Source organism: Oenanthe melanoleuca, chromosome Z (genome assembly GCF_029582105.1).
Source record: "Oenanthe melanoleuca isolate GR-GAL-2019-014 chromosome Z, OMel1.0, whole genome shotgun sequence".
Classification (NCBI taxonomy): domain Eukaryota; kingdom Metazoa; phylum Chordata; class Aves; order Passeriformes; family Muscicapidae; genus Oenanthe; species Oenanthe melanoleuca.
Genome location: NC_079362.1, coordinates 52411284 through 52472231, shown reverse-complemented (window position 1 = coordinate 52472231; position 60948 = coordinate 52411284). Strand labels below are relative to the sequence as shown.

The window sequence follows — 60948 nt, the reverse complement described above, 5'->3', positions numbered from 1 at the left end:
AACTGCAGCCTCCCAGGTCTTCTGCTTTTCCAGAAGTTGAATACAAATTAGCATGCTGTTCTGTACCTTTAGTTATTACAGCAGGACATGGAGACAGTGCCTATATTTCCATACGGGAAATTTCCCCTATGGGAATGTGACCTGAATTAGGTACAACATACCTAAGCAAGGAAACAGCTACTGTAAAACCAACAAGGTATAGGTCAAATCCATACCACATAAGCAAAGCATAAAAATTAAATCTCTTTATTTGGACAATGTTCAGCTGAGAAAACATAAATATAAAAATGTGAGCAGTTGTTTCTGGCTGAAGTTCCTCATTGGCTTGTGGAGCCACCGCTGTGGAATGGCTGAAGGTTTCACAGATTCTGTAAATTTGGGTAAAGTCCACTTGTTTTGTAGGTGCCTATATCCAATGCTTGGTATCCAATTTAAACAAGTAGAATTGCATTAATACAGCCATCATTTTCTGGATTGTTAGTTACTTGGGCGTATTTCCCTAGAGAAAAAAGAGAATTACATGTGTATAAAACATGGAAGTAATTAATATGGATTAGATGTTTCTATGTTTGCAAATTCAATCAAGTCTCTGAAGTGTAGGAAATCAAATGCATTCTGAAATCTGAATCTACCTTCTACTGAGGTGTAAACTTATGTTTTCAAAACATTATATTCAAGCTCTTTTTTATAAATAGATAATTTAGAGTTCTGAGAGGATTAAAAAAAAATAATCTCAGGTTTCCTACTGTCCAAGTGAACTCCTCTGTTAAATGAAGTCCATCTGATCCTATGAAGATCACAGAATCACAGAATATGCTGAGTTGGAAGTTCAGGATCATTGAATCCAACTCTTAGCCCTGCACAGGACACCCCCAAGAGTCACACCAAATGCCTGAAAGCATTGCTCAAATGCCTCTTGAACTCTGCCAGGCTGGTGCTGTGACCACTTCCCTGGGGACCCTGTTCCAGTGTCCAACCACAGCCTAGGTGAAGAACCTTTTTCCTGATATTCAGACTAAACCTTCCCTGACTCAGCTTCCTCCTGTTACCTCTAGTCCTGTCACAGGTCATGAGAGTGAGGAGATCAAGACCTGCCCCTCTGAGGAAGCTGCAGACTGCAACGAGGTCTCCCCTCAGTATCCTATGCTCCAGGCTGAACAAACCAAGTGACCTCAGCTGCTCCTCATACAGCTTCCCCTCCACCCCAGCACTGGAGGTGAGGCTGCCCCAGTGCAGAGCAGAGCGGGACAATCCCCTCCCTTGCCTGGCTGGTGATGCTGTTCCTGATGCCCCCCAGGACACTCCCGGCTGCCAGGGCACTGCTGAGTCATGTGCCCCCAAGGGCCCCCAAGTTCCTTTCTATGGCACTGCTTTCCAGCCTATTTCCACTCCACCCAGTCCATACACACAACCATGGCTGTGCCACCCCAAGTGCAGAATCCCTTGATGAGGTTCCTACATAGAACTTCCACTGCTAATGTAATTCAATTGTTCATGATTCCCATGGTTACAGACTTATGGCATTGCTCAATATGATACACAGACAAGCAAGCTCAGTCCTTGTTCTGAACTTCATCTAATTTGATTTCGGAAGTGTGAATGGAAAGCTATTCTTAGAGTTGCTATTAGTTGCTTCTGCTACAACCCAAACCTAAATTTTAACAATGGATCAATTATGACTAGAGGATGAGATCTTAAAAATACATGATGCAATGAAACACTAAAAACTTTAAAAAGTAGTTCTGCAGTATAACTAGTTAAACTTACTTACCCCAGATAACTTTGCCCCCTTGTGTCACAAGGCCAAGCTCACTCACGTTCACCTCAATGACGGTCCCCTTAGTAATTACTCCCAGTTGTGTATACAAAGGAGATGATGGATTCTTTTTCACACCAAGGATAGGTAGGCAAAAAGTAGCTTTAAGTTCAGGGTGTGTCACATGTGCCTTCTTGAAACGTAAGCCCTGTTGCATAAAGTGTTAAAATGAGTTAATATTTGCTTTAAGCTCTCACAACTGATCTAGTTAAACACTTCAATAATTATGTCCCCATCTTTATGTTTAGAGAGACTGGGAAGAATGAATCAACTTTGAATACAGAATGCCATCTGCCTATTGTAGATTACCAGACTTATTTTAAACCTGATTAATAACAAGATAAAGCTTTCCATGTATGCTTTCAGAATGGCAATTTTTACTAGTAGCCCAACAATTACACTTGTTATCTCAGACAATTTCTGATCCATGAAGAAAGTATGGCAAAATATGAAATACCCATTTCCTATATCACTTTTTATCTAGTGACTTGCACTTCATAGAGGGTACTTTACCATCATGTACCATGAATTTTTCTGTGTAAAAAAAATCTTTCCTAGGCTGCTGTGTAAGACCATCAAACTAGTAGCGAGGCACAATTCAACAGGCAGCCTGCACAGTGATTGTTAATTCCTTTACGGGAACAGGGGAATCCCTTTAAGGGAATGAGTATTTACATAAAAACAACAATATCTCACTGAATCCAGCTTTTCTGCCTGTGGGCTGCCAGAGCCCAAGTACTGCTCCTGCAGCTGTGTAATTAAAGGTCAAGCTGGAGGCACAGCTTTTCCCTTGCATACAGTCACAACTATGCTTCAAGCTTACTTAAGCCAAAAGGATGGAATTCTGAAGTCCAGAGTGGGCTTGTGCAGTTCAGAGAATCACAGCACCTTGAAAAAGACACCTCCATTCTTAAAAGCTATGCAAAGTACCTCTGATAAAGATTTCCCCATTTGTAGCTTTAACTTACTGGCATCATCTGAGTTACAGGAGTAAAAGCAGCTATTTCACATAGACTGGGACTGCAGAGGCATCTCCCCACACCCCTGCTATTAGAGATTTATATTTTTGCAAGGAAACTAACAAGAATATTCCACATGAGTAACAATCAAATGCATTATCATACAAGAAAGCTCCTTCACCACCAAAAATCAAAGCAGTAAGTCAAAAGAATTATTACTTAAATGTTCTTTAAGGCACTAAAACATTACCATTGGTCGAATGAATCGCTCGTACTTAGGAGGCTTCCTAGTAAAGCCATCTCCAACAAAACAAACTTTTGTAACCATCCTCTTCCATGCCTTCTTCTTTCTCTTTCCTGTACGAATCACCTTTAAAACTTCTGTTTCTCCTTGTGCACGAACCTTTGGCACAGGAACCTCCCACTTCCCCTAGGAGTAAAGAAGGGACAAAAAACAATCATTATTCTTACATGTCACATAGTTAAATGAAAGGGGGAAAATTAAAGCATAAAATCAAATTTCTGTAAAGCACAGGGGTAGACCATAGTTGTTATAGAAGTCATAGCCCACTTATTTTAATTACTACTTAAAAGTTCCAAAAATCAAGATACTGCATATGCTCACATTGTCCTAAACTATTCAGTTACTCAAGGTTTCATGTTTTAATTAGTCTTTGCTTGAAGGCTATTAAGTAACCTTTGCATAAGCAATACAAAGTGGTCGTTGTAACACATAATTTTAGATATTTGATACATTTACTTGCACTTTACATTTGGTACATGTACTTACAGCTTTTTCTTTTCTTTTTTGTTTGATCATGTTAGAGAGGACCTTGGCCCGGGACTGGCCCTCTCTGTCCAGCAGGTATGCTGGTACAGCTCCTTTGGGTGTTTTTTCATCACTCTTCTGCTTTGTATTTCTCTTCTCATGCATTTTAATGCTGCAAAAAGAGAAAACCAATATTAACAGCACAAGAAAAAAGACTTATTTTTAGACGCACCATTTCAACTTAGCCTATGCTTGCTCAAATTTTTCTTTAAGAGATACTTGTGAAGTATTATTTATTTATATTTAAGGAATACTACTAAATCATTTTCAAGTTAGTAAACTACTAGCTTCACTTAATCTTGTCACTTCCTACCAGGACAGGAATATAAGCAAGACATGCACCTCTTTAAGGAATTTCTGAGTGACCTAAACAAACTGCCAAGCACTTTATGAGACAGCAGCCTTCCTCTCTGCTGACAAAAAAACCATTCTATCCCTGAGATTTGATGGCAATGCTGACATATGTGAGGAATGTATGTTTGTAAAAGGAGCTAAGTTAATTTTGAGGTCATTTACTGGGGGGAAGAAAAGACCCACAAACTAATAATGGGTTAATAAACCCATCATCTTTAAAAGTAGTAGAGGAAAACAGCTATCTGCACTTTGAAACCAGCAAAAACAACACAGGGGACAGGTATGAAGTGCATTGCAATTGATGAAACTGTTAATGATGCCTAGGCAACACATGCTTGAGGTATGCAAAAAGCTGGAGCTATACAGAAAAGAGTAGTTACTTTGTAACAGGGTATGTGAATGAAGCACATTTTAGAAATCTGCTAATTTAGCAGAACAGCTAACTGCAGAAAGCTAACCACTGGCTATCTGAGCAGACAATCCTATAGAGCATGTGCAGGGATGAAAAGTTCAAGCCCGAGGAAGACTTGTGAGCCTTCATTAAAAACAACCATCAGGATAGAGGTGCAGGACCACCTGGTGCAGAAACCATGCATGTGTTGCAGGGGCTTACATAATAATGTAATTAGAAAATACGCTGCAATTTGAAGGTTAAGAAAGTATAATGTGCACATTAAGTTAGAAAAGTACAAACGCTAGCACTGTGCAAAGAATGAACAAGTGAGTTTGTGGTGGAGCTATTCCCCTCACTCCCAGCATTGAATAAACACATACCTGCTCTATAGGCCTAATACTATGGAATACTGTTTTCTTGCTTAGTTTTCAGGCACCATTGATTTCAAGTTCTGGATAACAGACAAAATTTACAGAAAAATGCTTTATTTGGTCTATGATTGACCCTGCTGTTTACCCTTGAAGACAGGCCTTCTGTTTAAATACTGCTTATGTTACTGTAAATTTTCTATTAACTATTAAAAAATGCGTGTTGCCTCTGGCTACACTAACACAGCAGCTGATATAAAAGCTCCAAGAAAATGCGTTCCCTTTTTTTGTCATGGTTACTGATCATCAACACTTCTCTCAGGAGGTACTTCTATCAGTGGAATTGTTGATATTCATTTAAAAGAGAGGGACTCTGAAATGCATTTGCTGCGGCAAAGCCCCCTTTTCCAGCCTGATGGCTATTTAAGACCATAACATGGAACCCAAGCTCTTTGTAACAATATCAACGTCTCGTCTCATCCTTCAAGAGTCAGGACGACGGGACGGCATCAGAGAGGAGGCGGACACTCACGTCTTTTTCATCTGTATCTTCTCGGCATGCCGCTGTTTATGGTACAGCTTCGCCTTCAGCCCGATCATCTTCTTGGCCTTGCGGGACCGCTCGTGCGCCTCTCGGCCCTCCTTCTTCCTCCGCTTCTCGTGGTAGTCCAGCCGGTAGCCATAGCGCTTGCGGTGGAGCTCGATGTGCTCGTTCTGCGGCTGTGGGCACAAAGGCAGCACGGTCAGCGGGCACGGGGCCTCGCGGGGCAGGGACGGCGCCTCCGCCACACGCGGGGAGGCGGCGGCCGGACGGCAGCATCCTCACTGCGGGGCCCACTCGGCCTCCCGCAGCCTTTCCGCCCCTCCCCTGCACTGCCGTTTGCGTCCCGCCGCCCCGGCCCCGCGTCCCGCCGCCCCGGCTCCCACCATGTCGGCAGCCCCGCGGCCTCCTCCGCGGCGGAAAGGGCGGGCCTCCTGGAAAACGGCCCCGGCTGGAAACGCTCCCCCGTGTCGCTTTGGTTCCTCCCGGCGGAGAGGCAGCGGTCCGCATCCCCCTACGGCTTTGAGCCGGGCTTGACGAGGAGAGAGAGAGGGCCAAAAACGGAAAGAGAGAGGCCGAGGAGGCGCTTTTTGCTGTCTGGTCTGTCAGGTCGTGGCGGGAGAGCGGAACGCGGGAGGGAGGTGAGGTAGCGGGGGAAGGGAGAAGCAGGTTGCCTTCCGGCGGCAGTGCTGACAGGGGCAGGCCGCGCGGTCCCGGGCTGGGCCGTGTGGGAGGTCCGGGGGGCAGAAGCTGACCCGGGGCCGGCGCCGAAACGCCCCAGGGTTCGTAACGCGGCGAAGAAGGAAGCGTCGCTTTGCAGAGACCTACTGGCGGTCGGCCCGGGACTCGGCTGGGCTCGGCTTGGGGCGCCCGTCCCGCTGCCCCGGTCAGCGAAGCGCGCCGGCTCCATCGGGAGGCGTGCGGCCACAAGATGAGGGAGTGGAGGTGAGCGTGTGCGCTGAGCCGCTTACTTTTCACTGTAAAGCTACTACGAAGAATAATGGTATGGGAGCTGAACAGTGGTATCTCCTCAAATAACGAGCAGTCATCTAGGAATGCTTTTGACGCTGCTGTACTTGGGCTTTTAGTTGCAGTGGTTTTTGGCTGTGCTTATAAGGTCTGCTTAATATTTTCTGTTGTTTCTGATCTAAATAGGTACTTCGCCCTGCAATCCTTTCTTCTTCAAGACTAGAAAAGCTATTTGCACTTTGCTCTGGAGCTTATCTGAAAGTGAGTTTAAACTCTGATTTTCATTATTCTGCTTTAATGTTTCCTGGAGAAATATATTATTTCCGTGAGAAATATATTTAGTGTTTGTGGGCATGCATTTATACTGCAATACTAAGGCTTGATAACGTTATTGTTACAGATCTGACACTGATTTAACTTGCAGAGTTAAACTTAACTTGCAGAGTTAACTTGCAGAGAGCCTGAAAAATATTAACCTGACTTCCCATCAAAAAGAATGAAGTTTTGTGATTAAGTTATGTCAAAGGAACATAGTTAGGCTGTTTCCTGTCATAAACATTTTGTATAATGTTTATTTATCTTGCCAGGGAACAGTTTTAGAGACGGAAGCCAGAATGTTGAGAATTATGGGGAAATTTTCAGTGACTGCATTGAAGTCATCAAGTTTGTGCAATAAGGTAAGCTTTCCCCCAGTTTTGACACTTCCTCTGTGAGCAAGGGAAACACTTGGGTTATTCCGAGTAAACTTTTTTAATTGGGGTGTTGGGTTTTTTTTGGTTTTTTTTCTCTTTAACAGTTAGCCTCTGGACAATGCATACTTTCATGTTGGAATGGGACTTCAGAATTGGAAATTGAATTTGTGAATTTTTGACTGCTTAACTCCTGTCATTGTTAAATCGCTTACACAAATAATTAAATTTTTAAAAAAATTTTTGCTATTGAAAAATATTTTGATGCTGCCACAAATTTTTACAGAATATCCCAAATATTATTGGGATCAAATTTGGTTCAAACCTCAATGTGGGCATCATCTTCAAGCCTCTGCTTTTAAATAGATGGTGTTTTGACCTCATATAAATAACTGGCAACCTGGCCACAATATCTGTTCCTGTAGATTTGTTTTTACAGTGATAAAATACTTTGGTTTACCACTAAATCTATGACTGGAAGATTACCAATTCAGTTATATACAGCAGTGCTGAAAGCTTCCAGCTTATAAGAAGTCTTTGATTCTTTTATTTCAAGAATGCAAACTAAATATACATTGATCAACTGAGGCTTGTGACCTTTAGTTTCTCTTCAGTATTTCTTAAAGCCAAAATAGCTTTAGTTAGTTGTAGTATCAGGACTGTCAGGCCATTTTCAAAGTTCTTATCTTTAAGCCCTTTTAAATCCGTACATTTAAACTTCTGAAACTGTTCTCTTGCTTAAAACTACAGTACTATACTCTTCTATATTTTGATGCTGCCACAGATTTTTACAGAATATCCCAAATATTATTGGGATCAAATTTGGTTCAAACCTCAATGTGGGCATCATCTTCAAGCCTCTGCTTTTAAATAGATGGTGTTTTGACCTCATATAAATAACTGGCAACCTGGCCACAATATCTGTTTCTGTAGATTTGTTTTTAGTTTATTTTTCTACAACTGCCAAAATGTAGCTACAAAGCAGCTAGTTGTAACAATAAACATTCTATGTTATTCTTTTTTCTTTAAAGTACATGTATTTCAGAAATGCAAAAATGAGAGTTGTTACAGTGCCACAGCAAAACTGCAGTCTGAGAAACTACAGTTCTCCACCAGGTATAAGTTTATGTTGTTTTCTTTATTATAAGTATTAATTTAAAACTGAGTAACAATAAAAATTACTTTCTGTATACTTCATGTTTTATTGTATTCTTTTGGTCATTCTTTATAGAATTTAGTGCACGAAACATAAATAGAACTTAAGTGGTTCAAGGACTGAGTAGTTTTGTGTTGCTGCTGTTCTCGGTCGATTCACAGTATAAAGCCTTTAGAAAACAATAAAAAGCAAAGGTACATGTTACAAGAAGTCAGGTCAGTTGTGAAGTGTGCTGGACCCCCTCACTAAGGGCTCCTGTAAGATGCTACTTTAATGTGTCTCTGATCAGACAGATGATCTGTAGGTGGTGAATGAATGTTAGCTTAAATATTGTTGAATTTTGTGTGGCCTATCAAAGATGAACTGAAGTACAATGAATGTTCCTGAAGCAAAACTTCAAAAGCTTGAATAACTGAATTTAGGTTAGTTTCATAAAAAAAATTACCTTGACACCTTATTTTCCAGCTGAACTGTGTGAGAAAGAATATATCTTGCAAGAAAGTAGCATTTAAGACTTCCCACTCCCATATTTTCTCAACATGGGTCAGCTTGCTTTTTATCGCTGAGAATTGTGCTGTATAGCTTTAAGGCTTAAAGGAGAAATACCTTTTCAGATTTATTATCTAATTGCCAGTTCACATGAATGTCAGCATTACAGTTGTCTTGAACTGAGGTATGCTTCTGCAGAGTAAGATGATACTTTCCTGTGTTGGCTTTTTCCTATTGTTTCTAAATTACAGCTGCTTTTTCAAGCATTTCTCTTTTTTGAGGTGGGGAGAGGTTTATTTAAAATTAAGTACATGTCTTTAAAAATTTGAGGTAGTAGAGATTACAGATTGTCATGACTTGTAGCTCTGATTCTTTTTTATTAAATAAGATTTTTAGAAGTTTTCTTAAATATATATTTCTACATTGGGTTCTGTCTGAAAAATTGTTTCATTTTGTTTGCTTCCAGGAGATGTTAAGTCTCTGCATTCTGTCATTAATCCTCATATATCCAGGTACATTAAGCTTGTTTGTTGTTGGGATGTCACTTCAATCAGAGCAGTTGATGTGATAAAGAATTGTAGGTTGTTGCCATGCCTGTCTCATTGCATGTTTAATATAAAGCTAGTACTTGCTTACCTTTACCCTTTCAATACAGAGTGCTTGCTGGTGGCACAGTGGTCCTGTGTTGTCTCTTGCTTGCACCATCATAACCAAAAGCAGGCTGTTATGGAAGCTCCAAATCTGTGGTGTTGCTGGGAGCTGAAGAAGGGGGAAGGATGTCTTGGCAGCTAAAGTGTTGCAGTGGGCAGGGCTGTGTGCTTTGTGTTTGTGGGAGCACTTTGCCAGGTTAGATGAGGTCAAGGCAGTTAGGGCCAAGTTGCCAAAGAAGTGCCTTAGGCTGATGTTCCCTTGGGAGGCTGCTGAGGGTAGGGTGTCCCTGAGGGTGAGGTCAGGCCAGCATTGCTGGTGAACATGGGGGCTGATGGCAAGCCTGTGCTGATAGAGCAAGTGAACCAGTTCTGGAAGCTGCTGGTGGGGTACTTTGGGAAGGAAGAGTCGGCTGAACCAGATCAAGGAGAGCTTCATTGGTGTTTTGTATTTGGGGCCTAAAGAGTATATATGCAGTAGGTTGTTTTAGGGCACCAGTGTCAGGGATTGGGATGGCTGAGAGAGAGGAGAGGCTTCTTCTGTTTGTTGGGAGGGCAGACGGGTGAGCATGACCCCAAGAAGGAGCTTGGAAACCTGTTGCAGTGCTGTTCAGTACTACTGATTTGAAGAAAATCCATCATATCAATACTGATATTCTTCAGTGTTAGAACGTACACCATATCAGATATGCAGCAGAGGAACAATGCTGTTAATCCACTGTGCTATTCTCAGGGAATATTAACTATTTATACAAATAAGAATTATCACAGGATTAAAAATTTACTGCACTAACCACAATGTTTTTACTTTATGCAGAATCCGAAACATTGGCATTATGGCTCACATTGATGCTGGCAAAACTACGACAACAGAGAGAATGCTGTATTATTCTGGATATATAAGAACGCTTGGAGGTTAGAAATACTTTTTGTATTTCAGTAGATTTAAGAAATTTAATAGTGTACAATTACATGCAGTACAGTTGCTGGTGGAATACCTCAGGTAGGAGGCAGTTGTTCCAAAGTTGTGCTGCAGTTTAATTGAATTTTAATGCTTGTTCCTATGTGTACTAAGGCAGTTTTGCTTTCAGATATCATAGGTTGATATTTTTCTTTTATTTTCAGCATATTATGTTTTGTTTAACATTTAATTAGAGAATCTCCTTATTTTACTGGTTGCTTATTGGCCATTCTGGTAGAAGAGTTTGTTGAGTTCTCTTTTGTCCTGTGAAGAAACCAGAGTAACAAAAAGTATCCATTACTTTCAAAAGACATGGCAAGTTTAATAGAATTCTTCAAGATTGAAATGGTCACAGCAGCCTCTGTTTGTATTTCTTTATTACTTTTTAAGCTTTTATGCCATTCTTTGATAGAACTTGTTAGGATTGTGAAGCAGTTGAACTTGGGTTTCTGCTAATTTAAAAATGTGAACTGCTTCTCTTGTTATTAAGAAGTAAGCAAAACACAGCCTCTTACTTCTTGGTTTGTTTATACTTTACTTTTGATTTAATTACCTTTTGATTACCAAATTTCAATATATCAGTCACATTCCGCACAGTGAGCGCAACCAGGTTTTTTAAAGCTGATTTTGGACTTTGTTTAGTTTTTAAGATTCTTCTGGTGCTACTAGGATTAAGAACAACAAAAAGGTTGTTGGAATTGCTTGTCTTTGACTTGCAGGGCATTTATGCCTAGGAAAGGGAGCCTGGGTAAATTACCGGCATTATAATGTTTTTAAAAAGGCCAATTTTCATAGCTTATGCATACATACATGTAAAAGGGACTATTTCCAACTCTTTCTTGGCATCTGTGTTCAAAGACAGTTTCAGATTTTGAATTGATTGCCTACCCAATCCTGCTTCCTGTTTGCAGATGTTGATGATGGAGACACGGTGACAGATTTTATGGCTCAAGAGCGAGAACGTGGTATTACTATTCAGTCTGCTGCTGTTACTTTTGACTGGAAGGACTACAGAATCAATCTGATTGACACCCCAGGTACTGCTCTTTAGTTGTACTCATAGTATTAAGGGAGAGAGGGTGTGGTGGACTGTCACAGAGTGTCTTTGTCTTAGATATGGTGCAAAATTTAATTGGTTTAATTGCCTCAGTAAAAATACGAAGTAGTAAGCTCTGTTCAGCTTTGGATAATTATTGTTAGCTGATTCCAGATATAGCTTATTCAGTGAGCTCAGATGTTTCCACATTAAATTGTTGTCAGTTCTAGGATTGCATTGTAATAATCTTGTTTATTTCATAGGTGTATTTCCCTGCAAGTAAAGAAAAAAGTTGTTTTGATGTTGTTTGGAAGAAAAAAAAAATTGTTTAAATGTATAATTTAATCTGTTGATGTTGGCTATTTGAATTATGATGGTATAAAAGGAAGGTTGTTTTTTAGGCCATGTGGACTTTACAGTGGAAGTTGAGCGTTGTTTGCGAGTCCTGGATGGAGCAGTAGCAGTATTTGATGCTTCAGCTGGTGTCGAGGTAAAATCAATTGTTAGATTTTTTTGTGTCTATGTGCAGTCTGTCATGGGAAAGGGGAGAGATATTCTCAACTTTGTGCTTGATTAATCTGTCAGTTCCCCAGGAAAGATGAGACTCTTGTGCCCACTTCAGTCTGTCAGTGTCCCATTATGGGGACCTGGGGACCCTTCACTGAACAGTCCACTGGATCAGAGTGTGGTTCAACTACCTTGTTCAGGGTCATATGCAAACAGAAAGACACCCTTCTGAGGGGTCCTTAATTGGTCTGTTGGTGCCTCAGGGACACATGCTTACAGCATAAGAGAGAACCTGGGCCTCCACAGCACAGTATGTTACTTGTTCCAGCAACTGTTAGCACCCTTAAAAGACATTTAACAGCTTATGGAATAACACTCCTCATTAATGTAATTGAAAACTGTGACAGGTTAGGGTTTGAAGACTTCTGGTAATAGGATCTGGCTGCAAAAATGTTTTCAAAGCACTATGCTAACCATCTCTAATCCTTAACCAAAGCTAGCTTGATGTAGTCATTCAGCATGGATAGAGTACAGTTCTACCCAATAGATGTCGCTGTGGGAATGAAGACAAATTCAGCCTGCTGACTGATCCCAGAAGCTCTCAGAAATCTCTAACTTCTCCCCATTTTAAATTTACTTTTATGCTATTTTTGTATTTAGGTGGAGCTTGAGTGACTGTAGTCATTCATCATGCTCAGTGGTTGTAGGTGGGTAATAATAGGAGTCTTATATCTGAGGTCACCTTTAAGATGGGGGTATATATCTGTGATCTTGCCATGGTTCCTGGTTCAACAGCAAGAAATCTTATTTCTTCTCCCTTGGTTGACAGCTGCAGTGTGACTTGTCAGCTACAAGGTACCACTGAGCTCCCTTTCTTGCAAAGCTTTCAACAGAGCCTGGACACAGTGTCTCCACTCTGCTCCAGCCTCCATTTTGTCCCCCTCAGCATGTATTGTGTGTGGGAAGTCAGGCATGCTGACCACATCTTACCTGGGGAGTAGCAACTGCTTTTCAGCCTGTAATTTCCACAGTTACAAATTCCATTAGAGGGTGAATGTACCTTTCCAGTTTTCTCTGATTTTACCTCTAGTCACTCTCAGTTATTTTCCCACAGCATTTAATGACTTAATAAATCAGGCTGAAATAATATACAGAGATTTCTCTCCGTATTATCTCTCTCAATGCTTTTATCAAAACTCACCTTCAGGAAGCTGACCATTTTATTTTAAATCCTGTAGTGCACATGAATTTCCATGGTAATAAGGAGCAAATAAGTGTGATTACCATTATAAGTTTGGGATGTTTATGTTGTTTTGTTGCTGTCTTTTACAAATTTTGATTGAGATGAATGCTTATGTCTAGCTTCACAAATGGAATGAAATAAATATATGTCAATTTCTCATTTTAGGTTTCATGTAGAAAATAGGTAATTTTCAGGCAGGTTTTCTCCCTGCCCAGTGGCCTTTTTAACAAAGTGCAGAAAAGATGGAGGCAAGTTAGAACTTGACATTTATAGCATGTGATGTTTCAGTAGTTCAATTCTGGATAAAAGTTACATGTGGAATCCCTCTTGCAAGGGATATACCTTTTTCCTGGATGAGGGATGAGAGAGCTCTTAATCACTGTAAGCACATATTTGCTGCTGGAAAACATTTAGGTGCCATTAAATATGAACCTGAACTGAGTAATAGCCTCTACCCTCAACAACAAAACAATTAAATCTGCTTGTTTTTTTCTAAAACTCTGTAGCAAATTATTGCATTATTCCATGTAGTGGTAGGAGGCTATTACTGAATCTGAACTGTTTTTTCTATATATCTGATTTAATTTTCAAATAAAAATATATATGATAAATGGCTGAGCAGTACACAAATTACTATGATTCTGTGATTCAAATTACTATGAGAACTACAGTAGTTTTTAGTGTTGTATGTGTAGCCACAGAAATGCTTGCCTGTTAGGCAATAAATCATAAAGTCACTACATTACGGAATTTTCCCCACATATGCCCCCTGTAATGCTTAGTTTCTCTTCACATTCCCTTGCCACTATGCCTGCATGCTCTTAAAGGAGGACAGGGAATAATGACAACAGCTGAGAGACAAGATAAGACAAAACTGCTTGTGGAGTTCATCTGTGATGCTACATACAGAATTGTCACAATACACAACACAGTTCCCCTCTCTACTCGGAGCTCACCTTCAGTGACCTTAAGTTGGGGAGCACATTGTTCAGCTGTTGACACTAATGTTTCTCTTTTGTCTTTTGCTTTAGGCACAGACTCTGACAGTCTGGAGACAAGCAGACAAGCACCAGATACCACGAATTTGCTTTTTAAACAAGATGGACAAAAACAGGGCAAGGTATTTAGGCAGTTATTTTAATCATTGCTGAAAAGCTTGTAAAAGAATGTCTAGCGTTTTCCTGTTAAGCATAGAACAACCCAGTTATCTTAATCCTAGATACTTTTTTGGTTATGCAAATGCATATTTTTTGTAATTCTAGGAGTAATTTTTGCAGTAAATAGCGAATGGTGAGTCTGTGTTACCAATATACATAATATCAAGTTTATTTAACTTAGTATATGTTCTTTTTCTGTAGTTTTACATATGCTGTTGAAAGCATCAAACAAAAGTTGAAGACAAAACCTTTACTATTACAGGTAAGCTTAGAAATTAAATGCTTGTTTCTTTTCTTTTGAATGGAACTCCTTTCCTAATTTTTGTGCAGCTGTCTGAAGTCTCTGTTCTATTTGCAGTTGCCTATTGGGGAAGCCAAGACCTTCAGAGGACTGGTTGATGTTGTAACTAAGGAGCAAATAATTTGGAAACCTACTTCTGATTTGGATGATGGCAAAAATTTTGAGCGAAAGCTGCTGCTGGAGACTGATGATCCAAACCTATTCCAAGAAGTCCAGGACGCAAGAAATACCTTAATAGAACAAGTAAAGTTCTAAAGTAAAGACATAATATATTTAAAACCATTACATAGAACAGTAGATAAAATAGGCTGAAAGGGAATTCTGGAGGTGTCTGGTTAAGTGACCTGCTTAAAGTAGGGTGACTTGAGCATTAGGTCTATTTGTTCAGGCTTGTTGAGTTTTCAAGTCAAAGGACAATGATTCTCTGTAGGCAGACTGTCCCAGTGCTTGATCATAATTTCTTTATGTGCAGTAGGAATTTACTATGTTGCAGGCTGAAACAACCATGCTGGTGCTTTCCTTGTTTACCTCTGAGGAGAATCTTGTTCTGTTTCAAATAGTAAGAGACAGTATTTGTATCCTGCTTTAGCCTCTCCAAGCCAGAAAAAATTACCTCTCTAGGCCTCCAGCTGCTCTCCAGCCCCATTGGTGGTTTTCCAATGGAGTTCCCACAATTTTTCAGTGTCTTTTGTGCTGGGGAAGCTAAAGGCAGACAGTGTCTACTGTCTTAGATGCCAAAATATATTTGGTACATTCACGTGAAACCTGACAGATGTGACTTGAAACCTGCAGGATATCCATGCTCTTCTGAAGTGGCAGCTAGAAGGTGAATGGGATGTTGCAGGCTGGTCGAAATGGCACTAAAAGATGTGTTAGAAACAGCTTAATCTGACCATAAATCGATCCTTTTTGTTGGAAGGGCTGCCTTCCACACAAGTTTGAATAACCTGCAAGTTCATAAACGGATGATGCTAGCTTTCCTTTGAAATTTGAGAGATCTGTTTTATATTGCTCTGAGTTCAGTAGAACACATGCACAATCTGGTTTTCAAATGTAGTAGGTTTTAAATGGCAGCATTAATACGCAGCCTTTTATCTTTAGAAATATATTGTCAGATAGAAAGGTTTGTAAGAACAGTGTTGGTTTTTTTCCCCCTTTGTTTTCTGGTCCCTTCCTGAAAGAGGAAGGGGTGGACCAGTAGCGTGATAATTGAGATAACCTTGTTTTTGTAAAATATTTTTTTAAATGCTTCCTATGCAGTTAATATTGCTTATCAGAAACACTGTAAAATGTAGCATGTGGAATACTGGCCCTTTTTCACACTTTACTTTCACTTAATTAAATGATCTATTTCCTTCATCTCTCACGTTTTAACTATTAACTTGATAAGATTTCTAATTGCTTATCAAGGCTTTATTTCAGAATTTGGCCAGTTGATATTGTAGCCAGTAGGAGAGGGCAAAGTGCTTTCCTGTGCTTGGATGTCCTGAGTCTGTGGCAGTGCAGGGAGGTAGGCGATAGATGTTTCAGGAGTTAAGTTACATGTCAAGCTAACTGGTATGATTTGAAAACAGAGACATGCTCTTGGACCTACAAACTCTAGACAGGAAGGCCAAAATGCCCTGATGCTTGTCTGTTTTTTCCAGCTCAGTTTCTGTTAGCTTGCAAAGGCTGCATGCTGCTTACTTCAGACTTCACTGTGTTTGCAGGACTGAAGTAAGTGAGTTAACCACTCATGGCTGTCACTGTATGGCCAGGGGTTTTTTTCCATTTCAGGGAGAATTAGAAGCATTCTCTCTCCCCCTGATGTTTTGCTTGACAGCAGCCTTTTAAGTGTTTATATTTTCCCCTCTCCTTTCTTGAAGCCTCCATTTCCATAATTTTATATTATTTTATAACTGCTGATGTCTTTAAAGGCTTTGTTCCTCCTCTGTGAAGTTTTATATCGTAAGTAAGTAAGATATGTAACTTTTTTGTGAAACTGCTGTATGCCATGTAATAAGCAACTGTTCTGTTGAAGGTTGCAGATCTGGATGATGAATTTGCTGAACTGGTTCTAGGAGAAAATAGTGAAAATTTTGACTTAATACCAGCTGACAAGGTATTTTTTACATTTACAAGTGTTTACTAGCTCTTACTGCAAGGGTTTGGGTTACTCTGACACATACCAATTATGTATTTGCAGATTTTTAAATTTTCATTCTTATGTAAAAGTGTGAATTTAGAACAGAATGTATTTAGGCTTGGTAGGAATTTTATAAAGACACACTATGATTCTTAGGCATGCCATGCAAAATTTTAAAAGTTGGGTACATTTATTCAGGAATATGGGGTTTTCTTGGTTTTTGAGAGTTAGGCTGCTGCAAAAGAGTTTGGGGAAAGGTGAATGGAACTTTCAGGTAGACTCAGTGCAGTTTGTGACAAAAATAGCATCTCAGCTACTTTGAAATGTTTGGATCTTTAGACACTGCATGTTGAAAGCAGTGAGTTACAACATACTGAATTAAAAGGACTGTTATAACAAAAACAGCAGCAGATTTCTGTCTTTCTCTTAGCATCTAAATGTTTGGGTTTATGTTTTGGAGCTTGTTAAAAGCAGTGAAAGGAGTTTGGATGAGTGATGTTGTATTTAGAGACACACTTTTTAGCTTTTTGGGGATTGACTAGCAGTATCTGATAGCCAGAGTGCAACTTAAGGCTAAATTGTAGGTCATGCATTAACAGAAAATAATTACTTTTTTGCAGTTGCAGTCTGCAATCCGCAGAGTCACGCTAGCTCAGAAGGCTGTCCCTGTCCTCTGTGGCAGTGCACTGAAGAACAAAGGGGTGCAGCCATTACTGGATGCTATTACTCTCTACTTGCCTGCACCTAATGAGCGTTCATACGAGTTTCTGTAAGTACAGGTAAAAGAGGAGCTGCAGGAAAAATCAGTAGGAAAACACAAAAGGAGAAAATGAAATATATTAACACACCATTCATATTCTTTAAAAATAATTACCCTCTTTATGTATTAAATAATAGTAGATGTGTGGACAGAAAAATATTTTTGAGTACTGAATCTGCTTTGGTCAGTTCTACTGGAATTGAATGCATTGATCTCCAATTGTCAAATTTGCACTTTGAAGTTCTTAAGTCTTTTTTTTAATCTGAGGACATTCTCATTGTACAAAAATGTGATCTAAGAATCCTGTTTAGTATTGTCTGAATCACATCTTATGTGTCCTATTGGACCTGGAACTGTTTAGATTATTATTTTTTGGCACAAACTATGGTTCTTGAAAATCTGCCTCCATTAACATTACAGTAAGAAACGTGTCACCTCTTAAATGAACGAAAATTTAAGTAAATGTGAGCATGAGTGGAATAATCCTAGAAGTATGCTTTTTGTTGTGCTTTTTATTTTGCAGACAGTGGTACAAGGATGACCTGTGTGCCCTGGCATTTAAAGTTCTTCATGATAAATGTCGTGGACCACTAGTTTTTGTTCGTGTTTACTCAGGTTCATTGAAACCTCAGTCAGCTGTATATAATATTAACAAAAGTTGCACGTAAGTAAGATAGAGCTGTGATTCAATGTAGTATTGGAATGCCTGTTAAAGTCCTGAATAACAGAGAATTTAATTTTCAGAGAGAGAATGAGCCGGCTGCTCCTGCCTTTTGCAGATCAGCAAATTGAAATACCATCACTAATGCCTGGCAACATTGCCCTGACTGTTGGGTTAAAACAGGTAATGAAAAATACTGATACTGTAAAATAGCTTGTTGCACTCGTGTGCTTTGTACTTCTGTAATACTCTATCTCAGATGTGTTCTTGATTATGCTGACATATGTAAACTCGCTTTATTTGAAGTACGTTTAGATGTACTTCCTCCTAAAATTAAATACTGCAGTGTACAAATATCAGTAATTGACCTGGAAACTGCAGCACTGATTGGAAATGACTCAAAGCTGAAGATTTATTTTGTTGGGGTTTGAGCTTGTATTAGTACTGTAACTCTTAAAATACGTGTAATGTCACAGAGACCTCCTTGGGAAAGGGGAATGATGTTCCAAATCAGTTACTCAAAAGCAAGTTTCAAGTTCAAATAAATGTGTTTAATGCTTGCTTCTGTTAGTTTAATAATTTCTTACTGTCTGAATAGGCTGCATGAATCTCATTTGCGCAGAGTTTCTAAAATGTAACCAGCTTTGGCATACATTTTGAGTTTGGGGTTTTTGGGTTTTGGTTTTTTTTTTCATAACTTCTGTGTTGATCTGTAGAGTGCCACTGGAGATACTATAGTGTCATCCAAGGCTTCAGCCATTGCTGCAGCACGCCGAGCTGGAAGGGAGGCTGGGGAAAAGAAGAGGTCTGTGAGTGGCATAGACAGTCTTCTGCTGGCTGGTGTTGAGATCCCTGAGCCTGTCTTTTTCTGTACCATTGAACCACCTTCAATGGCCAGACAACAAGGTACAATGCAGCCACAAACTGGTTGGACTAGTTAGATGAGTGACTTGCACAAACTTAATGGCCAGTGATCTACTATGGTTCTTTCTGGTATTTTTTATAGTGGTGGTATAACTCAGATCATGATTGTCTATATCCTTTGCTATTACTAGGTCAAGCAGTAGTTTTTGTGTCTAGAAAAGTAGTAGTTCTTCACATAGAAATAGAGGGATGGAGGTAATCATTCTGAGTTTTGCTGCTGTTACAGTAGTGGGCTGTACATAGTGTCCTGAGTACAAATAACCTTGAAATAGTTGTTTTTTTTCAGCTGGCACTCAGTTTTACTCAATAATATACCAAGACTTCTTCATGTCTGGTTGGGGGTTCATCCTTGCATCCTTACAGTCCTGTAATCTTACTCTTTCCCAACAGTACCTGTATCAGATGACTTGGTAATTTTGGAAATTAAATTTGCAAATATTTTTGGAAAAACTCTTTAAAATCTGTATCTTTGTTCCAACAAAGCTGAGCTTGTTTGGAGGTGAAGAGGAGGAGGGATAAGTACCAGTGTACTGTGACAGAATGGAATAAGGTAGAAAACAGATTGGGAGCAACATGTCTGCAGGCTGAGCCACTGGTTTATAAGGTGTCACTGATTTTGTGGTGTTTGGATGTTTTAGTTTGCTTTTGTTGCTTTTTTCCCCCCAAAGGTATGATGAATGCAGTCTCGACTCTTGTTTCATCATTCTGCTACTTTCCTCAGTTAAGATAATGGGGAAATCAGAAAAAAAACCAAAACCCTGTATAAAAAACTAAGTACATTTTCATTTGGACCATTTCATGTCAAACTCATCTTGAAATACTTAAGTAAATCATGTAACAGTTGGTATTTTTCTTATCAGTTATTTACTGACTTAATGAATAATTTGTAGGTTGCAGTCTGTCTTCAGAGAAGCACAAAATATCACTCTGAGAATAGTATGTATAATAATTAAATACAAGCACTTTGTAGCACAGTTAATTTGTGGGATAAAATCTGAAGTTGCTGGTTACTTGTAGTTTGACCTGGCTTTGCCAAAATCTATGCTCCTCTAGGATCCTTTTGATTGTTTTGAGGAAAATGATATTTAGGCACTTACTCTGATCTTCAAATTATTGCATTCACTTCAGATATAATGTTTGATATTTCTATACAGACTTGGATAATGCATTGAGCTGCCTTCAGCGTGAAGATCCAAGTTTAAAAGTGAAGCCAGATCCTGACACAGGGCAAGTAAGATGAATCTTCTATTGCTCATCTTATTACTTTAGAACATCAAGACCACTTTAGTTAGTTTATTTGCATATTGAGATTTTCATTCATAAAAAGGACTCTCTGAATGTTCCTCTAATACAAGGTTCTGTGTCTTGGGCACTTGTGCTTTACAGAGCAGAGAAAGTCAACCCTTGCTCTGTATGTTTTTGAAAATTCTGTATTTAAAAAGATTTGAATTACATAGTCTTTAAGTAGGTAAGATTATCTTTTTTATGGCGAGCATAGTACTGGTAACAACTCTCTCACTTAAATGATGTTTATGTCAGATGACTTAAAGCCATATATTTCTCTAGTGTCCTTAGAATTTGAAGGGTCCTTAGAATTTGAAGTATTGTAGCCATTAGAATTAGAAGCATTTGTAAGAGACAATTGAAAGCATGCAAGTCTTTACTTGAAGAATTTGTATTAAAACATGAGTTTAGTATGTTTTTCCACTTCTAATTATCTTCTCACCAGACTATCCTCTGTGGCATGGGAGAACTACACATAGAAATCATTCATGACCGAATCAAACGTGAATATGGAATTGAGACTTACTTGGGACCTCTTCAAATTGCATACCGAGAAACCATTCTAAATGCTGCCCAAGCTACAGGTAAAATGAGTGAATGGAAGGGGCATCTTGTTTCTGGTTTTGTACCTTGATTTACTTTAAACAATATATGAGTAACTTTCAGATGAATTTTATGTATTATTTTTTTCCTCCCCATGCAGATATTTTGGACAAAACAGTAGGTGATAAGCGACATTGTGTAACTGCAGAGGTAGAGGTGAGGCCCAGGTCAGGAGAAGGAGCAACAACAAAACCCATCATCAGCTATGCTGAGAATGTCAGTGAAGTACTGCCCCAAGAACTCCAAGGAGCTATAGAAAATGGAATCACAAATTCATGCATTCAAGGTAAAGGAAATTCTATATTAGCTATACTGGTCTGATATTCTTGTAAGAAGCAATTTTCTAGAAGGAAAAATTGCTTGGAGCTTGAAAACTAAAATATAGTACATATACATACAACTAACATATATGTAAGGTACAATGGAAGATTACAAAATTGTCTTCAACTACAAAAATTGCCAGACATCTTTTTCTGTATGCCAGGAATGGAAGTCAGCATCCCTTTGGTTTGCTTTTAAGGTTGATGTCTTTTCAGTCACTCAACAGTGAGCTTGGAATTCTTTTGTTTTTTTTTTTTTGTATATATATTTATATATATATATTTTTTTAATATCTCTGGTATAGGAGATAAGGCATTCACTTGATGACATCATGTACAGCATAGTGATATAATAGAGATGGTTGCATAGGCCAGCATGTATTACACTCTATTACTGTTATTAATGCATTTTTTTATTTTCAAATATGCATGAGTTTTCAGTAAAAAGCTTTACCTAATTGCAAAGTCTGTTTTTTCTAAAGCACTAAAAGTGTCCTTGACTTTTGATTAAAAATAGAAAGTCTTAAGTAACTTGTGGGCAAAAAACTGCCTTACTGTAAAATCAATAGGTAGTGGATTAACAAAGGAGAATTTCTCTTTAAGAACCAGTATGAAATAATTTTTCAAAGTTGTTTTGTGGAATTCAAAAACATCTCCCTTCTTTGGCTGTGGAATTTCTTAACCATGTGCTTTCTTTATGCTTCTTGAAGAAACTTCAGAACTGTGCTGTCTCCAGCCTAAAACTGATGCCATTAAGTATTTTAAAAAAATAAAAGTACCTGGCCATTTTCTCTGTTAAAAAAAAAGTGTTTTTTTTTCTCAGATGGTTGGGGCCTCACATCTAGTCTACTAGAGTTTGGTCTGGTTGAGAGTCCTGGGTTGGAGGGAGGTAATCTGCCCAGGACATTAGTTTATCCTTTATGGAATTGAGTTACCCCTAGAGCTTTGGTTTTGTGTTAGTTATGTGTGATTATATTGTGTTCAAAAGGAAAATACAGAGAATATTTTGGCTTCTGGTTAAAAACAAAAGTTTTCCCTACTTTTTCCTTGATGTCTTGTTCAAGAGACTAGTTTTAGATAATATAATACTTTTAAAAATAACTTTTTGGTAGTGGTTGGATGAGTATATTCTGGAGCTTCCGGTTCTGAAAATTACCCATGCTTTTGATAAAGAGAATAAGAAAGTATGAGTCTGCATTCCTTTTGTCCTTCCTCTGTCTCTTTCGGCAAAGTAAGGCAATGACAAAACCTCAAAATGAGGAACATGACCAGTAGCCACACCCCTGGGGGGAGGACATGGAAGGAAAGAGCAAAGAGGAAAGTGAGAAACTTCAAGTTAATTCTGAAAAATTTTTTCCTGTGTCTTAATAATTTTCTGAAAAATAAATAAGCTTTTTTTTTTTTCCTTTTATCTCTTCATGGCCCTGCCCAGGACCTCTGCTTGGATTCCCAGTTCAAGATATAGATGTGACAGTGCAATCACTGACAGTGCACCCAGACACCTCGCACACAATGGTATCAGCCTGTGTCTCCCGTTGCATGCAAAAGGTACAGTGAAACTGTAAGCTCCTGTAAACACAGTAGCATGATCTCCTGCTGGGAAAATAGATGTGTATCAATATCTGGTCCTTGTTCCTCTTTGCATACCCTTGTAATGCCCTTGCTGGGGAATGTATAGCTTTTGCAAGTTCTGAGTTTGAGTCAGCTTCAGTGATGTAAGTACTTACGTAGGTTTTATTTGAAAAAGCCCGCAAGAGTACATTAGTGTAACTTCCTTTCCATGTAGGCTTTGAAAAAAGCTGGTATACAAATACTGGAGCCCCTGATGAACCTAGAAATCACAGTAACTGAAGATCATCTCAGTGCAGCACTTGCTGATCTTGCACAGCGGAGAGGTAATATTCAGGAAATCCAGTCTCGTCAAGATAACAGAGTTGTGGTCGCTGCTGTTCCACTAGCAGAAATGATGGTATGTGATTACCTTAGCAATGGTAAAACTGATCTTTTTTTATAAGCTTTAAAATATTTGGCTTCAGTTTACTTTTCCTTTGTTAAGAATAAGTAAATTTAGAATGGATTTTTAAAACTGTATTTTAATTATTGAAGGTTGGAAGGAAGTGCCCACAAATTGAGTAGCTTTTTATGCCCAATTCAGATGGCTAAACCAGCATGTTTTCAGCTGAAAGTCAGAGAAGTAGTAAATACTACTAAAATAGGTTTTATGGAGAGCAGCTTTTTAAAAAGATTATTGACTCATGCATCTATTGCAATTCCAATACAGTAATATTGGAAAGTTAACTTGCTAGCACACTGCAGTATACTTCTGACACTCTTTTTCTTTCTCTCTGTGGTCTAAGCAGCTTCCTATGCTAACTTGTCTTCCCCGTATCCTAACTTGAGTGATGTTCTCCATTTTGTCCAGGGCTACTCAACAGTTTTACGTTCTCTAACATCGGGCTCAGCAACCTTCACCTTGGAGCTTGCCAGTTATCAAGCCCTGAGCAGTCAAGAGCAAAGTGCACTTCTTCAGAGGAGGATGGGGTTGGTGTGATCTTTACTATCTAGGGACGGTATTTTCCTATCCTCCTGTTAAATATTTTCATATGTACACCAGTGTGTTCATCTGGGACCAACTGGTGATGGCAAATAATGAGTTAGCAGCTGTATGAGGAGACTGCTTGTAACTGTCCACAGATGAAGGTTCATCTTTGCTGGAATAACCTGGTGATTGCAACCCACAAGTTGTTGCTTTGCATATTCTAATCTTGCGGCCATCTGTAATGAGAAGTGATGCAAATCGTCTTCATAGAAATGAGCACCAAGTCCACCTTAATGTGCCACTGGGACTGTTTTTTATAATCTAGTAAATTAAGTTTGTGAAATTTTTGTCTATCACTGAAATAGCTTTACAGTTTTGGCACTCTGTGTCTTGTTTTGAGCTGTATGAAAAGATATGGTTAATAAGCACTTTACACTGTACAACTTACAGGTATTACTTTTCATGGTAGGAACCAGTTGTAAACCAGAGTTCAGGGCTGGATGTAATTTCTACCTGAGTTTAGCAAGTAAGTGAAATGAATACTTCTGCAAATCAAGTAAGATCTGTGCAAAAAAAAAAATACAAGAAAGGCTGTTTTCCCAGGACAGTAATTCCTACCTACCATCCTCCAGTATGTTGAGCAATGGTTTGTTTGTTTGTTTACCTTGAGGAACTAGTGAATTAAGCTGTAATGGTTCTGATTTGCTATGGGTTGCACTTATCTGGTTACCTAGAAAAGTGGCAAGTGATACTTTGAAATAAAAGAGATAGTTTGCTCCTAATTTAAATAGCGTCTTAGCTTTATTTTTTTTTAAACTTAAGAGTGTAAGGAAACTAGAATTAATAACTCTATGATCTCAAGTTTTATGATTTCAGAGTGAAGAATCCCTATTTTTGAAAGGTTAAAAACAATCATTTTTACACCAACAAGGCTGTCAAATAATTTTATTTTAAAAGTGAAAATTTTAAGTCTTGATTGAGATACGAAACCACATGTACAAATTCATACCCCAGAGGCACTTCAGGCTGTTGTCAAGAAGTCTTTGCAGCAGTTACGGCCCTCTTGCTTCATGGGCGCAGTATCCAACAAACACTGGTTCGGCTGCTATGCCACGGCTGTTAAAATTGGAATGGGTATGACTTATCAAACAACTGGCTGCTTGTGTAGGCAGGAAGAGAGATACTAGAAATCTATTTTAACAACTATATAAACAAAACTATTCCCAAGAAACAACAGATGGCCTATTCTACTTTTGACTGTACTTTGATTGAACTTGTTTCAATCAGAGGCACCAAGCTATTAACAGACATGTTGAAAAGCTTAAATTCAGGGGCTAGTTCTTTTGATGTTCCACAAAATCTACTGCTTTTAATGAAAAGAAGTCATAAGAAAGGCAAATATGAATCAACTGACATTTACACATTCTCCCCTCTCCCAGCCTCAATGTTTCCTTCAAATGCAGCTCTAATTCCATAATTTTCATTATTCTGAGGAGATGATTCAGGGTTTCTTTCAGCTTACACTATCATAAATTATTCTGTTCTCATGTGGCATTAAAAAAACCCCAACCCCTGTATCTTACAATGGTGCAGTAAGATAGTATAAAAAACATGTTTCAGAATTAAAGTAGTTGTAAACAACATTCTATTTCTCAAATGTTTAAGATATGGATACTACTGTTGCTAATGTTTAAAAGCGGTGCAGTGGAAGAAACTGAATAATAGATCAGCTGAATGACTGCTGCCTCTAAGCAAGACATACTCTTAGTACAGACAAGGCTTGGTGTCTAGGTCTCTGCAATATATGTCCATCTACTTGTCTCCTTCCTCCCCTCACCATTTCTCTGCAATCTGGGCTGCTGTATCCTAGAAAAAGCTGAGTTTGGATCTGAATAGTGCCTACTGCATTCACAGTACTATTTCAGGAGCAGTGGCCTGGATCTTCAATAGGCAGAGTTACTGTTCTTCTAATGACCAGGATCTAGCTGTTACAATGTACTGCCTACCCCTTGCTCCCTGGTAACCAGCTGCAGAGCAAGCCAGAGCTGTTTGTTCTCTTGAAAAAGCCCCTTGTACAAATGCCACAGTCTAGTAGGAACAGTCCTTGTGTACATGCTAAGATTACAGCAGCCTGATACTAAGTTGGGTCTTTGAGGAAGCTCCATATACATGAAACGTAACAACTGCAGCTCCATGGAACGTTCATTTCTTCAATGGAAAGGGAATGGTTTTTCTAGTGTGTTTCTGGTTCAAAGCCTGTATAAAAAGAACCATTTCAGGACAACATATCTTTTTATTAAGGTAGTTACGTTCTAACAGGAATTGTTCATCCTAAGCCAGCAAAACAGCTTTTCCTTAAGACTACTTTCTGTTGCTAAATATGTGCAACAAGGACAAGAGAGAGTAGTCCTTAGTCTCCCCCTGCATCTCTCATGCCAGCATTAGCAGAGCAGCTGCTGTCATCTGGACCTGCTCCCTGTACAGCAATACAAGTACCAGAGTTAAGAAGATGCAGATGCAGCAGTGGCGTCAACCAGGCTGAGGAACAGCATAGTTCACTGTAAAACCCTAACCTAGTGGTACAGCCACTGTACACTTAACTGTTCAGTTGTAGCAGTGTTTTCCTGAGCCCCACCAAGAGATGCACCATCCTGTTAAGTAATTGTACATAAGTTTTGAAATACCTTTGATCTTGTTTTTAACATATATTGTCAACTCTCTCTTAATGTGTCTATTTTTCTCATGACTGAGGGAGATAGCACAACTTACATACAGCTATTTTCCTGCATCATTATTTTAAGCCAGCTTGAAATAACCCAAGCCAAACTTAAAAGTTCTTCAGTCACTCTTGATTAAAGTGAAAGTAAGCTAAACATATACTATATACTCTAAACTAAAGTGATTCTAACAGATAATCATGCTAAGACATCTTCATGACCACATGCAGAGAGCTTGAGTTTCAAGTGTTACCTGTAACTGCTGTTGTAGCCTGTTCTTTAAAAAATTCATTTGTATCTACCTTGAAATACTACCACACAGAGTTGAGATTTTCAATAAGTTGTCATAAACTTCTGTAGAGAACAAAATGGTATGTTTCATGCTTGCTGCAGTTCAACTATTCAGCTCTCTGACTGAATGCTTCAACAGTGAAGTCAAACTTGGACTTTAAACCTAGAAATCACTCATATCTGCAACTGTGAATCTACAAAAATAACAATTACAAGAAATAACCAGATACTTGTCTAGTACTTTTTAGCAAAGAACTGGGAGAGGAATGTGTTATAACTACTGTAAACAAAATCAGTCCATAAATGAATTAAAATTTGTCATGGACTGCTTATCCACCCCTTTCAACCCCTAAAGTAAGGCAATATGTGAAAGAATAGCTTGCCTAAACTCAACTCTCATGCAAACAGTTCCAATTGATTACCTGCTGCAGGTCTTTAATTATTATTCATAATAAATAAATAACACCACCTTTTTTTAAGGAGTCTGCTCTTCCTCTGTCAGTGTACTCCTTCCACATACCCTTTAGTATACTTCTTGTCTGAAATAAGTCAGTCATAGGGTTCATTTTTCCTTTACACAGAAACACAGAAGAGTCCTAGTATTTCACTGAAAAAAGTGAGTTCTGAAAATTTTAGTTGCAAAACTGTCCAGACCTACTGTCTTAATGCATCTGTTTTCCTCTTCCGTAGATACAAAACCAAATGGAATTGCATTTACAGTCAGATTAAACTCTCTTCCCTTGATCTCCAGGCCAGCAGTTTATGCCTGCACCTTTATTCCATCAGTTATAAAACTTGAGAACCAAGATACACTGTAGCTACTAAATCTTACCTGAGCATGCGGCATCGATGGTTAGTTAGCCTTTTGTAGGCATCCTGCAAGTTGGTCACATTACTGCTGCTCCAGAGTCTTTCCCCAACTGCACTTGCTCGAGGCCTGTAAAGGTGTACTAAGTTTTAGCATAGGTATGGTCTAGAACCAAGAATGGATAAATTTTTTTAAATACCAGGTCTAATATAATACTTTAATACTCAGAAACATTAATTTTCATAGCTGCTTAGATTCAGTACAGAGCACTGTTACCACTAGCATACAGCCCCGTGGGATTAATTAATGCTTCTTTTAGCTGGCTTTTAAAAATCTAATAATAAAGCAGTCCATACCATAATCTTGGTGTCAGGTTAGTTGCATCCACAAATTCCCCCCATAGGCAGGCTTCTCCACCTATTAGAAGTTTCTTCTGTTTTTCAGATCCTGAATTCAAAGCAGAAAGTCAGTGTTTCTCTCTGTCCAGAAGATAGGCATGTATCAACAATTAGATAGGACTGATGTTCTGTTGTTTTTATATAAAAAACCTATCCTAAACATTAACTTAGATTTTGTGAGTCTTGTTACTGAATGTGAGAACCACCAGTCATTTGCCTAGAGAAGCCATTTCTCTGCTCTGTCAGAAAGGATTTTACCTTTTATGCTCTGAAGAGATTTAAATCGTGATGGAAACTGTTAATTCTATCACATGCAGAACATTCCTTGAAAAAATTAGTCAGGTATTCTCCTTAATGAGCTCTGAGAGCTCCCTTGCACAAAATGAAAGCCCCACAGAAAGCATAAGATGTTTGTATCAACTTTAGATCCAGGGAGAGAACATGTCTTTTTCTAGACTAGTTTAACACTCAAGAAGCTTGGTAACATGAATTCGGTGTCTGTCTGTGAACAGACATTTTGCACAGCTCTGCTCCTAGAGCATCTGCCTACCTAGTCCAGTATTCTATCTTAAGCAAACACCAGTATCAGATGCTTGAGGAAGGTAAAACCTTTCCCTGTGAGAAATGCAAAGTTCCTTTTTTTTTAATTTAAGAGTTTTCCAGAGTTCTAGCTGATCATAATTCCTTTGATGATACTATAATCACACTGATGGAATGGCCACTCTAAACAGCCCTATTCTTTCCATTTTCACTGTACTATAAACCAAGGAGTTTCATGCACAGAACCATGCATATTAAAAAAGTAACAAACCAGGGAAGTTAAGTGGTTCAACAGTGTAGTATTTCTTCCAATCTTGCCCATAACTAATGTAGTCTAAGTACCAAGGTGCTGACAGGACAGCAGTGTACCCAGCTCCAGTAACACTGCTCAGTTCATGGGCGTAGTTATTTGCCATCCACACTTGAACTATGGTGTCTGGCTTCAGCTAAAAGAGGAAAAGACAAACAAATTAACCAACTTAACCCAAAAACATTAATGGAAATCCTAATACCTATTATCAAGGAAGAGGTTCATGATTTCAAAACTCTCTATTTTGTTTTGAAGAGGAACATTTTGGAAACTACCTTTTGTCATCCCTCCCCTCCCCCCCAGGTCAAAAGCTGATTAGCTCTTTGCTGGTTTTAAACACTCAACTAGAGTGAAGCCTAGGTTATACTATAGACAGTTAATGCTCTAAGAGGATTCCTACAGGCACCACACATATCTGACCAGCTTGTGAAAGGTGAGCATTTGATGTTACTAGACCAGACACACAGTTACATGAGGAAAAAAAAGAAAAAAAGAAAATCCTCTACCTTTTACTCTGATGTTTTAAAGCGTATTATATTAACTGTGTTCACCTTTAAAAAGCACTTCAATGCTGGTGTAATGCTGGTGTTCCTGTTTCACCTATTACACATTCAACAGATGGTAATTCCAAGGGATTGAAATTACCCACATATGGAGAGACTTGCTATGTCAGCAATCTTGCTTTAACTCTTAAGAGACAAAGCCAGATCTACTTAGTAGTCTGCTTTGGAAGCCTCACACAGTATTGTGCTGTTATGCAAGAGTACCTTACTAATTTTACCACCTTACCTGTGCTTTGTGATCAAACACTTCTTGCCAGACCATTTGTCCTTTGTTGTAGGAGGAAACAATGTCCAAAATGCTAGAATTTAAAAATAAGATCAGGTTTGTGATCTTCAATGAGATAAGTAGAATCACTCAAAAGTAGCAACATTTTCTACCCCAAGGCACATCAGACCTTCCCCATCACTGCATAGAGGACCAAGAAAAAGCAGGTTGTTCTGGTTTCAGCCTTCAGTGCTCTGTCTTGCAGAGCATGTTCTACCATGTAGAACAATGTGCACGTACATTAACACAAACTAATCTTCAGAACTACCAGCAACTCATACAGGATGACTAAACCTATGTTATTTAAGGAGAGAAAGAAATGTCTGCAAAAACTTCCTCCCAACCCTCTGTGCTGACACTACTGCAGACACCTAGTTTAAGATACCCAATACGTTCACAGTGTGTGTAAAACTAGCTTACATATCTGTGCTGTGCCCCACATCTTAAAGCTATGAACTTCAGACCTGGTATATTAAAATAAAGTGGACAGTCCCAAATATGTGGCAATTTTTCAAAATAATGTAGAAACTAAGCTTCCGTATCTGCATCTCAACACCACCCTCAAACAATGGCTGTGAAAAACTGAGCAAGAACTAAAAGAAAACAACATACTTCTGAACATAGTAAGATTCCAGTTTAGCATAGTCAATGCCAAAACCTTGTTTCTTCATGAACTGTTTCACTTCAGGGTTAGATTTCCTTAAATAAATAACAAGAAAACAAGTTAAAAAAATAGGTTATTTTTGTTACATTTTAAACCAGATTTCCTAATCATTTTTACCTATGCACAGCACACTAATTATGCCTTAGGCATGCCACAGCCTGGAACACACTGCAGAGCAGAAGGTTAACATGACTTAGATATTTTGAAAGAGTTTCCTCCTGATTTGAAATAGAGCCAATAGACCTAGCTCTCTGGTAAATCTGCTGGAGCCACTGTTCTGAAGCAGTCTCTAGTAGGTTGCTCAAACTCTAAAGAGCATTTGAGTTCCTGGTATCTCAGCCACTTTGTGCCAAGATTATCAGCAGTCTGAGAACTCAACAATTTTGTGTTTCTACCACAAGAAACCAAATCAACGTTTTTGCGTTAAAGCATTTCCAAGAGGTTTGGATTTGATCTTTAAAGAGAATGTAGAAATACTAACTAGATCAATTTGAACACTCATTAAAGTGCTACAAATTCTTTATTATTAGTTAGTCTTTCCAGCAGAGAGACTCCAAAATATTCAACATCCACAACCAAATTAAGAACATGATTAATACATGCTGTACTTCTAATACAAACACACATGAATCTATTTGGTAATTCTTATGGTTACCAGATTTTCTGGTGGGCAGAACTCAATGTAAACATCTACTTTAACAAACTATTTAAATGTTAATTTTCTTATCCAGTACTTTTCTAACATACTAGTTCTCTGTCCTGCCAGGGTAATTTTCATAAAGAAATCCTTTAGAATACCTAAATGTTTATGAAACTACAAGTCAGAGCAAAATTCTGCACATCAGTTGCTTTTTGAGGATCACAAATGCAGGAGGGGAGACCTTTTGGTTATGGAGTGAAAACTGTCTTATGCAACTGAGTTCCATAACTGATGGAGGTGGACAGGTTTAGGAGGTGCTAGATAAGTGTTCCTTGAATTGTCACCATACCAACAACTGAAGTCCACTTCATCTCCTCCCAAATGAATGAATTCATCTGGAAACACACTGCTGATCTCTTTGAAGAACTTAGCCATGAAGTCGTAAGTTGTATTCCAAACAGGATTTACAGGTCCAAAGGACCCAGTTGGCTGTCCTCTACTGTAACAAGGAGTGAGAAGATCTTTTTGACCTAATAAAAATAATTAATAGATGATATTCAGTTTCATGTTGCAATGCTAACTTTGCTAGCAGGAAGAAGCAGTTAGTCATATTATAAAGATAAATATTAACGAACTAAGTGCTCACCTATTTTAAGTAAAATCAAATTGAGACAGGAAGAAATAAGACCAAAGACCACTTGTAAAAGGTTTAGGAACCCTCTAACTGGCAATCAGGACTTTGACTTTCAGATCTGTGATTTAACACACACTATATGTAACATGTCACAATACCTGGAAAACAGCACTTGGATAACTACCTAACAAAAAAAAAAAAAAAAAAAAAAAAAAAAAAAAAAAAAAAAAAAAAGCTTTAATGAATATCAGAAGGAAGCCAGTTAGAAGAAAGCCAAACATCATGAGTGTGCTTCAGAGGCTTCTTTTCACTTTTTATTACTCTGCTTTTTTAAGGCCTAAGCCAGTGTGAGGTACATAGCTTCAAGGTAGAATGAACAGACTATATCTGTACCCTTGTACACACATCTAGCATAGAACATGTCTACTTTCTTAATTCATTTTATTTCCTGTAACCTGTGAAGGTCATGACATCACTCAGTGCCTCTTCCTTACCTCTTATCAAGGGCCTTCCAAAGCACTTCATTGGTTACTTCTTAAAAAATTAATTTTCTTGCTACTACTTACCACAATTTCTTAACCATTAATACTTTCTTGGGCATACCTTTTCCCCAAGACTGTGTATGTCCTGGTGTATCAAACTCTGGGATAACTCTGATGCCTCTTAACCGGGCATACTCAATCACCAGACGGACATCAGTAGGAGTGTAGATGAGATTAGAGGAGTATGCCCCCTGTAAAATATGCATATAATAAAATATTTAGAGACATACAGGAAAATATTTAGAGACAATACACTATACCAGCAGATCACAAAATTTTAGACAGTAGTATTTTAACTTAGACTGGAGAGCAGTTTTACAAGTTGGCTGTGGTTTATCCACTGCACAGACAGAACTTTTCACTTAACTTGTGGAGAGGAAAAAAACCATCCCAAAACAACAAACTCAGAACACTGAGACAGATCTGCTTGAGGAGACCTTCCATTCCTCCTTAGCTCACAGTTACTGAAAAAGGCAGAAAAGCTAATTTCTTTTCCTTCAGGATTTTGAAAGATACAGTTGTCCATTCTTCTGTACAGAGGGAAATTATTTTTGCCCATTAACTCTGAAACACAGGGCTCTCGCTACATAACATACAAGACTAATGGAAAAATTCTGCCAAGTCAGAAAGAAGTTCCAACATCTCTGCTTCTTAGTTTTGATACAGTGACCAATTTAGCACTAGGATGTGTTTCTTTTGTGACACTAAGTTTGAATGTTATTCCACTCTCACACAGAAAATGAATGTGACAATGACCCAGATTATTACAGTTTGGTGAAACTGATGCTTGCCAAAGAGCCAAACTATTTAAGGATACATAATGACCCTTTCATGATCAATAGCACCTTAAGCTTCTGTTTACTGAAAATGGTTTCCACAGCTGAGGTACTCAAAAAAGGAAACCGTACACAAGAAGACTTTCAAAGAGAAGCTTGCTGCGACAAAGACCATCTCCCTCTCTCTAGCTGTTAGTGGGATATACAACAGAACTCTACTAGGGTTTGCCTTTACTAGACAAAATAATCTGACTGCACTATGCAACATCTATAATTTCTGAATTTTAAAATTCTTCATAGCATCTGCTCAAGCACTGCCAACATAATTTTCATGAGAGTCGGATTCTAGCAAGCATTTTAAAACAGAATCACAAATCCAATACTTAGGCTTAGTCTACTTAATTAGTCTTAACTACTTAACTATGTTTGATTTGGCTCCGACTGCACCTGACTGAGCAAGAACCTCATGATGGCTCTCACTAATGTAGCAAAGCTTACTATAAGCCTAGGAATAGAGACACATTCCACTGTATTTGCTTCAGGAAACAACCTTCCACTTTTGGATCTCTTACATGGTGTGTTTTGTAAAGCTAACTAGCTATCAGACAGGGCAAAAGTACTATTACAGTGGTGCCAAGAGCTGGCAGGAAAATCTCTTACATTTGTTTGAGTGGCAGAAGTTAACCAGGTAAAGAAACGCATCAACAGAAACCCAAGCAGTGTTCACTATTTATTTGCACACCATTAGTATTTGAAGTCCTGCAAACACTGAGGATCATTCAGAAAATTTGCACAGAAGAGTAAAGGTGGTCATATACCACGTATCCAAAAGAAGACTTAAAAATGGTCCACACAGAAATCCAGGCATGATCCTAAACGTGGACATGCTGGTTACTGGTCCCATAGTACTGTTTTACAATCAGCCAAAGCAGATGTACTTAACCATTGGTAAATTCTGCATTTTATTTTTGTGAAATATGTGCCAGATTTCTGCCCTTCCACCCTGCTCCAATGATGTTCACTCACCTTATCACTTAATTCAGGGAAATAAATGCTCTGGTAAGGGAAGGACTGATCATCTACTATATGCCAGTGGAGAACATTGAACTTATTAAAAGCCATGGCATCCTGTAACAAATAATGCAACAGAGTCTAGTTAAAACTTCTTTCTCATAGAAAATCTATGCAAAAAAGTGGTTGTCCCAGCATTTCCCAGATGCCTAGAGCAACAACTAAAAAAGAAAAAAACCCTCAACCAAACCACCCAAAAAAACCAATAAAAACCCACCAATCCCCCCACCAACAAACCACAAAAACATTCTATTTTTCACTAAATCCTAAAAGCACATACCTCTGCTGCTCCACCCCTCTGCAATCTATTTTCTCACTGCTGTCAACAAACTCTTGATCTGACTCTCATTCTACCAGCCTGCGTAGTATGAACTGATATGAACACTTAAGAATTTCTTCCCCTTCAGAACACATACCCTGAGATTAGCTCAGGTGCTAACAGCATGGTGCTACTAATACCCAAGTTGCAGGTTTGACCCCCATATGGGCCACTCACTTTAAGAGCTGGCCTTGATAATCCTTCTGGGTCCCTTCCAACACAGATGGTTCTGTGAGTAATTCTCTATGCACCATCAGTTATTTCAGTTTACAGAAATGCTTATAATTTTATAACTAAACACCTTGGACTCAAAAACAGAACAACATGAGTTTCCTACTACATAGTAAATCCCTTCTTGCTAGTGACTTCATAAGAATCCATTTCAAATTGATACAAATAACCTATGCATTTTTCCTGAAAAAGAGTGACGCTTTTTATTAGTCTGGATTAAAGCAGCACAGAGGTGGGAAAAGAGAGATACTTGTTCTTAATCCAGCAAACAGCATGAACTATAGCTCTGATAATGTATTAGAAACAGACATGCAATTTGAGGAAAGAAAGCAGAATAGCAGCACTTACAGAAACACTAAGATAGTTAGCAATGTAAATCTCTTTGGACATCTCTTTTAGACAAGACAAAAAATACTGACACAAATATTTGAGATATTGAAGAACCCTCTGTTGCAAGTGTAACACTACACAAGCTTTACTTGCTGAACAAGCACTGACCTTGAATGTGAAAACAAGTGGTAAATACCAAAAGAACAAGTTCTGAGCATAGTTCAAGGATGACCTCAGTTAATTTCTGAGACTGTTTTTATCTGCATTCTTTTTGCCTATCTTAAACCTGTTTTTCAAAGTTTTGCAACATGGAGGGGACATTTCAAATATTTCATCTTGGAGAAGCAAGACAGAGACAAGACAGGAAACTACCCATTCCTCCACTTCAGCTAATGAAATAATTCCTCCTACAAGCACTTCAACAAAAAAGATGGGGAGTGCAAAACAGTAAAAACCCCAGCTTTGGCTGCTAAAGCTTACACAATACAACACCTTTCTATCAGGGCTGGAGCACATTCATTCTTAATGTGCTTACTTAAGCTTTTTGGAGGAAATTTTGTTTGGTTTTATCGGTTAGTCTGGTCTTATTTTTCAGTAGCTTCCTGTGCACATTTTGAATTTCCTCCCTTGCTCTGTAATACTTAATTACAGGCTTGCACTTAGCCTAAGACTACCAAAGCCTGCTGCTGGACTACCGAAGTCCACTCCAAAAGACTGGAGTTTTCCTGAAATCACCGGCACTGACACTTGAATTTGCAAGGCATCCCTTGTATTGCTTGATGACAGTCAGATGTCCCAAAACATGCTTCCAAGAAATAATGCATAAGCTGGTTTAGGCATCAGAAAATAGAGAGAATCTGAGGTACCACAAGCACCAGCCCCTTTATAGACTCAATAATCATTGTGTCTGCCCACTATGATTCCTCTCTATATTCATTCCAGCCTATGTTCAGATCTTTGCTTAGCAAAGTTCACTCTATCCTTTTAAAGTCAGACAGAGGATATGGGTTCTCCTTTCATACCAGCTCCAGTTGTTTACTACTTCAGGGGCCAAAATACAACAGCAAAAAGCCTTCATTATTAATGACACAAAACTGCATACTTACCAGGTTTGTAAGAATAGATTTCAATGGTAAATAATGCCTTGAAGTATCTAATAAGACTCCTCTATGAGCAAATCTTGGGAAGTCATTGATTTCAGATTCATTGATGAGAAACTATGACAACAAAATTTAAAAATTAGAATTTTATTTTCATATTCATAATTTCAAACAGGAAATACTCTCTTTTTCAGAAAATTATTATTGGAAATACGTAACAAACTGAAATGTTGCTGAATGAAACTGGTAGGTCGGCTCTTTCTAGAAAAGCACCCAGTTACCAGGACACTGGATTTAGTTAATAGCCATGCTTACACTTCCAAAGTCATCTTCATGAACCAACTGGCTGAAGGTTTCCAAACCTGGAAAAATATCCCAGAAAGGGATCTCAATTAAAATCCAGTAATTGCCCTTAAAATTTTAGTTTCAAACAACAACTACTTACAGGCATTCACAAAGCTAGAAAGAATGCTTTGTAGCTGAATTATTTCTCTTTAGCACAGTTCCCTTAATTGCTCAAGCACCACCATTTAAAAAATTCTGGAGAAAACCACTCAAATTCTCTGTTATGCACAGATACTGAATACTTGTGCTATGACTCGGCTGTAGTAGATTGATCCTCAAATAGTAAGAAAGTTACTGAGAGTAAGGTGGGAATTTCTGGTCTTCTTGTACATCTATTCCTCTAATTTCTGGAACTGGTGAAGTTTCTAATTCAGCATGAAAAATCTGTTAATTTATAGGTAACTAATATACAGACTAAACACTCCAGTAAGAATGGCAGATTGAAATGTCACGATTATTACTCTTTGTGATGTGTTCAGCACATCCACTTTATAGGTGCAGTCAGAAAATAATCTGTTCACACTGTGGTTTAAAAAGTTTTTTCTTCGCCTGGCTTATTTCAAGCACAGCAAGAATGTACTCACAGTGTGCCATTGAGATGCTGAGCATCTGGGCCAAGGTCTAACTGATACACATCTGAGTATCCTTCTGGCCTAACCTTACTTCCAATAAAGTACTGAATGAGGGCAAGGCTCAGTGGTCAGCTGGTTCTTGATCTGCCATGAAGTTTGTATATGCCCTAAACAAAGAGCTCAATGTGAAAAGCATTGGCTTACCTCTTAAAGCACCCCATACCTCAGGAGCTTTCAGTACAGCCACAGGCTCAGTTACAGTTAAATGGTCTAAAGAAAAGAAAAAAATGCTTACTAATCAATGAATTGACAGGTTAATGCCAAAAGGCATTAAAAAGATTCTTCAAGTGCCACATCTCCCTTTGTGTATTAAATTCCAACCAATCCTGCTTTTAGTGGTGATAGCAATTATTTTTCATCTACTATTCAGACAGTCAACAGCTACTCAGAAAGAAGATAAAAGATGTAAGATACTTAGTAAGGGCAATGTTAAAATATTGCACGAGCCAAAACTCCAGCAAAGTTTAACCCAACTCACTTAAAATCTAACACAAAATGTTTCTGCATTTAAGACATATGTGATACGGACGGCCAAACCAAACGAAAAGTTTACTTCTCCTTCTACCTTCCTTCTACATAGTTTACAGATTTTCTATATAGTTACAGATTTTTTAGAGATATAATTTGTCATATAATATTGTAGGTGCTTATGATTAAGGTCTTATTACAACAAAAAAAAGGTACTATTCAAAATATAGAATCACAAAATATGCTGAGTTGGAAGTTCAGGATCATTGAGTCCAACTCTTAGCCCTGCACAGGACACCCCCAAGAGTCACACCAAATGCCTGAAAGCATTGCTTAAATGCCTCTTGAACTCTGCCAGGCTGGTGCTGTGACCACTTCCCTGGGGACTCTGTTCCAGTGTCCAACCACAGCCTAGGTGAAGAACCTTTTTCCTGATATTCAGACTAAACCTTTCCTGACTCAGCTTCCTCCTGTTACCTCAAATCCTGTCACAGGTCATGAGAGAGAGGAGATCAAGACCTGCCCCTCTGCTTCCCCTTGTGAGGATGTTAAAGACCACAGTGAGGTCTCCCCTCGGTGTCCTCTGCTCCAGGCTGAACAAACCAAGTGACCTCAGCTGCTCCTCATACAGTTTCCCCTCCAGACCCTGCACCATGTTTGTGGCCCTCTTTTGGACACTCTCCAGTAGCTTCACATCTCTCTCACACTGTGGCACCCAGAGCTGCCCCCAGCACTGGAGGTGAGGCTGCCCCAAGAGCAGGACAATCCCCTCCCTTGCCTGGCTGGTGATGCTGTCCCTGATGCACCAACAAGGTGCCAGATCATCCTCTTGACCAGTATAGGGGCAGTGAGATGAAGCATGATAAATAAAATGAAGAATGGATTCCCAAAAGAATCCATGACAATCCTCCCTTAAGTTTGAGTACTGAAATACAGTACAAAGTACCAGTGGAACAAAAAAATGCTAAAATAAATTTTTACTAAGATTTCAGTAAATTTAAGAGGAGAAACAAACATATCTTAAGTCTTTTTTTCAAATCACATACATATATATACATAAAAATATACCACATCTATAAATCTATACACTTATATTATTATTCACATATCAAAGCAATAATTGCACATCTGAAACAGCTGAGAAAAAAAAACAAAGGGTTCAATTACTGTACAATGACTTATTTGATCTGCATCAGCATGAAAGAATGGTTGGCTACAATCTACACAATTCAAACATTTATTTAAAGTACCAAAGAAAAGCCATTCAGTGACATGAGAAAGTACCTCAAGCTTCCACGTTAACCTAAGTACTGATTACACATACTGGAAGTTTGGGGTAAGAAAGAGAATTTAATAGACTACTGCAATCTCCCCAGGTAAACTGTAGGGAAAATGCAATAAATTGTCAAGGATTTAATTCCAACAAAGCAGGGTTTTGTTTTTTTCTGAACAGGTATCATACCTGAGGTGAACTTGGAAAATTTTATAATAAGCTACTTGAAACATTTTACACAAAAGGTAAGAACTCAGCAGGCAGGTGGGCAGATAACCTGTAGTTAGACTACATATCCAATACACTTGCTACAGGATAGTCACTGACTGAGCCATACTATCTTTATTAACAAGCCAGACCACCCAAACCAGCAAGTCACCAATAACAGAATTTTTCAGAATCTGTACCCTTATAAAAATAGCCCATTAAAAAAAAGAAAATTAAAACTTGCTTAAGTCTGGAAAGCTCATCTTATTACATGATGAAAACATGTTATTTGTAAAAGAAAACTCACTAAGTATGGCAGAAGGAAAAAACTGTCTGTTCTAAAGAATGCAACCTAAAAAAAAATCACATGCTCTGACAGATTTTGTGACATAAGACAAGAACTAGCTTTGGTTAAAATCTAACCAGTTCAAAGTTCAAATAATAATAAAGCAGCACAATAACCTGACTGGCAGAAAAATGTCAAGAGCATTAACATTTTTGCTGCTATGTTTCATTTGCATGGATATGTATTAAAAACTTGCACATAAAAACTCAACTCTTTGGCTGCATGTCCCAAAAGGATTGAGTAAATTTAATACCAGTACATTCTGTCACAAGTCAGGTGGAATTAACCCTGCTGCAGATGTATGACTTGAGATTAAAAGGATCTTTTTTCTAAGGATCTGTATCCTGGATACCAAACAACAGCTTATCTCAAAACAGAACTAGATTAACTGAATATGTTGATTTTTGTGTTAGCCTGCCCAGACAAAAAGCAGTATTATTGCTCAGCCTTATTTCTGTTAAGGAAATTCTCTGGTGATTAGTACTTTACATAGAATATTCCTCCACTCTGCAGTCACAGAACTAAAGGAGCAGAGAAACTAAATCAAATATAAACACCATGTTTTAAAATCCTTTCTTGTATCTACAGACAGAAAGGAAGTAGATTTATAGGCCTGCAAGATGAGTAATAAGTTCAGCGAGCACTTTCTGGTTTTCCTGGAAAAACAGGAAATACCATGTACATATCTGTGTTCGAATGCAGTAATTTCTTAGGCGACAGGTAGGCACTCAATACCCTGTACTGACAGGGATCATCTCCAGACTGTGCACAGATCCCACCACAGATAACTGGCTGTTGCACAGTATGGTATCTGATTCCTGAGGCTGGCTGCTAGAAAAGACAGCAGCAGTAAGTGAGCTGTACGACACCCGAACTGCAAAAATCACGGGCGACACGTGACGAGCTTCATGATTCACTGTGGGCAGAGATCTCCCACAGCACCAAGAGCAAGAATTATCTCCTGGTCGCCAATGCTGGGGCAGTTTTTGCGCGCTTCCGAGAGCCCTTGCTTTCCAGCTCCTTAGAACAGCCACCCAAAAACCTGCTGGCTTGTAGGGCGGACACGTGGGAGGAAAGCGAGCGCGTAACGGTGCCGGAGCCGGGCGGAGCGCGGCGGCGGTACGAGGGTACTCACAGGCCTCGCTGGAGGTGAGCTGCGGGTGCCCGTCACAGCCAGGGTCCCCCGCCTCGATCACCACCTGCAGCTGGAACAGCTCGGGCTCCCCTCGGGCCGCCAGCGGCCTGCGGCCCCACGTCCGCCGCAGGGAATGCCCGAACATGTACTCGTAGTACCTGCCGGGGAAGCAGAGGCGCCGGCGGGGCCCTGAGGCGGCTGCTCCCGTCCCCGGGCCGCCGCTGCACACCCTGGCCCCGCCGCCGCTCACCTGCGGAAGGCGTCCTGCAGCAGCCCGCAGCCCGGCCCCGCCGAGGAGCCGGCGCCGTGCACCAGCTGGAAGCGGCTGGGCGCTAGCTGCAACTGGCGAGGGTACGTGCGGACCCACTGCGGCAGCGGCCACAGCGAATCCTCGGGGACGGCGTCTGCCGCCAGCTCCCAGCCGGACGGCTCCGGCTCGGCCTCGCTCCGCGGGGCGCCGTGGCGGAGGCTGGTGCTCACCAGCACGGCGGGCACCACGACGAGCCCCAGCAGCAGCCCAGCCAGCCCCATGGCTCTGCCCATAGTGGGGCAGCAGCCGCAGCCCGCCCGCTCTACTCGCCGGGCAGCCCGACTCCGCCTCCGGCACCACGGGGTCGGGCAGGGCGGGCTCGGCAGCGCAGCGCCCGCCCGCGGCACCGCCCGGCCGGCGGCCCCTGAGAGGTGAGGGGCCCGAGGGGCGCCTTGGTGGAGTGAGGCGGTCCTTCACGCTCCTCTGAGAGGTTTTCTCACATTAAAAAACCATTAACTATTAGCGTCCAAAGGAGAGCCAAGAGGATGGTGAAGGGCCTGGGCGGGAAGCTGTATGAGGAGCGGCTGAGGTCACTTGGTCGGTTCAGCCTGGAGGACGCTGAGGGGAGGGACCTTGTGGTTTTCAACATCCTCCTGAGGGGAAGCAGAGGGGCAGGTCCCGATCTCGGATAACTAGTGACAGACAGGACTTGAGGTAACAGTACACAGCTGAGTTAGGAGAACTTCACCTTATTAGCAGGCAAAGGTTCTTCACACAGAGGGTCCCTGGTTGGGCACTGGAACGAGCTATCCAGGGAAGTGGTCACAGCACCATTTCAAGAGTCATTAGAACAATGCTTTCAGGCACATTCTTAGGACTATCCTGTTCAGAGCTAGGAGCTCTACTTCAATGATCCTGATGGATCCCTTCCAGCTCAGCATATTCCAAGGCTTTTTCCATCAGCGGATACCATGAGGTCCTGCACATGGCACCGTTCTGCAGAATAAGGGAGCGTGGCTGGGCCAGCTTAATTTCTGTACGGAAAGGGTGTGATGCAGGCCACACTTGCATGGAGGAAAGACTCTGCATCTCTTGTCTTGTACTGTTACAAAGCACTTTAAGTCTCAACAGAAACAACTTTTTCACAGGCATTCTAGAAAATGTGTTACAACCAATATGGTGAATAAGCAGGGGTCTGAGTTGCAGTGAAGTATTTTAGCCTCTCACCAAACAAACCCGGTGTTTTGGCCAATCTCAGTGCAAGCTTGGAGAAATTGTTCTGAAGTGTTTGTGAAGAAGGCAAATCAAGCATTTCAAGACTGGGATGTCACAGTGGGGAGGAGTTCAGGCTTCATGCCACTTCTAATTGAATGGTTAATACCAACACTGAAGTGTCATCATTGTTGCTTTGGCTGATGCACCAGTTAAACACAGCAATGATGGGGAGAGCTGACACCTGCCCTCTGCTACTGCAGAGTAACTGAGGAGCTGGTCAGCCATCCTGAAGGGGATGAATCACAAAGCATCTTAGTTTTGTCATTTGTTCCGTCCAACTATGCAAGTGGAGTGCAAAGGCTTAATGGAAAGTGTTTGATGCAGTCTATCCATAGCAGAATCTTAATCTTGTAATGCTATAAGTAAAAGGAATTCTTTATTAAGTGATATCAAAGAGGCACAACAGGACATGACACCTGCAAGCCTACCCTCCTGCCCCTACATGCCAGGAGACACATGGAAATGGCAGTGCTGTCTTTTCTGGCACTCTCAGAGGCAATTGTAACACTCTACTCTTCAATACATATACTTTATGTATCTTTCCCTGGTGTGATTGTCTCCTCAGCTCTGTTGATTTAACTGTTCCTGCTGCTTACCTCTCTTCATTCTTTTTAGACATACTTAGAAATTATGGATTATTTAATAGGTTTCTTTGACATATCTGAGAGATCAGTAAGCTCTCAGGGAAGGAGAGGGAAAGGATGAGTAGTTGCAGTTGCAGGGGGGACTCTAAGATACCAAACTTCTATTTACAGGCAAGTGTTAATCAGCTTGGCCACCTCTAAAATAATTCTCAGAAGCTGTGTCTGTCTCAGACGCTTGTTTTCAGTGGCTGTATCTTCTGTAGAGCAAGTTTGTTTTATGCCAATGAAGTGTGCCTACTCATTAGTCATCTAATAAATATTCACCTAATTATTTATTACTATAACACTTTAAAATACTTATTCTGTTTACAAAATAATAATTAAATTAATTTTGCTTTTTGTTTTCTCTGGGTATTTTTCTGATGTTCAATAAAGAGATCAGATACTCTTTCCTTGTGTAAGTCCATTAATATAGTTTTTTCTTTTACCCATTGGTATACTGGACAAAATTGTAGAAACTTAGTATCTTTGAGATATTTATAGATCTGCCAGTTTTGCTTCAGTTTGGCCTGTGGGATTTAACAATTATTGGCAGAGTACTCAGACATAAACATACTATCCTCATTTTCTAAGGAAACCATGCTGTAGTGTCTTTGGTTATCACAAACAATCTAAGTCTGCATTGGTATTTTTAGACACTTAGGTTTGAAGTGTTAGGATGCAATCCAGTTTTATGTTGCATCTTAGTACTGGTTCTAAGCTCACCGTAGAGGATAAACAGAATGCATAGAACTGAAGAGTATTGGATTGCAGGCTGTAGTTGTTCTCTACAGGGGCTGAGTGATTTCAGTGCAACTTCCACCGAATACAGCAGAATGATGAAACTGCAGAGCTAATTGTTTCCAGCACTGTGCACAATCAAAGAAGACATCAGTGTGCTTTATGCTCTTTAAAAAAAAACCCAAAAACAAACAAAAAAAAACCCCACCAACTCCAGTATCAACTAAAAATCTCAAATGAAATCCACCATACTTTATCCTTAGTCTGTTCTGTAAGTTTGATGTTGTGCTCATGAAAGGAATGGATTTTGATCTTTCTTTATTGTTGACGTTTTGCCTAGATTGTAAACTGTTAGAATGGGAATGTACTCCTATCTTAAAGAGTGTATCTTAAAGACTTCTATCTATAAAGACTTATATGGTTTTATAGGTTACACACACCCCTTGAATGAGTACTAAAGTACTATTTTACATTTTTGTGGAAAAATGGAAAAGTGCAATCAGTGCAATGAGTTATTCAGATCAGGAACTTGAATCCCGTGGTTCTACCAGAGATGGCTTTTCCATTCTCCAAGGTAAAAGTTATGTGTCATTAGTTGCAGATTAATCCTTTCTGAAAATGGAAAAAAATTTGCTACATTAAAAAAACATGGTAAACGTAGCTAAGTTTGACTCCTACAACAGAATTGTACAGATTTTTTCACACACATACCTGTGTCAAATAGGAATACTAATACTAATACTAATACTAATACTAATACTAATACTAATACTAATACTAATGATGATGATGTTTTGGACATTAAGAATCTCAAAAGTTCACCTTGATAACCAAAATGGTGGAATTTGGCTACTGGTTACACCAGTAACTTTTATGGGATGAAGTCTTCAATTTGTGTAGCTCTCCATTCTAGCAGTTTTTCTGTGGCTCCAGCTGTCATTTCAAAGTGATAGGAGATCTCTCATCAGTGTTTCCTGGTGTGCCAAGAAATGTTCCATATAGTCTCTGCTGTTTACTCCACCAAAGAAATGTTCCATATAGTCTCTCCTATTGACTTCTTATTTGAGAAACAGCAAAGCAGCATAGAGTAAACAGTGACTTACTACCACTGAGTATTATTTTGTGGCCACTGTAGTATGGTAACATTTGATAGTGTCACTATGCAGTAGACTAGGGTGTGAATTGAGACCAGTCTGGGAATTGCACATCAGTGCCTCACAAATACATTTTTGGAGTATGTTATATGTTCATTCATTAAATTTTGAAAGAAATTTATCACTATTAGTGAAAAGTATGAAAAACTATTTCCCATTATTTGGAAACCAGATAATATATTATTGCTGCATTTCCAAGCTAAGATAAATTCTAAATTTACCTGAAACTGACAGATCATAAGTAAATGTTTTTTGTCATGGCTGTAATAAGTTCTGCTGTTCCACTGTCTGAATAGTGGAACATATAAGTAGTATATATCCTTTGCAGATGGGACTGAATTTTTCTATGCAGCTGATTACTTGCTTGGTACATGACATAGGGTACCTCAGATGAAGATCTTGCCTACAAGGGGGTGTTGTGACTTGAATAAAGTAGGATGATAATTTCATACTACATATAGCTGCTGACAATAATTTTGTATAGGGAAAGACTGTGAAGATTCTGCACTTTGGAAATTAAATCAACTATCGGTGGCTGCAGTTTGGAAATGTAATAAACTGCACTGTAAGTTCCTAACTAGCTTGCTTCAGTCTTCTGTATGGTTATGGTATGTCCACGTTTTTCCAAATATATTCTCCTTTTCATACTGGCCACTTTTAGATATCTCTTTATGGATGTCTTTTATGTATCAGGAGTATCCAGATTACTGATTACATCTAGAAGGCTGGATACCCTGACAGCCTAGAAATCCTGTGTGTGACCAATGAGTACTTGAATGATGGGTTTAGAACTGACTTTAAGTATGTTTGTTGGCTGAAGAGAATTTCCAAATGGAAGATAATACATGAGCTGTCTGTGAGCTACTCTCTGAGAATGTTGGTATTGATGTTGACATACATAATTAGGGATAAGAACTAATGAAAACAGGATGTTTAAATGATGTAACTTCAAGGAAACTCACAGGCTGAAAATGTTTCAAACAATAGCAAGGACAGTTTGTGAATGGATGCACATGCCAGATGCATGATTAGAGTAAGTAGGTGAAGCAGCTAGAAAGCAAACTGTGGACACAGCATATATAATACACACACACATTCTTTTGTGAAGGGAATTGTGGTTTAGGCTGCCAGCCTCATGGTGTGCTACTGTCTGACTATTTTTAGTATTTGTTATGTTGTATGGTTAGAAAGAAATCTGAATTATTCTAGTACTGGGTCAGGTCTGTGGCTTCAGTGCCTCAACCCCTAGAAGGTATGAAACACATGTTGGGAGAAAGTGCTATATGCAGAAATGTTCTAGGCTACTGGGTGGCTATAAAACTTCTCATGATCTTTTGCTGATTTGTCTTTTTTGTTTCGCAGCTGTCTGGGAATTCTATGAAAGTGAGGCTTGGAGCAGTGCTGCCTCTGCCTCTGGGCGTAGGGACTTCAGACTTGTGGAGCTTCCTATTCTGATAGAGATATACTGCTCACAAATAGATTACTCTGGGTCTTTGCTGTCATCAGCAGTGGTTCTTTGCTCTGCAGCAATTGCAATGAGATATCAGAGGGAGAAAAAGGCTAAGTAAAGCCTTTTTTACCGTCGTACGTTTTTTGAGTAATGATTTGTGCCTGTTCATTAACTGCTGATTTCTCAGAGTCTGCTTTGGCATCACTGCAGACACAGTTTGTCAAGTAGGACATAGTAGAGCTGGCCTGGATTAGAAGTATGTGGAAAAATTCATAACACCAGATGTTTATGTTCAGAAAGGAAACAGACTAGTCCAGTAACTTTATTCACTTTATATAACTTTATATAAAGGGAGGCCATGGGCATTCCCCTGGGATCTCTCAATTTTTTGGGGACACAGCCCCCTTTTTTATCCTGAGTTCCTGGCCACATCACCCTCTTCTTTTTCCCATTGGCTGAGGTACTTGGAAGGGACCTGAATTGCCCACTTTATGCCCCCCTCTAATATACACTCCTTTTTTTTTTTTTTTTCTTTTATAACAAAACACTAGGAGTGTCCACACAATGTCTGAGGTGCAGAGCCCTTGCAAGTTTTATATGTTGGAGATTTCTTTAATAATCAATGGGGAAAAAGTCGATACAGAGAGGTTTTATTGACTTATATCTAACTATTAAGGGAAAGATGACAAAATCTTTTCCTCCCTTCTGAAGCCACGTCTCCACCAGCAGATGGTGCTATGCTCTCACTGCATCAGTGTCCCATTCTTGGGGACTTCACCCTGAAAGTGCAGCCACAGGCGTGATGGCAACCTCTGTACACCTTAGCTGATCACAGACCAACCCAGGATTCCATGCACATAGTTTTTTGCTGAGTTTCTCCATGCTGTGCTTATTCAGCAAAATAAATATTACTGCATTTTGTCACTGAAGAAATCCATGCAAATCAGATACCTACTTAATGACTATTTGTATTCTGTGTAGTTAACATTCAAATATAGTGATTACAGATTACGGGATAATAGGAACCCCAATGTACAGGGGTAAGTCTTTTTCCTCTTTAGAGATACTAGAAGAACTTTCCAGTGGCGCAAAAAAAAATAAAAAGCAAAAAAAAAAAAAAAAAAAAAAAAAAAAAAGCTAAATCAGCTATGTTTAGAGAGGCAAAAAATAAAATTATTATTTCTCAGGACCTGAGCATATCTTGTTTGTTTCTGTCTCCTTCCATGCTGTCATTGAAAATGTTAAACTTAGGATGAATTAAATTGTTGTAGCCTCGGAAAAGTTTTCATCTCTTTCTCCTGATTTTGCTCTGAAAATTAAGTCCCCACTAAACAAACACACACAGTATTTTCAAGGGAGACACATTGGTCTGTTGTGATGAAATATCCAATTTATGGACAGTACAATTTAGTCAGAGAGTATGACATGCCTGCATGACTTCAGAGAGACTTTGAGAAGCTTAAGGATTGGACTAACAGAAAGCTCGTTAACTTCAGTACCCTGCACTTCAGAACAGGCTCCTTGGCTCCTTCTTCAGTGCAGTACTTAAGCTCTCTGGAGAGCCTGTGGTGTTTCATCCATAGAACGTTTAATTTTGGCCAGGTAGGGCTGAAGCTGACCTCATCTGGTGTTGCTGTAAATCCATTTTGTGCAAAAGTCCTTTCCTGCTAGTATTCCTTTGGCTATGTTGCTTTGGCTTAGTGCGAGCTGCAGTAGATCTATGTAACATACTATACTTAAATTAGGAATATACACTGATTAATGTGAAAATTTTGTATGATATAAAAGTTTCTAGGAACGGTAACCTAATGATATTGTCTTCTTTTCACCGTGGATACGCTAAGCCAGGTTCATCTGCTTTATGTCACATGGCTATGCTGTGCCTCTCTCTGCTGCAGCTGAACAGAGGGACCCTACAGCTTCACTGTTGTGTGCTGGGGTAGGAAGGGTTTACTAAAGCTGATCTGGACATGGAACAAAGCTATGACTTCAGTTATGTTCTCCTGGAAGAGAAGTAAGCTTTGTAGGAGAACAAAAGAGAAGAATAAAAAAGAGTGCATGTGTCACTCAGTGCTCCAGTTTTTCTACAGAGATAAAGTTGCATACATCAAATTCTGGCTCAAGGCCAGTAAGACCTAGCAAGGAAAGGATTAGTAACAGGTAAGAGGTGCTCCAAAAATGGGGTGCTTGTGTTGCTCTTTCTGTTTTAAAGGACTCTTGTAAATGCATGACATCTTTGTCTCTAAACTGGGGAGACTTGGATTGAGTGGATGGATCACTTGGTGGATAAAGAATTGGCTTGATGGTCACACTCAAAGAGTTGCAGCCTATGGTTCAATGTCCAAGTGGAGACCCAGTAATGCAGGGAATTTCTCAGAGGTTAGTATTGTAACTGTCCCTGTTTAAAGTATTTGTTGGTGGCATGGACAGTGGGATTTAGTGCAATCTCAGCAAGGCTGCCAACAACACCCAGCTGTGTGGTGCAGTTGATGTATTGCAGAGCAGGGATGCCATCCAGAGGGACCTTGTTAGTCTTGAGAGCTGGGTCCATGTAAATCTCATGAAGTTCAACAATTCAAGGTCCTACTTCTCGTAATCCCAAGCACAAGTCTGGGTGGGGGGGAGGAGGTGGAGTGGTTAGAGAATGGTTGAAAATAGATTTGAGTCAAAAGACTTGGGGATGCTGGTGGCTGAGAGGCTGGACATGAGCCAGCCACGGGCACTCACAGCCCAGAAAGCCAAACATGTGCTGGCCTGCATCCAAACAGGATGGGGATTCTGCCCCTCTGCTCTGCTCTATTGAGACCCCATCTGGAGCGCTGGGGCCTCCAGTATAAAACAAGCATGGGCTTGTTGGAGTTAGTCCAGATGGGAGCCATGGAGATGATCACAAGGCAGGAACACCTCTCCTATGAAGACAAACAGAAAATTGGGGTTGTTCAGCCTGGAAAAGAGAAGACTCTTGGGAGACCTTAGAATGCCATCCAGTACATAAAGGGGGCCTACAAGAGAGATGGAGAGGGACTTTCTACAAGGGCATAGGATAAGAGGGAATAGCTGTAAGGTGACAGAGGCTAGGTTTTAGATTAGAAATAATTTCTTCACTATAAAGGTTCTGAGACACTAGAACAGGTTGCCTGTACAAATTGTTGATGCCTCATCCCTGGAAGTGTTCAAGGCCAGGTTGGATGGAGCTCAAGGCAACCTGGTCTAGTGGTAGGTGTCCCTGACTGTTGCAGAGGGGATGGAACTAGTTGATCTTTGAGGCCCCTTCCAGCCCAAACTATTCTATGATTCTATCATTTGGGATCTTTAGATCCAAAAGGTCAAATAGAGCTGCTGTCCAGTAATGTGTTCTAGTATATTGCCAAACTAGGTCTGGTGCATTATTCACTGCTGGCAGCTTGGTGGGATATTTTATTTTATTTTATTTTATTTTATTTTATTTTATTTTATTTTATTTTATTTTATTTTATTTTTGTTGTTGTTGTTGTTGTTGCTTTGGTTTTTTTTAATTTTCATACAGCATTATGATCCCCAAAAGCAGCAAGCTGCACACAGTCTGTTAAAATGAAAATAATCCAATCCTTTTTTTTTTTTTTTTGCAGTGTCAAGTACAGTCTTCTTGTTGCAGGATGGTGTGGATGAAGGAATATGGAGGAAGAAGATATAAATTATCCTCCTTAGTCTCATTTAATTTTTAAAATGAACTTTGGTTACAGAAGAGTCATGCTTTATGGAGCAGTAAAGAAACCAGTGCGTACAAACTCTTCCACTGGTCCTTATAAAATGAAACAAGAACATGTGTTAGGATTACAACATGTATGCAAACAGGACCCAGTCTACATACAGGGTAGATGCATTTTCTAGACCAGAAAATCAAAGATAAATCTTATATTCTTTTTTTTAACTTGGACTTCATAAGAACTGTGAAAGGAATACCCTATGTTTTAGACAATAATATAGGTAACAGTACATTAAAAAATCTCCAGAGAGGAAAACTTTAAGGATACTGTTTTGTTTTTAACAACACTTGTCTTTCTCCTGGGCAATAGGGTGTTGCAGTGAGAGCTTGCAGATGCTTTCAATAAAAACTGATAGTAGAACACAGGTGAAAGCATTACTCTAAAGGGTGAAGATGAGGCCAGTTCTACCTGCCATATAATTTGCATCTGTTCTGATTTAACTTGTGATTGTTCTGTCTCTGACATGGTTAGCATGGTTTTGGCTGGTATATTTGGCCACATTTAGAGAGCACTGTCTTCTTTGCAAAATGTTTGGAGGTCTCCTAACATAATTTATTATCTTTGTGTTCTTAGCTTTGGAGAAAACAATAATTTGAGATAAATGTGTAAATCTTGTGATGTGTGTAACAAGCTGCTTGTTTTGAATTTTTTTTTGTTATGTGTTTACACTCTGTAATCAGTCAATTTTGATTTCATTCTGTTGGATACATTATAGACATATTCTAAGTGACAGATTTGATCCCTAGAGGTATCAGGATATTTAGCAGTGCAGATAGTCTGACTAGTTTCTATTTTCAATAGAAGGAGTCATGCAGAGAGATGTGGGATCCAAAAAGGAATAATTCACTTATGTTTCCAACTCAGAAACATTGCAAGGAATGTGGAGGCTATTTTCTTTCCAGCATTGCACAAGTGCATTGCTTCTCTATTCTTGCTGGTGTTTGTGCACAGAATATTTCTGTGTCCTCCTTGAGCAATCTGTTGTATAAGCAGAATCAGATATGCTCCTGGTCCAGATTGCTTTCTGTTTACAATAAAAGAAAAAAGAGTTTCTAAGATGAATGCAGTGGCAATTAGGCTAATACATACAGTATACAGAAATATTAATTACCTCCTTAGTCTTGTCACAGCTATATCAAACATTTTACAGAAACCTTTAGACATGGGATGTAAGAAGTCTTCTGGCTTTGTCCTGAAACCACACTGAAAAGCCATTCAGCTGACTTTTAACAGTAAGGCAAGTGAATAGCCAGCTTTTTGTTTACCAAGGATAATCTGCTGTGCTGTGGTACTCAATCTGTAACTCTTAAATGTCCTTGTCTTGTAGCTGGCAGTACACTAAGCCCCAAGTTTTCTGACTGGTTTAGGAGAGTTGCTGAAATGATAACCAATCAGTCAGTCATTGGAGCTGTCTTTAGAGAAGAGAAATGATGGCTGCAGCAGGACAGGTCTTACCTTGAGAAGCAGGGTAAATTATTGATCATCATCTTAGCTCAACTTCTGAGGAATTATCAGTGATGGTGGATCAACTATCATATTTTGCATGGACAGAATGAGGAATGTTTTCCTATCTTTTAAGTCCTGTCTAAAACCTTGGGACATTTTTGTAGTCTTTGTTGGGGTTTCAGGTAAATTCAAGTTACAGGATCAGGGTATTCATAGGACTGAAATTAATTATCCCCTCCCAGTCATTACATATTTCGAAAAAATAGTGTTTTTAAATGTTTTTAGTGGCTATAGTGTAACCCTGTTTTAAATATTGGTATTTGGTAAATTTGAAGAGAGTAAACAAATTAATCACTAACTATGAAGTCAACCCTAGACTGTAGCCTCCACATTTGTCTGAGACATCCATTCACCTGAAATGTCTGGGTTTTTTTGTCTCCTGCTTGGGACTTACTAAAAAAAAAGGCATGGTGTGAGAAGTAGTATGTAATTTGAAACAGGACTCACAATGAATTGAGGAGAAACTTTTATTTTTTCAGTGCCTGTATAGGAAATACTACAGGACAGAAAATACCCTGGGGTTAATGTTACCTTTTAGTAACAGAAGTTATGAGATCACGTTATGATGCCAGTTTGAATAGGATTGTGAAGTATATTTGCTATAGTCATTCTAAGATTGTTGCTTTTTTGTTTGTTTGTATATTTTCAAGGATAAAATCAGAAGTGTCACACTGATATATCAATTATTCTAAAAATATGTTTTTACTTGGTAACATCCACATCTCTGTATATCTTGTATTTTATTAAACCAAACCCTGCATTTAAAATGTACTTTCATTACAAGGAAAATCAGTGGTTACTGCCCAACCCCTACATTAGTACCTCTTTTTTAGTGGCATTCTTACAGTTCTTAATTTCTACTTTGCTGTGCTTAAAGTCTTCTGTGTTCTGTCTCTTTGGACATCTTGGTGAAACACCACTTTTATGATATAGTGTCTGCTGCTTTTCCTTTCTTTTATGTGCTCACCTACATGCCTTTTCATCTCCTCCTCTACCTCATACTTTTACTACTGCACTAGAAATCTGGCTTTTGTGAGGGACCCAAACAAGCTTTTCAGATGCCATATGGTTCTTTGAGAACTGTCACTCTAATTTCAAAATATATTTGAAAATATATTTCTGTTCCTTAGGGATTAAAAAACCCCAACAAACAAACAAAAAACCCCCCAAAACCCAAGAAGAATCCCACAGCCCTATTCCAAATTGGAGGAATTAAAGGATATTAGTTTTCAATGTCTTCAAAATTTTTAGCTAACTGCTTGATATGTTTTTGGATATGGTTACAGTTACAGCAGTTTTTGTACTAATGGTTTCCATTTCATTTTCATTAGCTGCTTGCTCTGTTTTTTGTAAATATTACCTACAATTATATGCCATTTACTGCTGGAAGAATAAGTGCATATTTAAAATGTAGGCAAGTGAAATCCTAGTCTAAAATTGAATTTTTAAGTGCATCTCTTTAAACACGATAGCACTGATGATTCAGTCACATGATTTGCCATTAACTGTATCACAAACATTTCCTGTAGCTTAACTTGCTATTCTTGTCCCTTGCCCTCTCGAAATAAATGGACTTCCAACAACAGTTTTGACAATACTCTTGTCTACAAGTAATAAAACATCTGGAAATTAGGCTAGATGGATAAAACAGTTCCATGCAATAATATGTATCTGGCATTCATACAACCTTTGTATAATGCATGTTTTTATGGGCCAGATGTGGTATTTATGTGTTATGAGGAACAGAGGCATGTTCAGTCATGCTTTTTATTGCATTTAAATGCAAGGTATATTTTAATAACTCTCAAAGGGAATTGTCTCCTATTGATTAGAAACTGTCAGTGTGTTAGACATAAACCTCAAAAAGCAAATGAATCTGTCAGAAAACTGTAGATGTAATTTAACTTGACATTAAACTGTATACTTATTGTGAGCTGACTTCCAAAAAAAAAAAAAAAAAGAAAAGAAAAAAAAGTGACTAATACATTTCTACTTATTCCTCCAGTGAAGGTGATCTATGAAGCCTTTGATGTAAGAGTTGTTTATTTCTTCTCTAGGACTGTGTTCTGTTAGATTTACAGATCTATGAAATTACTGTTTTTCAGCCTTTCACATTTTCTCCTTAGGACAACAGCTTTGCATAAAAGCCAGCTGCAAAGTCTCCATTTTTACTGTCTTACGTGGCATTTTCAAGTAAGGTGAACTGAACTTGCTTTTGCCATTGTTAGTTTCCAAAGAACTCTGAAAAGCAGGTAACTGAGCTGTTCTCTCCTCTACATCTTTTCTTTGTCTAAGGTTTTTACTATTTTCACCCTGAAACATCACTGTTTTTTTAAAAACAGTACTTGGAACTTTCTTTCATGTACCATTGCATATTGAGCTTTGTTTACATGGCATTCTGCATTTGCAATAATACTTTGTTCCATGTCTTTTTACATGTTTATTATCTGTACAAGGGCTGTTAATTTCAATCTCGTTCAGTTTCTTTAGTTTGTATTTTTTTTCTTTTTACTCTGCAAAATGTCCTCAAACACGTAAATCCTCTATATGTGTATTTCCAAATATGTTACAAGTTGTTTAAAAGCAAGTGCATTAAGGTTAGTCTTGGCAGGTGTCAGTGTCAGAACCCCACTAGTACATCCCTCCTTCCATTACCTTTTATTGAAAGGGAGCAAAGGTCTGCAGGGATTCTGGTTTGGCAGCTATGAAATATGCTTTAGTTTTTTGAACTTTATAAAAGGACTCCGGCTATTGCAATAATTTGCCTGATTATTTTTCATAGTGGTGAAGACCATAAATCTTGAAACCATCCTTGAGTCTGACCTAATTTCTAAACCTTCTATCCTCCTTACTTACAGTTTGGTTGTGTTTCACTGACCTTTCCCAATCCCAACAGCATTGCCAGGCTTCTTCCTTGATTCAGCTCTGGCTCTACTGAAATTCTTATTAATTCTTGAATCATTTCCTCTCTCAGCTCTTTCCTCTAAATCGCTATAATTTTAGGCTTCAGGAGACACAGAATTCTGTGCTTAGATTACTTTTTCATGTATATTCTCCCTCTATCCCTCCACTTCTCTATCCCTCCAATCTTTGAATTCATTTTAACATTAAGTTCCTGCTTTTTAGAATTCTCACTGGATTTGTACCTCATTTTCCACTTTTGAGTCTGTGATGAACAGAGTGGGTATATGTGCTTCATTCAGTAACAAGATTGATGAAGGCAAAAGAAAACCATGGTGTAGAGAAAAAGGCCTTACATTCAAGTTCAAGATCCAGAGTTCCTATCAACCTTTCATTACAGTAACAAATAAACTGTCACATATAGATTTATTAGGGGTCTATAGCCCTGACAGAGAGTGACAGCATGTCTCAGCCTTAATGTATAATTCAGATATGAAGGACATGAAGTGGTTTCATAAGGAAAAAATAATTCTAAGCCAAAATATTAGACTGCTCCCAAAGTCCAAATATAAACAGATTTTTAAAAATTTGTCCATCCCTGTAGACACAACGTGCTTTGACTCAATCTTTATTGGCCACTGATATCACCTCAATATTCAATACATACAGCAGGCACCACAGGAAACAGTGTGGTCAAACAGAGACCATCTGACTGAGCTCAAACATAAGAAAGGAGTTTGAGAAAAGCAGAAGATAGGATACAATACCAAGAATAAAAACACCATGTGGGGACATGTATGTAGCAGATCATCCTGGAACAGGTTGTGAACCAGCCACACAGCAGATAACAACATGTGTCCCTGGACACTGACAAACCAAGACAGATAACATCCAGTTAAGCTATGGCAAGAAGTCAAGGAGAAGAAAAGGATTATAGGAACGACTGGAAGTGGCCATGCAAATACAGACTACACAATGGTCTGGGATTAGCTGGAAGCTTTCTAGAACATTCCACCATAGCCTATATAAGTGTGTGATCAACCCCATTTCAGGGTCTTCTAAAGGAGCTACATAGACCTGCAAGCATTGGACTTCTAGGGAGCAAGGACTTTATCTCTCAGAGGTACCAGTGAGCAAGTGTTTCGGTTTATGTTTTGTGTTGCGCCCTTTTGCGCCCCTTTTTATTTCTCCTTATATTAAAGCTCTCAGTTTCTAGCCCTTTAGTTGTCCCTGTCCCTTTACTGCTTATTGACCCACTTCGCTGACACCATCCTGGGGTCAGGGCAGGCTGAGCCCTGACAGGGTTGCCAGGTTGAAATTACCAATACCAAAGTTTGGCTTGTATTGAAACATACAAGGCACGTGAAGTGCAACAAGAAGGGCTTCTGCACGAATATTGGCAGCAAAAAGAAGACCAGGGAAATCAGAGACCTGGTGATGAATCAGGTGGGTGATCTACTAATGAAGGGCATGAAAGATGCTGACATACCTAATGCTTTACTTATTTCAGTCTCTACTAGCAGAATCTCTTACTAAGCTTTCCAGGTTCTGCCAGTTCTGTTTGATCTTTTTATCAGCAATCTGGATGTAAGAGATGAATGCACTATTATTATGCTGATGATACTGAACTGGGAGGTGCTTTTGACTCTCTTAAGTGATGAGAGGCTGTGCAGAGAGATCCAAATAGCACGTTAGGCAATCATCAAGGGCATGAAATTCAAGAACAAATGCTGGGTCCTGTACCTGGGACAGGATAAGACTGGACACAAGTACAAATTGGAAAAGAAGTGGATAGAGAGCAGCCCTGCAGAGAGGGTGTGGGGTGCAAGCAGCTGAGTGTGAGTCAGCAGTGAGCCCTGACAGCCTGGCAAACAGCATCCCAGGATGCATCAAACACTGCACTGCCAGTGCAAGAGAGGTGATTATTGCTGTGTTCAGCATTGCTGCAGCCTCTTCTGGAGTGCTGAGTGCAGTTCTGCGCCCTGTGATTTAAAAATCATAGAATCAGAGAAGAAGGATGTGGCAGTTCTTGAATGTGCCCTGAGGAGGGCAACAAAGGTGCTGAGAGTTCTGGGAGATGTGTTCTGGGAGAAGTCACTAAGGACTGTGGGCTTCTCTAGCTTGGAGAAAGGGAGGCTGAGAGGTGACCTCTTTGCTCTTTACAGATTCCTGAGCATGGGGAGTGAGAGGAGATATCCATCTCTTCTCCCTTTTCCCATTGTTGGAATGCGTGGGAATGGTACACAGCTGTGCCAGGGGAGGCTCAAACTGGACATTAGGAAGCATTTCTTTACTGAGAGGGCAAACAAACACTGGAACAGGCTTCCTGGAGAGGTGGTCAATGCCCTGAGCCTGACACAGTGTTTAAGATACATCTGAACAATGCCCTTGAGAATGTACTTTCACTTCTGGCTGCCCTCAGGCAGTTGGACTGGATTATCATTGTAGGTCCCTTTCAACAGAACTAGGCTTTTCTATTGTGTTCTATTGTATACAATTGTAATAGCTCAGGGGAGGGTCAAGTTAGAATGTACTTAAATGAGCTGCAGATACACAAACTCATGGAACCTTGCAACCATGGAACAAGGCAGAAACAAGTTCAACAAGTGTAAAGGCCTGCACTTGAGGCAGAAAACCCCCATGCACTGGTACAAGCTGAGCACTGGTTTTCAGAGGATCAGCTTTGTAGAAAAGGACTGGGTCTCTTGGTGAATAGCAGCTTGAACTTGATCTGCAGCATGATCTCACAGCAATGATGGTGAATTCCATCCTGGATGGTATAAGCAACACCACCAGTGGGTGAAGGGAAGTTAATATTCTCCATTCTTGAAGATTTTTCAAAATTTTTCTGGAGGTTTTCAAAAGGGATGTAGGCAACCCGATTTAACTGCAAAAACAAATCTCCTTTGAGCAAGAGATTAGACTAGAGACCTTGAAGACCCTTTGCAACCAACAGTTTATAATTTTGCCACAATAGAGAAAATATACTGATATACTTTAGTCATCATAGGAATGTTAGCTCTCAAAATTAACTTTAATTAAGCTCTTAATGGGTATGTGCAAAGTAAATTTGATGGAATGTATGGAGTTTATGTTTAAAGTGCTTTGTTTATAAGAAAGACTTTAGATTTGAAATATTTTAAACTTTCTGTGCACTCATAAAATGAATAAGTGATCCTCTAATCTATAATCAATATAATTATTGATATGAACACCTCCCCAAGTCCCTTATCTTTACCATGAATATTTAATTTATTATGGTCACATTTTAAAAGTGCAGTGTAGAGCCGGAAAGTCTCAAAGAAAATATATCTAAACATTGATTCACAATCCAAAGAGCTACCACACTATAACTGAAAGGCTTTTGTATGCAGTATTGCTCAGTATGCTTGGACCTGTTGAAAAAAATATAAAGATTTATTGGGAAATATTTTGGAGAAAAGCATTTTTTTAAGCGATAAAGAAAGCCTTACAAAATATTGAGTTTCAAAAAAACCCCAAACAATACATTTAAATTGAACTGTGGATTTTAAGAGCTGCAGAATGGTTTTGATTGCAGTTAAACAGTAATATTTTCTTTGTATAGACCCCAGTAACTGATGTTGCTTTTTCTGGCAATCTGTAAGTAATGTCTTTAGTTCAATGAGCTCTAAGGCTTTTGTATTGTGTCTGCAGTTTAATTTGTCAGAAGTGGGCAGATCGTTATTTAGCTCCTGCTTCTTTTGGTCCTTAGTATTTGTATGACCTGGATGCTTTGTGCAAATGTTCCTCATAGGACTGCTATGAATAAGTGGTATCAAAACTAAACTGTACTAATCTAAAATGTCTTTTATTATTAATTTCAGCACTTTGTTTGGTCAGCTGAAGAGTGCTTAGAAAGCCAGCTTTGTTCACCTCAACAGTGTAAATAGGGGGAGTGTGCAGTCAAATGGCACATGGTGCTTAGAGCTGCTGCAACTGATGCTGACAGTGCAACATGGCTTTAAAGCAACCTCCTGGGTGGAGGAGTCTTGTGTTACTCCCATTCTGTATTCCTTAAGTAGTGCATGTGTACTGCCACATTTCTTCTTGCCCTCCCCATGGGCTATTAAATGTTAAAAGAATCTTGGAGTTGGCTTTTTGTCTTGGCTGTAGCTGGAACTGGAGAAAAGGAAAGAAAGAGAGGAAGACAGTTTAAGACATACCTGTCTGCAGCTTTCTGTTCTGCCAAGAGTTGCTATGCTAATATTGGCTATGCTGCCAATATTTTAAGAAGATTGCCTAATATTATTACGCATATCATATTTTGTTTTGTTATATATATACTTATTGTTTTAAAGAATCGTCACACAAAAAGATGCCTCAGTCAAAAATAAATACCTCTAGAAAAAGAATCTGAAGTCTGAATTACGTATTTTTATAAAGCTCAAGTTGATTTTCCGATTATAAATGAGATTTAGATCCAAATATTATGTTCTCTTGACTTTTTGTTCTAGTTCTGCAATACTATATAACTTCTTCAAATCTTCCAATGTCTGTTTTAGAAATAGGCTTTGCTCTTCAGAAAGAAATAGGAAAACACTTAGGTCCTGAAAAAGGAGGAAATTCCAGGAAATAGGCCTGCAGATAGGAGCTTGATACTATACATACATGATAGTATAATGTTTTGGGTATTTTTCCTATTGTAAGGCAGAATGATTTGAAGTTTATAGAATTGTGTCTTCCAAGCAAACAAACACATAGACAATGTGGTGGCTTGCTGAAGATGCCCAATTCTTTAGCCAGCAAAGGCAAACGGTAACTTGTCTCTACTTCACGAAAGCGTGATTGGATGCCTGGTAAAATGACTGTGTAATATGGTATGATTGGCAGTTCCTGCTTAGGAAGCCAAAGAATGAAATAGCAGAGGCGTTGACATTCACTGGCAAATTCCCTCTGACTTCTCAAGAGCTGGGTTTTAGTCTTAAATAAATAATGTTGAAAAAATGTGCTTCAGAAACTTTGAGTTAATCTGTTGGTTCAGATCAAGGTAGCGAGGATAACTATGCCTGCAGGCATTAACAGGTCAGACTTATCTTTTCATGGTTGTGGGATTTACTGAAATAAATGGATCAGATAGGGTGTGTGGTACCAAAACCTATCAGGGTGGAATCTGTGAAAACCTTCCAGAATCCGTCCATTTCCAGGGTGTGACTGAGTATAATTTTGGCTGTGCAATTGGTAGGCTTCTCTCTCTGCAGCTCCTTTTACCTTTATGGACAAATACTGCTAAGCTAGGAGGGCTACTAAGAGAAATGTAAGTTTTTAACAGTTAAGACACATTATTGCACTGTGCAAAGATGGAGCAAAACAGGAATTGTGCAAAGAGGAATATATACAGAAAAGAAAGGAAAAATGTCATTGTAATAAGTTCCTTAGGAATGTGTTAATCTATAAAGAATAAGTAATTGTACCATAAGTAATAAAAAAGGGAAAGGAATGTATTTAGAGAGGGAAGGGTGGAGATTGTTTTATATTTGTCAGCCAAGCATTATGGCCTAACTCTATAATTAGGGAGACATAACCACGTCTCCAATCATCCATCTACTATCTTCAACAAAGCCAGGATTTACTCATTCCTTTTTCAGATGTCTGAATTTGTTCATGGTAGTGGAGTGACTAAACAGTGAGTTTAACATCCTTTCTCATGAGCTTTGGGCAATCTCTTGCCTTGCCTGGTGCCATATGGTTGTCTCCTAGTAAGGTAAGGAGGATGCTCATGTCTTGCCTGCAGAGGTGCTGACTTGGGCAGTCCACCTCACCAGAGGGAGGGTGGGGAGAGATGGCTGCTGAATGCAGCCCAGATTTTACAACTATCACAGTTTAGAAAGTGGGGCCTAAATCATTATACCAAACAAGAACACAGTTGAAGATGATGTTAATTCCACAGTAGCAGGAGCTGTAACTAACAGTGGAAGAAGAATGAAGGTTTAAAAATATTTCCTCTTCTTATAAGCCTTGTTGAAGTAATCAATTATAAAGTACCTTATTATTTTGGCTCCTTAAACAATGGACTGGAATTATTTTTTTTAGCTAATTTCTCAGACAGGAATATATTGGGATAAGTTGAAATATTAAAAGGATTAGACTATAGCAAAAGGAAAAAATTGATGAGATGTCTAAAGCTTGCTCCTTGTTTAAATTTATTCTAAAGATCATGGACAAACTTTTACTTTGTAATTGGATGGGCTGGAAGTCCTGTGTTTTAAATGTATTTTCATTTCTACAGTCTGTTTATAGATGTGCATTAGCATGAGAAAGATAAACCACATCGCATTACCTACTGCATGTTCTAGAAGTTCACACATTAATACTGCTTGGTGGGAAACGAGATGATGGAAGTCTAGAAAATTTAAACTATTTTGCTCTTGAGCAACAAAATGCTTTTGCAAAAACAGATCTTCACCACACTGCTCAGAGAAGCAGCATAAAATAATTCTATTTATTAATTTTATGGAAACTAAATGAAATCTGTGTCAACTGTAAAGGAGAATTCTAAGTTGCTGGAGGGTTTTCTTGTTTTGTTTTTCAATCTACTTTTTTCTTTTGATCTGCCTATGGTCTGGGGTGATCAATGGCATCGAATGAAACCATTTAAGATTTTTGTCAGACATTTTATACCTCTAAGATTTTACCCCATTTAACAGAATGGAATCTCAAGGACCTGCAGCAAATGGAAAGCTTCTTTAGAAGTACTTGAGCAGAAGAGAAATAGAGGGTTTTTCTGAACTACCTTAGTCATAGGAGCTCAGGTGATTATCTTGCTAAGACTTAGGATTCTGTTTTCATATGAATGCAGCATTCATTCAGCTTTAAAATCTGGTAGTTCTATTAATGCTTATTGAGATTTTAAGTTATTTCCAATCTTCATGTGAGCAATGATCGTGAAAAATTTTCTTGAGATAATTTTCATATCAGATTTTCAAATCTGGTGAATTTTCATACAATTGGTCATAATTTTTTTTTTTTTCCCCTAAATAAGAAAACTACACATGTACAAACACAAGTTCTGGCTTGGTTTATGCATACAAAAGGCTCTATGTGTCT

General features: G+C 39.0%; 3 protein-coding genes across 3 annotated transcripts; 1 reads left to right on the top strand and 2 right to left on the bottom strand.

The window, feature by feature from the left end:
* Positions 1–230: 230 nt before the first annotated feature.
* On the bottom strand, positions 231–5865 carry NSA2 (NSA2 ribosome biogenesis factor). The gene is made up of 6 exons (XM_056513012.1): positions 5648–5865; positions 5253–5440; positions 3566–3716; positions 3026–3205; positions 1772–1964; positions 231–499 (listed from the first exon to the last, which is right to left on the bottom strand). Exons 1-6 carry the CDS (start codon positions 5648–5650, stop codon positions 432–434), a joined length of 783 nt encoding a protein of 260 aa, XP_056368987.1. The 5' UTR covers positions 5651–5865; the 3' UTR covers positions 231–431.
* Positions 5866–5955: 90 nt separating this feature from the next.
* Positions 5956–24414, top strand: GFM2 (GTP dependent ribosome recycling factor mitochondrial 2). The gene is made up of 22 exons (XM_056513009.1): positions 5956–6206; positions 6417–6491; positions 6818–6907; positions 7951–8035; positions 9031–9076; positions 10029–10126; positions 11084–11209; positions 11610–11698; positions 13990–14078; positions 14317–14377; positions 14474–14659; positions 16437–16517; positions 17162–17310; positions 17825–17965; positions 18046–18145; positions 18679–18868; positions 20041–20117; positions 20616–20754; positions 20874–21059; positions 22526–22641; positions 22880–23062; positions 23516–24414. The coding sequence occupies exons 3-22, from the start codon at positions 6845–6847 to the stop codon at positions 23642–23644; spliced, it is 2334 nt and encodes a 777-aa protein (XP_056368984.1). The 5' UTR covers positions 5956–6206; positions 6417–6491; positions 6818–6844; the 3' UTR covers positions 23645–24414.
* A 146-nt stretch (positions 24415–24560) lies between these two features.
* HEXB (hexosaminidase subunit beta) lies at positions 24561–40939 on the bottom strand. The gene is made up of 14 exons (XM_056513011.1): positions 40488–40939; positions 40238–40395; positions 36953–37018; positions 36147–36193; positions 35838–35948; positions 33807–33908; positions 32066–32195; positions 31178–31358; positions 30137–30223; positions 29486–29558; positions 28658–28832; positions 27805–27895; positions 27473–27577; positions 24561–24748 (listed from the first exon to the last, which is right to left on the bottom strand). The coding sequence occupies exons 1-14, from the start codon at positions 40778–40780 to the stop codon at positions 24685–24687; spliced, it is 1683 nt and encodes a 560-aa protein (XP_056368986.1). The 5' UTR covers positions 40781–40939; the 3' UTR covers positions 24561–24684.
* Positions 40940–60948: the final 20009 nt, after the last annotated feature.

Excerpts from the sequence above, each read along its gene's own strand:
- NSA2 (XM_056513012.1), bottom strand. Across the intron at positions 1,965-3,025 it reads AGCGATTCATTCGACCAATG|GGCTTACGTTTCAAGAAGGC; the intron begins GTAATGTTTTAG and ends TTTATGCAACAG. Across the intron at positions 500-1,771 it reads AGGGGGCAAAGTTATCTGGG|GGAAATACGCCCAAGTAACT; the intron begins GTAAGTAAGTTT and ends TTTTTTCTCTAG.
- GFM2 (XM_056513009.1), top strand. The coding sequence starts at position 6,845 with ATGTTGAGAATTATGGGGAAATTTTCAGTGACTGCATTGAAGTCATCA. Across the intron at positions 8,036-9,030 it reads AAACTACAGTTCTCCACCAG|GAGATGTTAAGTCTCTGCAT; the intron begins GTATAAGTTTAT and ends GTTTGCTTCCAG. Across the intron at positions 23,063-23,515 it reads TTCCACTAGCAGAAATGATG|GGCTACTCAACAGTTTTACG; the intron begins GTATGTGATTAC and ends CATTTTGTCCAG.
- HEXB (XM_056513011.1), bottom strand. The coding sequence starts at position 40,780 with ATGGGCAGAGCCATGGGGCTGGCTGGGCTGCTGCTGGGGCTCGTCGTG. Across the intron at positions 36,194-36,952 it reads GGTATGGGGTGCTTTAAGAG|GTTTGGAAACCTTCAGCCAG; the intron begins GTAAGCCAATGC and ends ATATTTTTCCAG. Across the intron at positions 27,896-28,657 it reads TGAACCACTTAACTTCCCTG|GATCTGAAAAACAGAAGAAA; the intron begins GTTTGTTACTTT and ends CTTTGAATTCAG.